The following is a 60948-nucleotide window of genomic DNA, read 5'->3' as shown; positions in this document are numbered from 1 at the left end:
ACATTACATACCCTACACCTATTCAATTTCATTATTCATCCTTCTTTAAAACCACTTCATTAACTGTAATTAATAGCACATAAACTCTTTGTTAATACTGACGTTTTTATTTGACCTTTATTTTAGCAGGGAGTCCCATTTATATCAAGGTCTATTTTATAAGGGAGCACTGCATACACAATTTCCAAATACAACATAATACAAATATACAAGATTTCAAACACACTCAAGAGAAACAATCACATTCCTCAGTAAAGAGGTCCCCAATCAATAATTTGAACTATAGGAAATTGTACCATACTTGAACCCTGCGTTCATTATGACCATGCGGAGTTACCGACTGAGCGCTCTGGATTCTGCGAGAGGGAAGAGAAGTGATTACTGTATCAGCGCTAGCGCTAATCCGCTACATTGAGGCATGCGCTCCTTGTCACTGGTAGAAAGTCAGGTATTATTTGGCGCAATCGTGGACGGGCTGCAACGTTTTCAGCAACGTGGATGCTCGGGCTTCTAAACCGTGATGTAAAGTGGACAATTTACTGAGGACATCCACAAAATGAAGACACTAGTGGTAGGTTTTTTTTTAAACTCTTGGAAAGATCGAAGTTAAGGGGAAAATAGACATTTAGCCTACTTCTACAGTATCGTGCTGCTAGTCTTGTCTACTGTACTCTCCTGTTTAAACATTTTCCTGTCTCTCTGTAACAATGGGTTGGATGATGGATTTAAAGATTATAATTTAAAGAGTTCCAGAGTGCACAGCTGTCATTGTTTTTAAATCATAGAGCGCATCTGTTGTTTTGAGTAGGCCTAGTGGATGAGATGAGAAATATGAAATGTAATCACAGAAAGAAGATATATGCTGTTATTTGTCATCACACAACCATTTTTCTAAGCTGTTAACAGAGTTTAAAATGTCTCATTTGTCATTATATTGTACAATAGAAATGCTATAAATAAATCACTAAAGCTGCGATATGTAGCTTTTTGGGGACCGGACAAAAATGAACATAGAAATATGTGATGGATCTGTCATTCTCTTTCAAAGCAAGTCTAAGAAGTGGTAGAGCTGTTCTGTGTGCACTATTTATATGCATCACGTTCTTAAATTGAGTTATTTTTCGGTTTTCTTTAGGCCTAACAGCTTCAAACAGCTGAAAATACAATATTTTTGGTTATTGAAAATATATTTCACAGCTGTTTAGATGGTACAATGAATCTCTACACTATACATTGACTTGTTTTGTCACATAAACTGAAATTAGGCGAACTAATAGTATAGTGCTTTTTTTTCTTCTTCTTGCAAACCGGTGGAGTACCTCATGATTTTACCAATTCCCTCCATATTATAGTGCCATGGGGTTATCGGCATTATCGTTATTACCATGGGTACCATTCTTATGGTTGTGTACAACAACAGCTTCGCCGACACGTCAGAGTTTCACTCAGAGAAGCCCGGGAAAGCGCAAGCTAAACCACTAAGAGTCCTATCATCAACTCTAGAGGGCTACACTGGACTCATCAATCAACAGGTAAGCAGTAGGCTGACTATTAGGGCTGGGTGATATGGCCAAAATATCATATCACTATATATATATATATATATATATATATATATATATATATATATATATATATATATATATATATATCTTTTTTAATTACAGTATTGTGGTATTTGGCAGTATTTTATGTTTTTGAATAATAAAAGTTCTAAATATTCTTTATGAGTAGTTCATGACCCTAGGGTGGAAATTCTAAGTGATTTCAATAGGGCTTTCTCCATCCTGAATGTTTTATATTGTTCAATCCAACTTCAAACCAAAAAAACGTTCAGCATTTCAATACATTTCTGCAGTTCCTGCACTTTTGTTATCATTTCCACACTGTACCCCACAGAGATGCATAATATGGGCAAAACGATCTAGGTTTACTTAATTGGTGAACTATTGGAATCATGGAAATAGAATGTTTAATCTAATTCTATAGTTGGAATATAGTGGGAAGCACCTTAAATACAATGTTTGACATGACAACGAATGAATACACCAGGAAGGAATTATTGACAGTGTCGGAGCTAAAGTGTTGGTCAGTGTTTCCAGGGAAACCTAATTAGATATTATATGACATGTTTTCTTACCTCATGTAGCTAGGTAACATACTCATGCTTCGACTACTCCTCTCTGATTTGGAAGATACCATCGCGCAAAAAAACATGCTTATCTAGGCCTACACCAGCACGGGTACCAGGCTGTATTAGCTAGATACGTTTTCTCTGACTTAGTTCATTTAGCAAGCTAACAATTTATTCTAGACAGAACTTGCTAAGAAAAGACAAACAAGCAGACAGTAGTTTTCAGACAGTAAGATACACAAACGAATAGTGTCATTATAGAACGCTTGTAGAAAGCAGCATCGTTGTCACCAACGTCTTTCTGCATCTGACCATGCAGACGGCAGAATGAATGACAAGAGAGTGCTCTCTCTTTGAGTGACAAGCGGCGGGGCTTGGTGTGGGATGCAAGCGTGCAGCAGGAGAGGGAGAAAGAAGACTCAAGTAACAAACGGAGTAAACCATAAAAACGTCCGTTACATACGCCTGATTTGCATATCACATTTAACAAAACAAACATTGAAATACCGTTATGCAAGGTAAAGTAAAAACCCAAACAGGTTCCTGCATCAATAGTGGTATATAGTAAAATAAGGTACACTGCCCAGCCCAACTGACTAATAATGTGGTTTTCTGTAGAAAGAATGTATGGACAACCAATGCTGTCAGCAGACAGAGGTTGTTGCATGTATCATTTATTCCAAAGGCTTTGTAGCCTAGATATTTCAACATTTTCGGTATTCAGTAAATCCTATCTTCCAAAGCACTGTTTACCGCATGATCACTAGACTTTTCAATTCCCTGAGGCCCTTCGTTGCCACACACATCTTCATACAGTCTGTTTAAGGTTCAATCAATTGGTATTGGTGTTTTGGTATTATATTAGGAGTCCGATTAGCTGTTGCAATAGCAGCATCTACTCTTCCTGGGGTCCACACAAAACATGAAACATGAATACAGAACATTAATAGACAAGAACAGCTCAAGGACTGAACTACATACATTTAAAACAAACTAAGACGAGGGCTAATCGATTCCGTGTCTTTTGAGTACAGTTGTTATCTGTGGCCTTACCCGATATGTTGGGCATCAGGCACCTGAGAGGCACATTGATTGCTCTAGTGATGTTGTGCATTTATAATTCATGCTGCTCCCCCTGATATGTATTCAGTTGTCGTTCAGGTAATGCTGGCAGGTCAGCTCACATGAATATGAATAGCCCAGGTACTGTAGGCTACACTTGAAATGGCTTCTTGCTAAAGCTTTGGGGAATTCCCTTGAGCCAGACTGACTGGGTATAGGCCTTTGATAATGGTAACCGTTTGCAGTGTGTTTGAGTTCTGTTTCCAAAGCAGTCAACTAGGATGATTGGTAGTCAGATTAATTGTATTTATTTGTCGTGAAAGCAATGCAATTATAACAGGTTGTAGATTATACAGGGTTTGGTTTGGGGCCAGTTTAGGGGCTGTCAGTGTACTTTGCTGTATTAGTGTACTTTAGGTCTATCTGTCCAATATACTATGTGTCATTTCTTCAACTATTTTCCTTTTTGATGTACAGGTGGAGTATCTTAATTTGGTTAATGTGTTGTCGCTGAGAATTTTTCTGCACTGCAGGAAATTCAAATGAGCCTTGTGATTTACATAAAGTCACTGAAAAGCTGCAGATCTCTTTCTCGCTCGCTTAAACACTAAAGCACAAGAGAGAATAACTGTCATATTACTGTAGATCCTACTTTGACATTACAATGTACAAAAATGTATTTGAAATGCAGCCGTACACATCAACAACCATTGTTTTATATAGCTTTATAACACAAGATAGATATTGATCTCCATTACGACATACAAGTGTACACCTAAACTATAGCCTATTGTAGCCTATCACAACTCATTTCATGTTAGAATAATTACTTTTTTATAATCAAAAACGAAACTGGTCAAATTAAGATCCTACATCTGAACTGTGCACTGTTTTGACCATCAGAATATATTTCAGCTATGCACTTTTTCTTCAATTCAGATGTGAATTACTTACTTTTAGTAGTTGTTATTTGAATTGGGAAACAAATGCATGACAGAACTGAATATATAGTTTTCTTTCTTTATGATAAGTACTTGAGTGTAGTCTAGACAATGTTGTCTCCTATATTACTGCAGTATTCTCTTCGAGCTTGGCCGTATAGGTCTCGACAGGGAAGCCCCATCTCCAAATTCTCTCTGTAGTTTAATACGCTTTCTCCAAATTCATAATTTATGCGTGTGCCTGACATAAAATATTTAATGAGAAAACGTATTTTAAGGAGAAGCATCCTGTGCATAAAAAGCTTCCCAAGTAGTCTCATACAAGAGCTAACCTAACCTGTATATCATATACAGTAGCTTTATTCATATACTAGCCTACTTTTCATTTCTCATACTCACAGAGCTATGGCGGAGAACACAGTGTTGACCTTAAAGTGGATCAAAAGGCTCATGATGTGTTTTGGTAACCATCCCCTGTAGGAGAAAGCTATTGCTCCTTTAACTTCAGGCTGTATAACAATCAAGCTGTGTATTGTTCCAAAATATCAAATGAAGCCATTGATAGTGCCTTTCATAATGCTGTCTGATTAAGATGGCATCTGCCCTTTGAACAAACAAACACACACACACCAGCAGACACACACACACACACACACACACACACACACACACACACACACACACACACACACACACACACACACACACACTCTCTCTCTCTCTCTCTCTCTCTCTCTCTCTCTCTCTCTCTCTCTCTCTCTGACATATTCACATGTTTGTGCAGCAAAACAACATCATTCTTCAAACTGACTGTGACAATATCATATATTTGTCTTTACAACACACATCCCTAACAATATATACCAAATAGAATGTCATTTTATGCCGTAGTTTTAAGATTTCCCTGCACTGGAACTAATGGGCGTAGCCCAAACCATGTAAAACAGCCCCGGGCCATTATTTCTCCTCCACCAAACTTTACAGTTGGCACTATGAATTGGGTCAGATAGTGTTCTCCTGGCATCCGCCAAACCCAGGTTCGTCCGTCGGACTGCCAGATGGTGAAGCATGATTCATCACTCCAGAGAACGCGTTTCCACTGCTCCAGAGTCCACTGTCGGCGAGCTTTACAAGCGAGCATCCCAGAAAAGTGATCAAAATAGCCCACGTTAACATATGTAGCTTAAGAGACAAGGTTCATGAAATTAATAACATGCTAGTAACAAATGACATTCATATTCTGACTATCTCTGAAACTCACTTAGACAATACCTTTGATGATACAGTGGTAGCAATACAAGGTTATAACAGAATGCCAGTGGTGGAGGTGTTGCTGTTTATATTCAGACCCACTTTCCTGTAAAGATTAGAGAGGATCTCATGTTCAATACTGTTGAAGTAATATAATACAGGTTCATCTGCCTCACCTAAAGCCCATTATTGTGGGAAGCTGCTATAAACCTCTAAGTGCTAACAGACAGTATCTGGATAACATGTGTGAAATGCTTGATTATGTATGTGATATCAACAGAGAGGTATATTTTCTTGGTGATTTAAATATTGACTGGCTTTCATCAAGCTGCCCACCTAAGAAAATGCTTCAAACTGTAACCAGTGACTGCAACCTGGTTCAGGTTATCAGTCAACCTACCAGGGTAGTTACAAACAGCACAGGAATGAAATCATTAACATGTATTGATCACATCTTTACTAATGCTGCAGAAATGTGCTTGAAAGCAGTATACAGATCCATTGGTTGTAGTGATGGCAATATAGTAGGAAAACCAATGTTCTAAAGGCTGGGCCTAATATAGTGTGTAAGAGGTCATACAATAAGTTTTGTAGTGATTCCTATGTTGTTGATGTAAATAATATTTGTTGGTCTGTGGTGTGTAATGAGGAGCAAACAGACATTGCACTTGACATGTTTATGAAATTGCCACTCCTATTTGCTATAACTTCAATTTAAGCCTACTAGAAAGTATGTGCCTTCAGGCCTGGAGGGAAGAGAAAGTCATTCCGCTACCAAAGAATAGTAATGGCTCAAATAGCCGACCAATCAGCCTGTTACCAACCCTTAGTAACATTTTAGAAAAAATTGTGTTTTACCAGATACAAGGATAATTTACAGTAAACAAATTGACAACAGACTTTCAGCACTCTTATAGGGAAGGACTTTCAACAAGCACAGTACTTACACAAATAACTGATGAGTGGCTGAGATAAAATGATGGTAAAAGATTGTGGGGGCTGTTGTGTTAGACTTCAGTGTGGCTTTTGACATTATCGATCATCGTTTGCTGCTGGAAAAACGTATGTGTTATGGCTTTACATCCCCTGCTATATTGTGGATAAAGAGTTACATGTCTAACATAACACAGATGGTGTTTTTTAATGGGAGCCTCTCCAACATAATCCAGGTAGAATCTGGAATTCCCCAGGCTAGCTGTCTAGGCCCCTTACTTTTTTCAATCTTTAATAACGACACGGCTTTGAGTAAAGCTAGTGTGTCTATGTATGCGGATGACTCAACACTATACACATCAGCTACTACAGCGACTGAAATGACTGCAACACTCAACAAAGAGCTGCAGTTCGTTTCAGAATGGGTGGCAAGGAATACATTTGTCCTAAATATTTCAAAAACTAAAAGCATTGTATTTGGTACAAATCATTCGCTAAACCCTAACCTCAACTAAATATTGTAATAAATAATGTGGAGATTGAGCAAGTTGAGGTGACTAAACTGCTTGGAGTAATCCTGGATTGTAAACATGGTCAAAACATATTGATACAACAGTAGCTAAGATTGGGAGAAGTATGTCTATAATAAAGTGTTGTCTACTGTACCTTCTTAGTAGCACTATCAACAAGGCAGGTCCTACAGGCCTTAGTTTTGTCGCACCTGGACCACTGTTCAGTCGTGTGGTCAGGTGCCACAAAGAGGGACTTAGGAAAATTGCAATTGGCTCAGAACAGAGCAGCACGGCTGGCCCTTGGATGTACACAGAGAGCTAATATTAATAATATGCATGTTAATCTCTCCTGGCTCAAAGTGGAGGAGAGATTGACTTCATCACGACTTGTATTTGACATGTTGAAAGCACCGAGCCGTCTGTTTAAACGACTAGCATACAGCTCAGACACGAATGCATACCCCACAAGACATGCCACCAGAGGTCTCTTCACAGTCCCCAAGTCCAGATCAGACTATGGGAGGCGCACAGTACTACATACAGTAGAGCCATGACTACATGGAACTCTATTCCACATCAGGTAACTGATGCAAGCAGTAGAATCAGATTTAAAAAACAGATAAAAATACACCTAATGGAACAGCGGGGACTGTGAAGCAACACAAACATGCACACACACACACATAATAACATACGCACTATACACACACTTACACATGGATTTTGTGTTGTAGATATGGGGTAGTGGATGAGGGGCCTGAGGGCACACACTTAGTGTGTTGTGAAATCTGTTATGAATATATTGTAATGTTTTTACAATTGTTTAACTACCTTAATTTTTCCAGACCCCAGGAAGAGTAGCTGCTGCCTTGGGGATCCATAATAAATACAAGTACACCACTCCAGCCGTCGCTTGGCATTGCGCATGGTGATCTTAGACTTGTATGCGGCTGCTCGGCCATGGAAACCCATTTCATGAAGCTCCTGATGAACAGTTCTTGTGCTGAAGTTGCTTCTAGAGGCAGTTTGGAACTCGGTAGTGAGTGTTGCAACCGAGTAAAGAATTTATTTTGGTGCTACGCGCTTCAGAACTCGGCGGTCCAGTTCTGTGAGCTTGTGTGTTCTACTACTTCCTACCACTGTGAGCAGTTGTTTCTCCTAGACGTTTCCACTTCACAATAACAGCACTTACAGTTGACCGGGGCAGTTCTAGCAGGGCAGGAATTTGATGAAACTGACTTGTTGGAAAGGTGGCATCCTATGACGGTGCCACATTGAAAGTAACTGAGCTCTTCAGTAAGGCATTCTACTGACAATGTTTGTCTATGGAGATTGCATGGCTGTGTGCTCGATTTTATAAATCTGTCAGCAACGAGTTTGGTTGAAATAACCGAATCCACTAATTTGAAGGGGTGTCCATATACTTTTGTAGATACTGTATAGTGTATCATAATGCAGAAAAGATAGGTCTCCTCTGCCTGTCTTCCTGGCTCCCTCAGGGTGTGAGTGATACAGGAGTAGTGAACCACGGCACCGTGAAAGGACACTGCGTCTCTCAGGTGGCGCCGGACAAGGAGAGGCTACAAAGGACAGGAGTTGAGAACAGGATAAAATCAGGAGCTGTGTCTGGAGCTGTTCTGTTCACGGTTGAATGGTTACAAGCTTCAGAGAGTTTTGGCTGCTATTGTACTGTACATGTGCAGCACAACTAAGTCCTCTGTTCTTCCAGCTTCCCAAACTTTTCCAGAAAATCAGAAGCAATTTAAAGTCCACTCCCAGCCAAGAGCTAGAATGTGATGGATGAAAGAATTGAGTAACTTGGACTAAACAGGATAGAAATACGTTTTTGTGTTATATTTGGTCTAAATCCAAGAAAAGACAGCACAGTGAGCACATCTAGTTGTTGTTCTCATTCTCCCCATCTCATAATATTGTGTCTGACACACATGTAGGATCTTCATTTGAGTCAGTGTGCTACAGCAGGAAAAGAATCCCGCAGCAACAGGAAATGTGAATTATTATGTGGATTATATTTTATGGATATTTTTGTAGGGGTTGATACATTTTTCATAAGGGAAAATCAAGTCGGAAATTACAAACTTCAGAAGCCTTTTTTATACATCAAATACCCTACAGGTTTTATATTTCCTGCATTGAAGGAAAGTTCTCCTGCAACAGGGTGATCAAATTAAGATGCAACATCTGTATTTATTATGTATTGAAAAATCTTCCCTTTTGTTGTCCTCTGCCATCCTATTGACAGCTGGCAGTATAGCTGCATGATGTATGCTGTACTTCATCAATCGCGGACTGCCTTATCTCAGAGTCTGCTCTCCCCCTGTGGGGACTCTCAACTTTAGCTCTGTACTGTAGCTTCCATTAGATCCAGAAAATCACTATCTGGACTCAGAGTCTTTGAGCCTGGTATCAATCACTCTCTGCACTCAGAGTCTTTGAGCCTGGTATCAATCACTCTCTGCACTCAGAGTCTTTGAGCCTGGTATCAATCACTCTCTGCACTCAGAGCCATTGAGCATGGTATCAATCACTGTCTGGACTCAGAGTCTTTGAGCCTGGTATCAATCACTCTCTGCACTCAGAGTCTTTGAGCCTGGTATCAATCACTCTCTGCACTCAGAGTCTTTGAGCCTGGTATCAATCACTCTCTGCACTCAGAGTCTTTGAGCCTGGTATCAATCACTCTCTGGACTCAGAGTCTTTGAGCCTGGTATCAATCACTGTCTGGACTCAGAGTCTTTGAGCCTGGTATCAATCACTCTCTGCACTCAGAGTCTTTGAGCCTGGTATCAATCACTCTCTGCACTCAGAGCCTTTGAGCCTGGTATCAATCACTCTGCACTCAGAGTCTTTGAGCCTGGTATCAATCACTCTCTGCACTCAGAGTCTTTGAGCCTGGTATCAATCACTCTCTGCACTCAGAGTCTTTGAGCCTGGTATCAATCACTCTCTGGACTCAGAGTCTTTGAGCCTGGTATCAATCACTGTCTGGACTCAGAGTCTTTGAGCCTGGTATCAATCACTCTCTGCACTCAGAGTCTTTGAGCCTGGTATCAATCACTCTCTGCACTCAGAGCCTTTGAGCCTGGTATCAATCACTCTGCACTCAGAGTCTTTGAGCCTGGTATCAATCACTCTCTGCACTCAGAGTCTTTGAGCCTGGTATCAATCACTCTCTGGACTCAGAGTCTTTGAGCCTGGTATCAATCACTGTCTGGACTCAGAGTCTTTGAGCCTGGTATCAATCACTCTCTGGACTCAGAGTCTTTGAGCCTGGTATCAATCACTCTCTGGACTCAGAGTCTTTGAGCCTGGTATCAATCACTCTCTGCACTCAGAGCCTTTGAGCCTGGTATAAATCTCCAGACCCACCCAGAGACGGTTGGAATGGGCCTCTGCTGCAGGGATTCTTGATCACACACATACACACGCGTGTGGTGTACACAACCCCACAACTAACCCCAATACAGCCCCAGCTGCATGAGACATCTCTTTCAACCTGAGGACAGAGTTATACAGTATTTACTGAAGGAGTCTATTTATGACTCCTTAACTTATGTGCATACCTTCTTTCATTCCACTGAGCTGGGTGGTGGTGGTGGTGGTGTTGGTAATAGTGGTGATGGTGGTGGTTGTGGTGGTGATAGTAGTGGTGGTGGTGGTAGTGGCGATAGTAGTGGTGGTGGTGGTGGTGATAGTGGTGGTGGTGGTGGTGGTGTTGGTAGTAGTGGTGGTGGTAGTGGTGGTGGTGATAGTGGTGGTGATAGTAGTGGTGGTGGTGGTGGTGGTGGTGATAGTAGTGGTGGTGGTATTGGTGGTGGTGAGGGTGATTGTAGTGGTGGTGGTAGTTGGTAGTAGTGGTGGTAGTGGTGGTGGTGGTGGTGACAGTATTGGTGGTGGTAGTGGGGGTGGTGGTGGTGGTGATAGTGGTGGTGGTGGTGGTGGTAGTGGTGATGGATCTGTGAGCTAGGTGGTGGTGGTGGTTGTGGTGGTTGTGGTGGTAGTGGTGGTGGATCTGTGAGCTAGGTGGTGTTGGTGGTTGTGGTGGTGGTGGTTGTAGTGGTGGTGGTAGTGGTGGTGGTGATGGTGGTGGTGATGGTGGTGGATCTGTGAGCTAGGTGTTAGTGGTGGTAGTGGTGATAGTAGTGGTGGTGGTGGTGGTGGTTGTAGTGGTGGTGGTGGTGGTGGTAGTGGTGATAGTAGTGGTGGTGGTGGTGGTGGTGGTGGTGGTGGTAGTGGTGGTGGTGGTGGTTGTAGTGGTGGTGGTGGTGGTAGTGGTGATAGTAGTGGTGGTGGTGGTGGTGGTGGTTGTAGTGGTGGTGGTGGTGGTGGTAGTGGTGATAGTAGTGGTGGTGGTGGTGGTGGTGGTAGTGGTGATAGTAGTGGTGGTGGTGGTGGTGGTGGTTGTAGTGGTGGTGGTGGTGGTTGTAGTGGTGGTGGTGGTGGTAGTGGTGATAGTAGTGGTGGTGGTGGTGGTGGTTGTAGTGGTGGTGGTGGTGGTAGTGGTGATAGTAGTGGTGGTGGTGGTGGTGGTTGTAGTGGTGGTGGTAGTGGTGATAGTAGTGGTGGTGGTGGTTGTTGTGGTGGTGGTGGTGGTGGTGTTGGATATGTGAGCTCTAGCTTATTTATGTCTGATCCTGGAGGCTGATAAAGGCCACACATATTTTGGTATTTGTTTCATTAGTCCATTGTTAACATAGTTTCAAAATGTTTTCATTTTGCATCTTATGATGCTGCATTTTGCGTCATATGATGCAAAATGCATCAACGGGTATCATTTCTGTAGTTTGAAAGTTATATATCTTGAAAACTCGATTGATGATAAGCAAAACATTTTGGGACTATGTCAACAATGGACTAGTGAAACAAATACCACAAGATTGTTTTTGGGTTGAGTTTTCCTTTAATCATGATGAATAACAGGAGAGGTTATTCCTTTTTACCTCCTACGTACCACGTACCACACAGTTCCTGCCCCACTGTCTGTGCTTTAGAGCTTTAGACAATGAATATGACGTGTTTCCTCTCTAAGTCCCAGGAAGCTCCGATTCAGACTTCCAATAGACAGCTCTGCAAGCGTTATAACGTCAAAATACGTTCATTACTCACCAAATACAGTATGGAGTTTCGATGAGCAACTATCTTCATTTACTCCCGTTTTGACCGGTATGTACATCCAAAAAAGTTCTAATACACATTTACAAGCTACCGAACAAAAATGCCTATTCAGCACCTCCAGTGTATTGAGCTGTTGTAGACTTCCGACCTGTGTGTGGCAGTAATGAATGATTTACATTGGAGGTGCAGGAATAGGCATCTTTTCAGATGCTTGTACATTTTTATTTCAACCTTTTTTTGGAAGTTCCACCTGGCCGTAACGGGAGTAAGTGAAGATAGTTGCTCATCAAATCTCCATACAAAGGTTGGACCTTAACTTGATCACTCTTTTGTTGCAGAGAATTTTCCTGCTGCTTCAGGAAATTCAAATGAGCCTTGTGAATCCCTGAAAATGAGCAGTTCTCTTTCTCTCCATTTCGGAGCAGTCGAGTCATTGGGATCAGTGCTAGCTATCAAAATAATTTTGTCTATCGCTCGCTCAAATGCTAGGCCTAGGTCCTATTACTGCAACATCCAAATATACAAAAATTCCGACTCATGTCCGTTACGTACAGTACCAGTCAAAAGTTCGGACACACCTACTCATTCAAGTTATTTAAAAAAAAAAAAAAAATTCTACATTGTAGAATAATAGTGAAGACATCAAAACTATGAAATAAAACATATGGAATCATGTAGTAACCAAAAAAAGTGTTAAATCAAAATATATTTTACATTTGAGATTCTTCAAAGTAGCCAACCTTTGCCTTGCTGACAGCTTTGCACACACTTGTCATTCTGAGAGTCCAGCCCAACTTGAGTTGATTTACAGTGGCGTCCATAATTCAAACCATCAGAAATGAGAACAGGTATGCAACTATCTAATGACTATTTTAGCATTACAGTAATGTACTGTAAAATACGTATGACTGCATAGTATTGCATAAACATTTGTAACTCTAAGCCATCCATTTACTGCACTGCAATGGATGAATGAGGTTGGTTATCAGGCTGTACTACATTTTTTTGTACATTGTTTACAGTTCCTATGCTGAACACATACTGTGTTTGAATTCTGTACAGAGTGGAAAGGCAAAGACATCATGGAGGACGAGGACGCTTGTTTACAGATGTACAAGAGACTGCAATTATAAATATGGTTTTGGCCAACAATGCAATTAGGATTAGAGCGATAAGAGAGCATATCTTGAATAATGACACCATATTTAACAACATCAATGCTGTAAGCCTGTCGACCATACAACGCATCCTCCAACGGCACCGAGTGACGATGAAACAACTTTACAAGGTGCCATTTGAGAGAAACTCTGACAGAGTCAAGAATATGCGACATGACTTTGTAGAGGTATGTATGCAACACTACTTCCAGTACTTCAGACATACCATATTTACTCATCTGTATATCCTTTTGTCTGTTACAGAGAGTATTGGATCTGGATGCCCATGTAATTCGCCATGAATTTATTTATGTGGATGAGGTTGGCTTCAACCTCACCAAAACCAGGCGCCACGGAAGAAATGTAATAGGACAGAGGGCAATTACCAATGTCCCTGGACAGCGTGGGGGTAATATAACTATGTGTGCTGCCATCACTCAAAACGGGGTCCTCCATCACAATGCCACACTGGGTCCGTACAACACCGGCTATACAGTATGCTCACTTTTCTGGATGCAATTTACACAATGCTTGTCCCTGATCCAGATCAGGAGCCTGCTAGATTTGTGGTTTTATGGGACAATGTTAGTTTTCACCGGGCTGTTCTGGTCCAAAACTGGTTTGCCACCCATCCATAATTTGTAGTTTTGTACCTACCCCCATATTCACCTTTTCTAAATCCCATAGAGGAATTCTTCTCAGCCTGGCGCTGGAAAGTGTATGATCGACAACCCTATGCCCGCATGCCCTTTCTCCAGGCAATGGAGGACGCATGTGTGGACATAGAGGTTGCCTCTGTCCAAGGTTGGATACGCCATGCTAGGAGATACTTCCCTCGATGTTTGGCAAGAGAAAACGTATCTTGTGATGTGGACGAAGTATTGTGGCCAGACCCAGCCCGGAGAAGAGATGAAGCGTAGCTTAGCACTGGTGACTGCCCCCCCCCCCCACCAATTCCTGGACAGCCCCCCCCCCCGGGACCCCACACACACAATTGAGTTCTTTACTGTATTCTAAAGAATATACTTTTGGTTTACATATGTTTATGGTTTTGTTGTATGCTACTGTATACAACACTAATGTTTGGCCTAATAAATATTTTCTGTTTCTACATTGCATTGGTGTTTACAGTGTACTTGTTACCCCTCTCAGCAGATTACTTTCACTGTAGAACATTGTATTGAAATGTAGATATAAGCCTATGAAAGACCAAAGAGCTTTAGATTTAGAACAACAGTGTTTACATGGTATATCCAAAAATGTACTATTATGAAAGCAGTGTTTGCCATTTGATGCAAATGCTTCATTCTGACATGTGTTTATGGCATTTTGAATGCAGTGTTACATTTTGAAGGAGATGTGAGGCATTTTGCATTTTGTGTGTGCAGTTTTGGGAATTGTGTATAGAGTTTTGAAAAAAGGAGACCAGTTTTGGAAACGTGTGTAAGCAGTTGGAAAAAACTGTAATCAGATGTTATAATTAATCGATGCTCCTCCCATTGTTATTTTTCTCCTCGTTCTCTCTGTTTGTATCTATCATTCTCCTCCACTGCCACAGTGCCTTCTTTTCTGAGAATATCCCTCCCTCTTGCTTTCTCAGCATTGACAATCTGATTATAGCTGCAGAGTATCACACACAAACAAGCATGAACACACACACACACACACACACACACACACACACACACACACACACACACACACACACACACACACACACACACACACACACGGTAGACTAGATACATTTAGTGACAACATCACAGTTCCATCCTCTGACTCACCTCTTCTCTCTCCTATCCTCCCTCTCCCCCTCTCCTCCCCTCCCCTCTCACCCCCCCTCTCCCCCCTCTCCCTCCACCACTCCTCTGTTGCTTTGCCTGTTCCTGTTAAAGAGATGTTGACCTTTAAACAGTAGTGAGCAGCATCCATCTGCACTGGCCTTTACACATGGTAATCACAAAACCTGTCTTTTCTGTAAATCTCCCTGCTAACACGTGTGTGTGTGTGTGTGTGTGTGTGTGTGTGTGTGTGTGTGTGTGTGTGTGTGTGTGTGTGTGTGTGTGTGTGTGTGTGTGTGTGTGTGTATGCGAGTCTTTGTGTGTGTGTCTTTGTGAGTCTGTGTGTGTCTTTGTGAGTCTATGTGTGTGCATGTGTGTTTTCGCACGTGTGTGTGCATGTGTGTTTTCACACATGTGTGTGGGTTCATGACTCATTATTCCAGCCTTTTTGAGGCTGTAATTATAAGAGCTAGCCAGAAACATGTAGATAACCAAAGAAAACCAGAAGTGACTTATTGTTGAGACTCCCTGTCAGTGATGCCCTTTACCCGTTTTATAGAACGCCTGACAAAACTAGTACATGTAGAATTCCTAACAAAGAGAATCAGTGTATTCCTGCCTAAGATATCAATCTGATATCGTAGCCCTTTCCTGCAGTCAATGACCAAAAGCGCCCTCTTTGGCCTCATGGGTGGAATGTTAATATTTTTCCTTATTTCTTAATTAAAGATTTTAAAGATTATTAGTAAATTAGTAAAGATTATTAGTAAAGATTATTTTTTTAAACCAGACAAAAACCTGGTGTTTCTTTGTCAAACAGTTTTGTTATATTTCAGTCTTCTATGATGTATATAAAGTGTAATATTGGGGTGCAAACTCAAAATGTAAGACATTACAACTCTATGGTACAGGGGTCTTATTTTTTTAAGCCCTTAACCATGTGTGTGAGGTGTATACTTTTGTTTCAAAAGTAAATTTGTTTAAGACTACCAAGAATCACTCTTTGTGACTGTGATTTGGCCCACTGCAGGAAAAGGTTAACCACATAACCTAAAGGTCTAGACAGAGACTAGCTAGATCAATGCTCAACCGAACCACGGCTAACCTTATTGGACATCATCCTCTGGATGTCATTAACACACGTAACCCATTGGTTGTGCTGCTGCTGTACTTCCTCCTCACTGATAGACATTTTTCAAAGGATCCAGTCCTCATTAATCCAAGAGCACCACTTCTTCATGAACTGATAGATAGACGGGGCTGACAGGAAGCTGACAGGAAGCTGACAGGAAGCAATGAATATCATCAATTTATGAGAGGCAACTGTGTTCTCTATCTTGGATCTAAGTGGAAACCTGCAGTTTTTGTTTCAAGTTTTAATATCATGTGCACAAGCAGTGGTGTAAAGTATTTAAGTCATTTTTTGTGTAGCTGTTCTTTACTTGAGTATTTATATTGTTGACAACTTTTACTTTTACTCCACTACATTCCTAAAGAAAATGATGCACTTTTTACTCCATACATTTTCCCTGACAACCAAAAGTACTTTTTGCATGATGAATGCTTAGCAGGACAGGAAAATGGTCCAATTCATGCACTTATCAAAAGAACATCCCTGGTCATCTGATCTGGTGGACTCACTAAACACAAATGCTTTGTTTATGTCTTGGAGAGTGCCCCCGGCTATCCGTAAATTAATAAAAAACAAGAAAATTGTGCCGTCTGGTTTTCTTAATATAAGTAATTTGCAATGATTTATACTTTTACTTTTGATACTTAAGTATATTTTTTCAATTATATTTACTTTCGATACTTAAGTATATTTTTAAAACCAAAGACTTTTAGGCCTTTACTCAAGTAGTTTTTTACTGGGTGACTTTCACTTTTACTTGAGTCGGGAAAGTAAGAAGCTATATACAGGGTCTGTTCCAATACCATATTTACAATGTGTAGGGATGCTGGAGTGATAGAGGCAGATATGTATAGCGCTAAGGTGACTAGGCATCAGGATATATGATAAACAGAGTAGCTGCAGTGTATATGATGATTGAATGTGAGTGAGTGTGTAGACTCAGTATAAATGTGTGTGCATGTAATTAGTGTGTTGGAGTGTCAGTGTGCTTCTGTAGAGTCCTGTGAGTGTGCATTAAAATAAATAATACAATATAGTCTGTGTAGCCATTCTGTTAGCTATTTATCAGTGTTATCACTTGGGGATAGAAGCTGTTCATGAGCCTTTTGGTGTCAGACTTGATGCACCGGTACCGCTTGCCATGCGGAAGCAGAGAGAACAGTCTATGGCGTGGGTGGCTGGAGCCCTTAACAGTTTTCTGGGCCTTCTTTTCTACCGCCTGATATAGAGGTGGCCCCAGTGATGTACTGGGATTTCCCAATCACCCTCTGTAGCGCCATGCAAACGAGGGCAGTGCTGTTGCCATACCAAGCAGTGATGCAGCCAGTGATGCAGCCAGGAAGTACAGGAGGGTACTAGGGAAGACACAGCCGTGATCTGCCCAACGATGTCTTTGTTCCAGGTGAACTTAACGCATTTTATGCACGCTTCGACAATAACAGCACCGTACCATACGTGAGGGCCCCCACCGACCCAGAGGACTGGGTGATCTCACTCTCCAAGGTCGACGTGATCAAGTCAACACTTGCAAGGCCGCGTTTTCAGATCATGCGTAGATCAGCTGGCAGGCAAATTGACAGTAATTTTCCCCATCTCCTTGTCACAGTCTGTGATGGCAATTTGAATGCACAGAGATACCGTGACGAGATCCTGAGGCCCATTGTCGTGCCATTCATCCGCAGCCATCACCTCATGATTCAACATGATAATGCACAGCCCCGTGGCGCAAAAATCTGTACACAATTCCTGAAAGCTGAAAATGTCCCAGTTCTTTCATGGCCTGCGTACTGACCAGACATGTCACCCATTGAGTGACATGTTACATTCTAACAACATACATGTGGTGAAGAGACTTATTTATAAAAAGTCGAGGACAAAAGGAGTTTTGATTTAAAAATTTGAATTTTAAATGTATATGCAGTCAAAATGACTGCTTCTGTGTTTCTTGTGTTAATGGAGCTTTGAGAATGCATGTGCTTTGATCAAACGTTATGTATTACATTAGATTAGAAGAAACAACTGTATTAACAATTGCCAATCCATCTTAAAGGGACATTACAGTAAAACAATTTTGTTTGTCAGATCTTTTCAAACCTCAAAAGTGGTTTTATGTTGAGAGAAGTCCACGTCCCAGACCATCTGTTTTGTAGATCAAGCAATATTTCACAATAGCAAATTAATGGAAAAGATAAGTACCGTATGATTTCCAATTAAATTTCCCCCCTCAGTGCATTGTCTTCAAAGTCAAACGGCCTTCGCTGTTACACAAGTTCTGAATATTGCTATTTTTCTGAATTTTTCTTAATCTGATCTAAAACACTTTGCTTTTTCATTTTTTTATTGAACCTTTATTTATCCAGGTTAGTGTCATTGAGATAACATCTATTTTTCAAGAGAGGCCTGGTCTAACCAACAATGTTAATAAACAATGTTTATTAAGACAAATATCAGACATACTGTAACAATTTACTGACAAAGACACCCCCCCCCCCCCACACACACATAAAAAATTATTTGATGTAGACACACATACATTTCAATTACATAAACATATAAGCGTCATAGATCAAACAAATCATAAAGGAAGGGCTCTGTGCTCTTAGTCTCACAAGTCAGACCATTGTTTCTGAAATATTACATGTACCAGAACTGCAAGACTGGAAATTGAGACATCTGTCTACCTCGGGTGCTGTGTATGAGTATTCTTGGAGGTAGCTAACGGTAGCTAGCTAGACAGAAAGAATGAGAGAAGCTTCAGTAAATGGATGGCGTCGTTCTCAAAGCAATTATGACCCTGGTTTCCTGGGTAGAGTAAGCAGGATGATAGTGACCAGTTGCTTTGTGCGTGGTAACTGACTGAGTGCTGTGAGCTCTGTGGTCTATGTATTGTAGCTCAGCTAATCTAATATACTCCACATTAGAGTTATATGAAGTCTGAACCTGCCAACGTCCCACTACCATGCTAACTCTGGGACTGTATCCTAAATGGCTCCCTATTTCCTATGGGACCTGGTCAAAAGTAGTGCACTATATAGGGAATAGGGTGCCATTTGGGACGTACAGTTTGAGTGAAATACGAATCGTTTCCTTTTATGAATGATGGGTGAGACAGACGGTCGTATTAGTCAAGTTCCTACTGCATACTGTAGGTTGGTGTGCTCATATTGAACATCATAGGAGGTTGGTGGCTCCTTCATTTGGGGAGAATGGGCTTGTTCTAGACTGGAGCGAAATAGATGGAATGGTATCAAATACATCAAACACATGGTTTCCAGGTGTTTGATACCATTCCATTTGCTCCATACCGGCCATTATTATGAGCCGTTCTCCCCTCAGCCAATCCTGTGATTGAAATTGGTTCATAATGTAACACATCTAAAACTAACATGTTGAAAATGCATCGATCTGCACAATTCTTATTACTTCCTGTTTAATTTCAAGGCTTCAATCAGGAAACTTCCATAATGATGAATCTATGTAATAACATTTGATTCAATAATGTGATGTTAGGTTCTAATCTTTCATGGTCCTGTGTGGCTCAGTTGGTAGAGCATGGTGCTTCCAATGGCAGGGTTGTAGGTTCATTTCCCACTGGGGACCTGTATGAAGAAAATGTATGTACTCGCTACTGTAAGTCTCTCTTGATAAGAGTGTCTGCTAAATGATGAAAATGTAATCAGATATAGGTGGAGACTGACAAAACTAAAAACTGGAGTTATTCACCCAGCTGAATAGCAAAGTCACACAGTTCTTCCTATATAAAGGGAAATGGCCCAGGAAGGGCTCTATGGCTCTTCCTCTGCATCCTGATATTTTCACTTTGACGTTGACTGCATTCTCCCCGTTTCGTACAGAAACTGGAACTTGCTGTACAGTAACTCAACCGTGACTTTGACCTGAACCATCCACTTGTGCAAAACATGTTTATACAACCCTTGCAGACATACTGGCACGACAGAGACCATCTCCTTCTGTACTGTCCCATTCGTCTATTTGTAACACATAAGTTCAACCTAGCCCATAACAAGATGACTACTACTGATAAGCTAGTTGTACTGGGAAAAGGGCTTAGCTCACACAGATTCTCAACAGTGTTGTTTGAGAATACTTTTTGATGAGGTTTCCCCTCTTAAAGATTCTCAGTTTCAACCTTTTCCTCAGAGTAAAGGTTGATAAGTCATTGCTATTTCCGCGTAGAATCATTGAGCTGACAGAAGCTCTGGGCATAGACTGTCAAAGACAATTTAGTCTTCCTTGCAAAAACACTTAATACTGGGAGAATTTCCCTGATGCTCCAGGCCACAAGGACGATACATTAATAGAGTTGAATGTTCTTGCTTTTACGTTTAAAAAAATATATAAAAACAATTACATCATGTCAAATCCAAATATCAATCTTATATCTTGACTCGTCAGAGGAGAAATGAATGTGCTGGGAAATGTTGACAGATAAACATACTCAGTTCAGACAAAGACAGCAGCACAGCCTCAGAGATGCGAATAAGCTACCAGGAGAAAACTGTTGCGCTTCATCAGAAGTGACACGCATGTAGACCTACCGACAGTGAGAATAATGGAACTAAACCAACATGAATTGCACGTCTGCCATCATTTTCTTGTATTGCATTGTGCTGCATTAAGTATGGATTAGTAAAAATAGTGGTTTGTCTTGCCATGGGCAGTGTGTGTTCCATATCTGCAGACATTAAGAAGAAAGAAGATATGTCTTCCCTAGTTATTTTCGTAGCATGGCAAGAGATTGGGTAGGCTATAATTGTGTGGCGGGGCGTGTAATTCTTTCTTGTCTACTTGTAGGATGTTTGGCTAGCACAAAGGAACGATACATCCACACTATTGCTAGGAAAAAGGCTATAGTTTGAAGTTTGAAATTAAAATTCACATCCTGTGATGCATGTTACCATGATAGGAGTACCCTGATCACTCATCCGGACACATCGGGACAGAAAAGACAACCTTAGGCTGCAGGGATTTCATTATTATTATGTTTTTTAATATAGTACATTTTTATTATTATTATTATTTTATTTTTTATCGATATACAAACTTATACATACAAACAACAATTTACAGACAAACACAAACAATCACTACATCTCATCTACCCAGACCCACATGCTCATACCCCCATCCCTAATGCCTGCATTATTGTTTGCCACTTGGCCTTAAATTGTATCCATTTGTTTTTATTTGTCGTCCATGCTTTTTAAATATTTTAATAATAAATACTTCGGTGTTTCCATTGTGTTAATGATGGCGGATTGATTGATTTCCACTTTTTTAGTATACGTTTTTTCAAGATGGGTGATGAAGAGAATCATCCAGCCCATTTGGTATCTCACTAAACCTCCATATGCCATGTCTTGAAATATGCAGACAGATGGATTAAAAGTAAGTTTACATTGTAATATTTCTGAAAGCCAACTTTCTGGCTCCGCCCAAAACTTTTTTTCTTCTTCGTTATCTTCTGTCTTCGTTATCTTCTGTCTTCGTTATCTTCTGTCTTCGTTATCTTCTGTCTTCGTTATCTTCTGTCTTCGTTATCTTCTGTCTTCGTTATCTTCTGTCTTCATTATCTTCTGTCTTCGTTATCTTCTGTCTTCATTATCTTCTGTCTTCGTTATCTTCTGTCTTCGTTATCTTCTGTCTTCGTTATCTTCTGTCTTCGTTATCTTCTGTCTTCGTTATCTTCTGTCTTCATTATCTTCTGTCTTCATTATCTTCTGTCTTCATTATCTTCTGTCTTCATTGTCTTCTGTGTCTTCACACACACTTCCCACATCGTGCTCAGGGCCATCTCCATTTCCTCTAAGTTTCCTTGGTAATTAATATGTGTGGAATCACAGCGATTAAAGGAAGAGATGTGTAAACAGTAGAATGGGATCAGGAGGCAGTGAGGCAGTGAAGTCGGTAATCTCACCTGTATGTATACAGTAGTATATGAATGTATGCACAAACCCCACAGCCCCACTCAAGCATGAAGTCCAGAGTACAGCTCTGAATGCCAATGGACCTCTGCATTAAGCCTTAGAATATTTCATGAGAGGGTCTCAGGGTTTTTACTATTAGAGATGGATGCCCTTTTGTCTAGCCTTCTACTCTGTACTGTTGAGGGTATTGATTGTGCTATTGGATTTTGGGAAGTACAGTTTTCCTCTTGGCAGGGAGATTTGAATCTAATGCCATGGATCTCACTCCTCCATGTGTCCATTGACCTCGATGACAGAGAGGGAGGATTGCATTCACTTTTAAACACTTGTAGTTATTTTGTTAAAGGCATAGGAAGATACTCAGGCAAAATGTCCTCAGTGAATATGGTCTCACATTCTATTGAATGATAATGGATTGTGTGATTCCTGTATAAGACCCTTTGTGTTTTGCTCAGCCCCAGAGAGTGCAGATTCTGTTTGAAAGCTTGAGCAATGTGGTGGGTACCGTGCTGTCACTTGTCCAATGGTGTTAGCCACAAAATTTCAGGGCAAGGAAAGAAGGAAGCATGCATTTTTATGTTGTTTAAGGGCCAGTGTAAACCCTGACCTCACTGTACTATACCATCTTTGACCTATTGACCTCCCCCCCAGCCTCTGAGGATGCACTGTAACTGCTGTGCCCTGGTGTCCAGCTCGGGCCATCTTACCGGCAGTAACCGAGGGGACGAAATTGACCGCACCGAATGCGTCATCCGCATGAACAATGCCCCGAACGGAAACAATTTCAAACAGGATGTGGGCTGGCGCACTAGCCTGCGCGTCATCGCCCACTCCAGCGTGCAGAGGGTGCTGCAGAGACGGCAGGAGCTACTCAACGCCAACCAGGACTGTGTCTTCCTCTTCTGGGGACCCACCAGCTCCATGCGGCGCGACGGCAAGGGCAGGGTCTTCAACAACCTGCGTCTGATCAACCAGCTGCTTCCCAAGCTCAAGGTCTACGTCATCTCCCCCCTCAAGATGCTGGAGTTTGACGTGCTCTTCAAAAATGAAACGGGAAAAGACAGGTAGGATTTTGACATTTTGACCATTGGGTCAATAATGTCATTGGGTTTCAACTTTGTGAGTCTGGCTGTCCAATTCTGGTCGAGGATGACATCTGAAGAATGCAGTCATTGTGTTTGAGAACTTGAATCAGGATTTGCCAGGGAAGCCGAATGCATTGTTTTCAGAGCTCTTGAGTATACATATTATAATATACATTTTAATACACATGCATATGCTAATACACATTTCAATACACATACACATTTAATACACATATATATATATATTATAATACACATTTTAATACACATACACATTTTAATACACATATATATATATTATAATGCACATTTTAATACACATGCATATTCTAATACACCATTTAATACACATACATACTCTAATACACATAATAATACACATATATAGTATAATTCATATTTTAATACACATACATATAATAAACATTTTAATACACATACATATAATACACATTTTAATACACATACATATTCTAATGCACATTTTAATGCACATATATATTCTAATACACATACAGTTGAAGTCGGAAGTTTACATACACTTAGGTTGGAGTCATTAAATCTCGTTTTTTCAACCATTCCACAAATTTCTTGTTAACCTGTCTGGGCCAGTGGGACATTTGCGTCCCACCCTAGTCAACAGCCAGTGGAATCGCGTCGCGCGAAATACAAATACCTCATAAATGCTATAACTTCAATTTCTCAAACTCATTACTATTTTACACCATTTTATAGATACACCTCTCCTGAATCGAACCACGTTGTCCGATTTCAAAAAGGCTTTACAGCAAAAGCAAAACATTAGATTATATTAGGAGAGTACCCAGCCAAAAATAATCACACTGCCATTTTCAAAGCAAATAGCATGCATCACAAATACCCAAAACACAGCTAAATGCAGCACTAACCTTTGACAATCTTCATCAGATGACACTCCTAGGACATCATGTTACACAATACATGCATTTTTTGTTCGATAAAGTTCATATTTATATATAAAAACAGCAATTTATATCGGCGCGTGACGTTCAGAAAATATTTTCCCTCAAATGCTTCCGGTGAATCAGCGCTACAATTTACAAAATTACTATTCGAAAACATTTTTAAAATGTAATATTGTCATTCAAAGAATTATAGATTAACATCTCGGGAATGCAACCGCATTGCCAGATTTAACTAACTTTACTGAGAAATCACACTATGCAATAAACAAGATGCTATGCTCAGAAAAATAGGCTAGGCGATACAGGTTAGCGCCATCTTGGAACCATCTAAAATCAAATATACTATTGTAAATATTCCCTTACCTTTGATTATCTTCATCAGAAGGCACTTCCAGGAATCCCAGGTCCACAACAAATGTACTTTTGTTCGAAAAAGTTAATAATTTATGCCCCAATAGCTCCTTCTTGTTAGCGCGTTCCGAAGGCTACTCATAATGTACGAGGCGCGCCGGACTTGCCGTCACGAATGTGCAAAAAAATATATATTTACGTTCGTTCAAACATGTCAAACGTTGTATAACATAAATCTTTAGGGCCTTTTTCAATCAGAGCTTCAATAATATTCAAGGCGGACGATTGCATTGTCTTACTAAACGTTTCGGAACAAAAGGGTACCCATGGGCGCCCGCGTTATAGTAGTAATGGCCCTCCCTCTATGACCAACTTTCCAAGCCTCCCAGGTTCCCAGACAGGCTAAGGACAACAAGGTCAAGGTATTGGAGTGGCCATCACAAAACCCTGACCTCAATCCTATAGGAAATTTGTGGGCAGAACTGAAAAAGCGTGTGCGAGCAAGGAGGCCTACAAACCTGACTCAGTTACACCAGCTCTGTCTGGAGGAATGGGCCAAAATTCACCCAACTTATTGTGGGAAGCTTGTAGAAGGCTAACCGAAATGTTTGACCCATGTTAAACAATTTAAAGGCAATGCTACCAAATACTAATTGAGTGTATGTAAACTTCTGACCCACTGGGAATGTGATGAAAGAAATAAAAGCTGAAATAAATCATTCTCGCTACTATTATTCTGGCATTTTACATTCTTAAAATAAAGTTGTGATCCTAACTGACCTAAGACAGGGAATTTTTACTTGGATTAAATGTCAGAAATTGTGAAAAACTGAGTTTAAATGTATTTGGTTAAGGTGTATGTAAACTTCCGACTTCAACTGTACACATTCTAATTTTAAAGCTGCTGTTGAGCATTTTTGAAGCTCTTAACAAAAGACTAATTAAGAAATCCCAACAACCACCAAACATATCACAGTATCATTAAATGGGATTTAGTTCAAAGCACTCTGAATATATGTTAATACTCAGGAGGATTTACTGTAGAGCCAATGGAATATGAGAGTCCAAATGAAGTGTACGATGCAGCTAGAGAGGGATTCTAAGACTATCTGAATGTACAATAACACTGTCCTGAATATAAAACAGTGGCTGGATCACGTTGGGAATGGAAGAGGTAGAAGAAGAAACAAGAACAACATTGAGACAACCTGTAGAGCCAATGTGCTGTTTTTACCTCAGCACAATGTTGCACACAATGTTGCGAAAAGTTAACAGCTACAGTGCATTGCAAAAGTATTCATACCCTTGGATTTCTTCACATTTTATTGTATTACAAATGGGATTACAAATGATTTAATCGTAATTTTTTGGGTCAACATTCTCCTCTAAATACGCTGTAATGCCACAGTGGAAGTTTATTTTCTATTTTTATTCAAACAAATTTGTTATCTAAAATATAGTGGTTGTTTAGTCAAGCCTAAATTAGTTCAGGAGTAAAATGTGGCTTAACAAATCACATAATAAGTTACATGGTGTCACGCCCTGACCATAGAGAGCCTTTCTATTTCTCTATTTGGTTAGGTCAGGGTGTGATTTGGGTGGGCAATCTAGTTTTCTTATTTCTTTGTTTGGCCGGGTATGGTCCCCAATCAGAGGAGGCTGTCTATCGTTGTCTCTGATTGGGGATCATACTTAGGCAGCCCTTTCCCCACCTGTGATTGTGGGATCTTATCTATGTGTGGTTGCCTGCGAGAACTACGTAGCTTCACGTTTCAGTTTTTTGGTGCTTTTTTGTTTTCTGTGTGTTTCACTTCTCAAATAAAAGATGATGGAACCATACCACGCTGCGCTTTGGTCCGACAATTCTTATATCGGACGTGACACATGGACTCACTCTGTGTAAAATAACAAGGGTTGAAAAAATCATAAAAGCCTGATAAAGAAGAGCAGTGATTGGTAGATGGGTAACAATAACAAATCAGACATTGAATATCTCTTTAAGCCTGGTCAAGTTAATAACTATGCTGTGGATTATGTATTAAACCACCCAGACAGATCAAAGATACAGTCGTCCTCCTGAGCTGAGCTGCAGGACAGGAATGAACTGCTCCATGAGGCCATAGGTCACAGTTACAGAGTTCAATGGCTTTGATGGGAGAAAACTGAGGATGGATCAACAACATTGTAGCGACTCCACAATAATGACTTAAAGGACAGCGTGAAAAGAAGAGTACAAATATACTGAATAGAAATATTACAAAACAAGCATCCTGTGTGCAACAAGGCACCAAAGTAATACTGAAAAAAAAGAAGAAAATAAATTCACTTTTTGGCCTAAGTGCAAAGCCTTATGTTTGTGGTAAATCCTATACAACACATCACTGAGTAATTGTCTCCTTATTTTCAAGTGGCTGCATCATGGTATGGGTTTGCTTGACATCGGCAAATACTGGGGAGATTTTCAGGATAAAATTAAATGGGATGGAGCTAAGCACAGTGAAAATCCTAGAGAAAAACCTGCTTCATCTGCTTTCCAACACACTGGGAGATGAATTCACCTTTCAGCAGAACAATAAACCTTCACACAAAGCCAAATAATCCCTGGAGGTGCTTACCAAGAAGACAGTGAATGTTTCTGAGTGGCGAAGTTACAGTTTTGACTTAAATCTGCTTGAAAATCTATGGCAAGATTTGAAAATTGCTGTCTATCCATGATCCCCAACATCTTGAAGGAGCTTCAAGAATTATGAGAAGAGTAATGGGCTGATACTGCACAGTCCAGGTGTGTAAAGCACTTAGAGACTTATCAAAGAACACTCACTGCTGTAATCGCTGCCAAAGGTGTTTCTAACATGTATTCACTCAGGGAGCTGAATACTTGTGCAACGACTATATTTTAGTTATTTAATTTCTATTCATCTTTAAAAACAAAATAATAATACATTTGAATCCCACATTGCAGCACAATACAATTTGAATACAGTTGAAGTCAGAAGTTTACATACACCTTAGCCAAATACATTTAAACTCAGTTTTTCACAATTCCTGACATTTAATCCTCGTATAAATTCCCTGTCAGTTAGGATCACCACTTTATTTTAAGAATGTGAAATGTCAGAATAATAGTAGAGATAATTATTTATTTCAGCTTTTATTTATTTATTCACTTTCACAGTGGGTCAGAAGTTTACATACACTCAATTAGTATTTGGTAGCATTGCCTTTAAATTGTTTAACATGGGTCAAATGTTTCAGGTAGCCTTCCACAATTTTGGCCCATTCCTCCTGACAGAGCTTGTGTAACTGAGTCAGGTTTGTAGGCCTCCTTGCTCGCACAGATGAACGTGGTACCTTCAGGCATTTGGAAATTGCTCCCAAGGATGAACCAGACTTGTGGAGGTCTACAATTTATTTTCTGAGTTCTTGGCTGATTTCTTTTGATTTTCCCATGATGTCAAGCAAAGAGGCACTGAGTTTGAAGGTAGGCCTTGAAATACATCCACAGGTACACCTCCAATTAACTCAAATGATGTCAATTAGCCTATCAGAAGATTCTAAAGCCATGACATCATTTTCTGGAATTTTCCAAGCTGTTTAAAGGCACAGTCAACTTAGTGTATGTAAACCTCTGACCCACTGGAATTGTGATACAGTGAATTATAAATGAAATAATGTGTCTGTAAACAATTGTTGGAAAACTTACTTGTGTCATGCACAAAGTAGATGTCCTAACCGACTTGCGAAAACTATAGTTTGTTAACAAGAAATTTGTGGAGTGGTTGAAAAACGAGTTTTAATGACACCAACCTAAGTGTATGTAATCTTCCGACTTCAACTGTACATCCAATTGGTACGAATACACAATGTTGCTCTATATGTTGGGCATGTGCTATTTCAATGTCTGCTCAACTCTCCTCTGGCAAACTGTAGTTAGCTCAGTCAGTCAGATACTGCATCATAAGCTTGTAGCTAGCCTACCGTAAGTGACGCGCTTAAACATTTATGTCATGGGGAGCCAACCCAACGTACTAATCATTAATAGATGCTGACAGATTAGCTCTAGCAATCCAAATTAGCTCCAGCAGCTACATGACAGATACATATGCTGCGATGCTACAAGATAATTGGTGTCTTCATTAACTGTTGACAGGAAGTTACAGAAGCACTACGCTGCCTCACAAGATGATGTCACTGAGTCAGAGTTGGAAGCAGATACCGATTACAGGTCCTACCAGACTCTCACTGGCTGGCACTCACCCTGGCACTCTATCTGGCAGACGTTGCCAACAGCACACAGGATGAGCCCAGACAGGATTGGCTCCGCTGTCATCTGGGATATCCCCCAGTGAGGGGCTGGTATGGCCGGCAGGTGTGGCAGGTCCAGCCCCGATAATCTAGCCTTGACGGCTCAGTAGATGAGAGGGCTCCATATTACAGGGGGCACCGGTTTGATGGCTGTTTATCGGCCTTGAAACCGTCATTTCATGTCAAATCATGTAAATTAGGAATATGGCAGTGTGAAAACTTATGGTATTAAAAATGAACCAATAATTTGAGGGCCTTGGCCAGAACGGATGTCACTGCGAGCACTACATAGGGAGGTTTTGGCATGATTAACATTTAATTCTATTGAATCATGCAATACATTTTGTTGAACATGTCTTTTCTCCATTCACCTTCTCATCCAGGAAGACCTCTAACTCGTGGCTGACCACTGGCTGGTTCACCATGGCCATTGCCCTGGAACTCTGTGACAGGGTCAATGTCTATGGCATGGTGGCTCCGGACTTCTGCAGGTGGGTTGGGTTCTGCGAAGTGCTATCCGACAGCGATTATTACCCCAATTGTACTAAGAGATTATTAATAGGCATATAAGTTTGCAAAGGTAGGGTATATTACTGGAAACTTTCTAAGTTTACCAGCAAACTACCAGAATTTGGCAAACTTAACATTTTCTATTGGTCTTTTTGGGTACTTAAGACTATGACAAGTGGCTGTTATTATCTTTGGCCCTCTGTGTGGCCTTATCCTTAAAATAAACCATCAACTTAGTGAATACCATTGGTGTTTAATATAAGCGTTTCAGCATTAAATATCCTTAATATTTGGGTTACTTATTTTGCTATGTAAATATGTCTTTGTTATTAATGTTTTGGTTCCAAACTGCTGGCAGTTGTGAAAAAAAAGTAATTAATTGGAAGAGTTGCAGAGTTTATTGAAAATAGTGACATTGTTGATTAGATAGAGCACTTTTTTCATTAATTAGGCTATTTTCTCTTGAACAATATGGTCTATCCACTTGAAACTCATGGACAATATGGACACAGATATAAAAAATGAATACTATATACAGTATCAGTCAAAGGTTTGGACACCTACTCAATCAAGGGTTTTTCTATATTTTTACAATTTTCTAGAATAATAGTGAAGACATCAAAACTATGAAATAACACATGGAATCATGTAGTAACTAAAACAGTGTTAAACAAAACAAAATATATTTTATATTTGAGATTCTTCAAAGTAGCCACCATTTTCCTTGATGACAGCTTTGCAAACTCTTGGCATTCTCTCAACCAGCTTCATGAGGTAGTCACCTGTAATGCATTTCAATTAACAGGTGTGCCTTGTTAAAAGTACATTTGTGGAATTTCTTTCCTTCTTAATGCGTTTGAGACATCAGTTGTGTTGTGACAAGGTGGGGGTGGTATACAGAAGATAGCTCTATTTGGTAAAATACAAAGTTCATATTATAGCAAGAACACCTCAAATAAGCAAAGAGAAACGACAGTCCATCATTACTTTAAGACATAAAGGTCAGTCAATACGGAACATTTCAAGAACTACGGAAAGTTTCTTCAAGCGCAGTCGCAAAACCCATCAAGCACTATGATGAAACTGGCTCTCATGAGGACCGACACAGGAAAGGAAGACCCAGAGTTACCTCTGCTGCAGAGGATAAGTTCATTAGAATTAACCTCTCATGGGTAGGGGCAGTATTTTGACATCCGGGTGAAAAGCGTGCCCAAAGTAAACTGCCTGTTACTCAGGCCCAGAAGATAGGATATATAATTGGTAGATTTGGATAGAAAACACTCTAGTGTTTCTGAAACTGTTAAAATTATGTCTGTGAGTATAACAGAACTGATATGGCAGGCGAAACCCCGAGAACAAACCATCCTCCCCCCCAAAAAAATCAGCCTACCTCTATTTTCAATGGCTATCACTTTAATTATAAGGCCAAGTCCTCCCAGATTGCAGTTCTTAGGGCTTCCACTAGATGTCAACAGTCTTTAGAAAGAGTTTCAGGCTGGTTTTTGGAAAAATGAGCCAGAAATTGTAGTTTCTCTAGGTGGCTCCCATTTTGGCTGTACTTTTTCCAAGCACGTGGAAGAGAGCGCGTTCTTTGGTATTTTTCTCCGGTAAAGACAATAACGATTCTCCGTCTTAAATTTGATCGTTTATTTACATATTAGGGTACCTAAGGTTTGATTATCAACGTTGTTTGACTTGTTTGGAAAAGTTTATTCGTAACATTTGGGATTCATTTTGTATGCATTTTGATAGATGGAAACTGGGTGGATTATTGACTGAAGCGTGCCAGCTAAACTGAGTTTTTATGGATATAAAGAAGGACATTATCGAACAAAAGGACCATTTGTGATGTAACTGGGACCTTTTGGAGTGCAAACAGAAGAAGATCATCAAAGGTAAGGCATTTTTTATATTGCTATTTCTGACTTTTGTGTCGCACCTGCCGGGTTGAAATATGTTTTTCATGTGTTTGTATGCGGGGCGCTGTCCTCAAATAATTGCATGGTTTGCTTTTGCTGTAAAGCCTTTTTCAAATCTGACACCGCAGCTGGATTAACAAGAAGTTAAGCTTTATTTTGATGTATTACACTTGTGATTTTATGAAAGTTAAATATTTATAATACTGTCGTTTGTATTTCGCGCTCTGCAATTTCACCGGATGTTGGCCAGGTGGGACACTACCGTCCCACCTGCCCATAAGAAGTTTTAACTGCACCTCAGATTGCAGGCCAAATGAATGCTTCATGGAGTTCAAGTAACAGATACATCTCAACATCAACTGTTCAAAGGAGACTGCGTGAATCAAGCCTTCATGGTTGAATTGCTGCAAGGAAACCACTACCAAAGGACACCAATAATAAGAAAAGACTTGCTTGGGCCAAGAAACATGAGCAATGGACATTAGACCAGTGGAAATCTGTCCTTTGGTCTGATGAGTCCAAATTTCAGATTTTTGTTTCCAGCTGCCGTGTCTTTGTGAGACGCAGAGTACATGAACGGATGATCTCCACATGTGTTGTTCCCACCGTGAAGCACGGAGGAGGAAATGTGATGGTTCTTTGCTGGTGACACTGTCAGTGATTTATTTAGATTTCAAGGCATACTTAACAGCATTATGCAGCGATACGCCATCCCATCTGGTTTGCGCTAAGTGGGACTATCATTTGTTTTTCAACAGGACAATGACCCAAAACACACCTCCAGGCTGTGTAGGGGCTGTTTGACCAAGAAGGAGAGTGATGGAGTGCTGCATCAGATGACCTGGCCACAATCACCCGACCTCAACCCAATTGAGATGGTTTGGGATGAGTTGGACCACAGAGTGAAGGAAACGCAGCCAACAAGTGCTCAGCATATGTGGGTACTCCTTCAAAACTGTTGGAACCGCATTCCAGGTGACTACCTCATGGAGCTTCTTGAGAGAATTCCAAGAGTGTGCAAAGCTGTCATCAAGGCAACGTGTGGCTACTTTGAAGAATCTTAAATATAAAATATATTTTCATTAGTTTAACACTTTTTTGGTTACTACGTGATTCCATATGTGTTATTTCATAGTTTTGATGTCTTCACTATTATTCTACAATAAAGGAAAACCCTTGAATGAGTAGGTGTCTCCAAATTTTGACTGGTATTGTATATTCATTAATATTATTTTTTGTTATTTGAGCATTAATTACTAAAATTATGGAACATTCCATAGCTAACTTTTACTACTATTACTATTTTTATAAATGTTTATGTTCTGGCAAATACAATGTACCTGCTTGTGTCCTGAATATCCTGACTAGAAATGTGTTGTTTTACAGGGTCAGCCGTAGTAATACAGCACCCCTGGAGCAAATTAGGTTTAAGTGCCTTGCTCAAGGGTACAGACAGATTTATCACCTTATCGGCTTGGGTATTCGAACCAGTGACCTTTGGTTACTGGCCCAATGTTGCTAGGCTGTCTGCCGCCTGTAGATTGATGGAGGATTACAGTAGCTTCAGATATTAAGCTGATATCCACAGGCAGGTCCATGGGACCATATCAAATGCCTTTGCTGTTTGAATGATTCATGCTGGCTCAAACGCCCCTCTGTCTGCTGGCTCAAACGCCCCTCTGTCTGCTGGCTCAAACGCCCCTCTTGAGGCCCAAGTCTACTGAGTGTAGTACTTTCAGGATCATCACAGGGATCATGGGACTAGCTTTGATGAGCACAGGGCTCTCATGGCTAAGAAATATTTTTATGATATCTCTCTCATCTCTCTGTCTCTCTTTATCCCTCTCTCTCCCTCCCTTGAACACTCCTCTCCCCATTCTTTCATTCTCTCGCTGTCTCTCACTCATGCATGCTCACTTTCCCTTTTTCTCTCTGTTAATTTATCTCTCCATCACTCCCCTGTCCATTCTCACTCTGTCTCCAACCTCTTCCATTTTCTCCCTTCGTATTCCCCTTTCTCCCTCTCTCTTCTCATCCTCTTTTCACAGTACTCCCTCTCATCTCTCGGTGCCGTATCATTACTATGAGCCCTCTGGCCCAGACGAGTGCTCCCTGTATCTCTCCCACGAGCACAACCAGAGCGGCGGCCACCACCGCTTCATCACGGAGAAAACAGTGTTCGCCAACTGGGCCCAGAAGTATGACATCCACTTCTACCAGCCAGACTGGAGCCCGTCCTCCACTCTCAAAGGAAGCAGCTCACACACACCTGCTCCAGCTGTCTCCTGATACCAGACAGACAGTCAGACAGACAGACAGAAAGGTCCACAGGACCAGTGGCGACCCGTCATTCACGGCAGGTGGGGAAGAGCCCCACCTGTTTTGAGCCCCACCTGTTTAGCAAAAAACGATTATAAAAAAAATGTTTTCCCTGTTTTGCATGGCATTAATACGTGTCACATATCAGTTTGTAAACAATCTAAAAAAAAAATCTGTTAATAAAGCCGCATACAAACTCTCTTTTTTGCTTTCTTGAGTCAGGTAGATCCAAAATTCAGGTGTTTCAGACTAGCTTAGTGTTTTCTCTGGTGGTGGGGCAGCCAGCGGAAAATACAGAGCATAGGGGTTGGTAATGTTCTCTAGTTGCACCGTGATTGGCTCAGTGTTCTGTAACTCATGGGGACACTACGTCACCACAAAATCATCTACACGTAGAATTCAAGCCCCTTGGGTGCTGCCATAGAGTTACATTAGAAGTGCCCATCTAAGAAGGCTCAAGGTCATTGGTCACAGATAAAATGACGTCAAATCACGTTATATGTACAGTAGCTTTGATTGGACTGATCATGTCTACATCATACTTTCAAAATCTTAGCTAGCAGTCATCATCATGAATCAAGTCAACAATCTACTGGCAAAACCTTTTTAATCCTTGTCTTATAAAGAGAAATAAGGAAGAGAAATGATAGATAAAATGTATCTGTGCTCATCGGCCATTGGACATAAACATTATACAACACGTTGGAAATCGCAAATTCAACAATGAGTGGTTTGGAAGGAATCGGGGGCTAACTGCAAGCATTGCAAAGTAATCACTAGCCTGCTATTCCGTGGAGTGTGTGTGTGGTCCAAGTCTGGGTTTAAGGATCTCTTTTCCAAGATTAAAATTCTAAACATTCAACATTGGCTATGCTATCAATCCAGCATGACTTCTGCCATGATTAAAACAGCTGGAAACTCGGAACTGGGAAATCTCAGACTTCAAGACAACTGGGAACTCGGGAAAAAACAAGCTCCAGTTTTGAACGGTCATCCGACTTGGAACTTTCTAGAGCTCCGACCTGAAGATCACTGACGTCATCATGATTCAACCTTCTTTTTTTTCTTCAAGTTTCCCAGTTGTCTTTAAAGTACCATACATCCAGAGAATGCCAGACTTTGATGACAAAGTATGATGGCAAAATATGCCCAAGTGAGCACAGCACAACAAGGTGAGTCCAAAAATGTATTGTATGCTGTTGTGTAAATTATGTAATATTATGTAATATGCCAGGGTATACTGTAGCTAAGAAAGTAATACTAAGTGTATATTGTGTAGTAAGCTGTTAGTAATCCATGTGCCTCACCCTAATAATTTGGTCACTTTCCCCCCCATATTTAGCCTACTGTTCTGACTTGGTGGTGCACATGTAGCCTATAGCCTGTTTTAGAGAAATGTAATCATTGAAAATTGTAAAAGCTTTCATTGTCTGCTTATATGCCCCCTTTATTTATCCTACGGTTCTGACTTGGAGTACAGGGAGAATATTGTAAGAACGGCCCATGTTCTTAATTTTGTCACTGTACATTTCAAAGTGCTGAACAAATAATTATATTGACTACGTCCATCCTAGCTCCCTCATTAATGTCTTAACCTAAATTACGGATTGCCTCTTATCCACTCGTTGTCCCCTTATGCCATAGTTTGTACATCTCAATTGTCAGTAGAAACCACATTTGTTTAAGCAAATCAGCCATATCTGCTATGTGTTTTTAAAAGGCAGTAAATGAGGCTGAATGAACTGTTTTGCTGCCAGACAAGGCTCCGTTGATAGCCAGGTGTAGCAGTGATAAGGTGTTGGAACTGCTGTTGGGACAGCTTTATGTAGGCCCAAACAGTTTGTGGGCACCGTTTGACACCATTATAGTGCAAATAATGCATTATTTAGTGTTGTATTGTGTAGTGGCTTTGCTGGCATACATCAAAAAAAGTTTGCCCCACCAAGATGTACATGCTAAAACCGACACTGCCCAGGCACTGGGGAAGACATGGCTGTGTGTTTGGACTCCAACACTCTGATTTTCCCCATCCTCTCCCTGTGTCCCATATGGGAGTGTCTGGAAGAAGTGGAATGGTACAAGCTTCTGCTGGATAAGTAGACTTCAAGGAAGTGGGTAGCTGCTTTCTTAAGAAGTGGGTAGCTGCAAGTAAGATGAAGCCAACAGACATGGTAGTTCTGCTTATGGCTCCTAAGCAACTTTGCAGTATTTTGTTTTTTGTGTGTTATTTCTTACACTATTAGCCCAGAATGTTTTTTGTGTTATTACATACAGCTGGAAATAACTTTTGGATATTAGAGCGGGGGTAACTCCAGCATTACGACCAGGAATATGACTTTCCCGAATGTAATCCTTTGTTCGCACCCTCCCACGGCAATTTAACTTATCCCAGAGGCTGCTCCAAGACGCTGCTGGTGGAGAAGAGGTATTCAGAGTGGATTTGTAGTCTGACTCAAGAGGCGGGCACACCATCCACCACTTCTGACTATATTACTCGCTTATGTTCAGTCGCTGGACAATAAAGTAGACCAGATCAGGGCGAGGATCTCCTTAAGCAAACTTGAAACCACATATCCTGAGTCTGCATTTATTGTATCTGGGGATTTTAACAAAGCAAATTTTAGGAAAACGCTACTGTAGTTCAACACATCAACACATTGACTATAGTACTCGCTCTGGGAAAACACTCAACCACTGCTATTCTCTCTTCCGGGATGCCTACAAGGCCCTCCCCCGCTCTTCCTTTGGCAAATCAGATCATGACTCCATTTTGCTGCTCCCTTCCTATAGGCAGAAACTCAAACAGGAAGTACCCGTGCTCAGGTCTATTCAACGCTGGACTGACCAATCAGAATCCATGCTTCAAGATTGTTTTGATCACGCAGACTGGGATATGTTCTGGGTAGCCTCTGGTAATATCATTGATGTATACACGGACAATGTGACTGAGTTCATCAGGTAGTGCATAGGGGATGTTTTTCCCACTGTGACTATTAAAACCTAGTCACACCAAAAATCGTGGATAGATGGTAGCATTCGTGCTAAACTGAAAGCATGAACCACCGCATTTAACCATGGCAGGGTGACTGGGAATATGGTCGAATACAAACAGTGTAGTTATTCCCTCAGTAAGGCAATCAAACAGGCAAAACATAGGTACAGAGACAAAGTGGAGTCGCAATTCAACGGAACAGACAGGGGCGGAAATCCCGGGGGGGACGGGGGGGACACGACCCCCCCATCCTGGGAAAAATATGATTTGTCCCCCCCAATATATCACTGAAACATAACTATGTAATTTAAATAATATTAATAATACGCAATGAAAGCAATTGTGCTGATTATAGACACTTAATAGCGCGTTTTTAAGTTTCAAAAGATTGCGACACCCCACCCTTTGCCTCACAATGGTTTGATCCACTGCCAGTTCCTTAGCTTGCTCCATAACAGAGAGGTCATATCCACTGTCTGAAAGGCACTCAACGAACGTAACTGACGTGAGGTTAATCCAGTCAATCGCGCACACACACTAGCTGAATATGCAGAGCTAACGGGCAAATATTAACTATTAAGCTAGCTAGTACCTATTCCATTTATGTGGCCTCGTCAAATATGGAATCTTTGCTATCGTCTATTTATTCCAAGATCAGCATGCAGATGATTTAATTTAGTGCTTCAAAGTCCCTGTGATAAGGTTAGCGATAAACTGAAGTCCAAACTGAACAGAACTACTACTTCTACCATTGTCTTAAATATATTTAATGGTCTCGTTGCAAAAGCTAGATTGTCGCTAGGGAACTTTTATTTATTTATTTTATTTCAACTTTATTTAACCCGGGTAGCAAAGATTATAGCAAACACCACTGAAACGGAATTGGTGCTCGCTAGCTTTGCAAATTCAGCTATTGTTGGAAGCCAGCCAATATGAAACAAACGATTAAAATTACAAAAGGATGCAGCATATGTTGTGTAAATGATGAACTCAGACAGTTGTCAACTCTTATCATTTTAATCTTTTTCACATTTGCTAGCTACCTTTTAGATCGAAGTCCATATAGAATGATAGAAGATAAGATGATAGAAGCCCATCTCCTACTGTAAATAACCTACACACTGTGTGTGTGTGTAGCCAGCCAGGTAGAAAAATGGCAGAAAAAAGAAAAAAGACGGACATCAGAGTATTTTTCAGTACACCAAAACGCAAAGTAAGAACCCTAGTAGCCTAATATCTCAAAGACTAGTTGATAAAATGTTCATAAGAAAGAAGTGAAACGCTAATAGAAATGTTTCACATTGATGTCATTAGGCAGAGCAGGCAACAGATGGCACACAGACAGCAGAGTTGGGGACAGATATGCAGGGACAGACTGGCAGAGACAGGGAGTCTCAGGTAAGTTTGAGTCTTTGTTTGGCAACATTATGAAAGGTTCTAATTTTTTTAACTTGTAAAATAGGGACATAATTGGAAAATGCCATAGATACCCACACTCTCAACTTAAACTGGTGACTGAACTAAGATTTGTTTAAGGCAATGGTATTGCTGTTGTGATTAATTGTGTAGTTTTGGGTACCGTAGTTAGGAGTATGGCAAACACCTTATTTCTTTTCTAGGAGACAGACTGTGAGTCAGTGAGGGTGGTGAAAGGGAAAGAGCCAGGGAGAGAGACTTCAGAGGACAGTGTCACAGCCACGGCAGGACCAGGTGTCACCCTTGTTGCCAGCAGCACCAGTATAGGGGACAGTGGCACAGCATTGTCCAGTTACCTCAGTGATGGCACAAAACCATATCAGCCACACCCACAATTTATAGAAGCTCAAACTCTTGCCAACAGAGTGTTGACGTTTCAAGAGAGATGGTTTCGTGATTTCCCCTGGCTTCATTATAACCCATCAGTAAAAGGAGTGTTGTGTTTTCACTGTAGCCAAGGGTTTTCAAGCCAGCCATCTTTTGGCCAAAGAGCAGATGCTGCCTTCATTAGTGCAGGATTTAGGAACTGGAGAAAAGCCATTGAAAAATTCACAGCACATCAAAACTGCCAAACCCACCGCCACTTTGTAACTGTAACAGCACACCAGCTAAATCCAATCAGTGCCCAGTTATCCAGCGCGTGGGGTAAACAGCAGGAGGACGCAAGGCATTGCTTGATGAAAATTGTTAGTTCGGTGCGGCATGTAGTAAGACAGGGACAAGCCTTTAGAGGCCACACGGATGACAGTGGGAATTTATACCAGCTTTTGAAACTTAGGGCAGAAGAGGATGATCCCATTTTACTGAAGTGGTTAACAGAGCGTACCACAATGTACACAGGCCCCAAAGCACAGAATGAAATTCTGAACATCATGGCCAATACAGTCATTCAAGGCATTGCAGCTGAGATTAGGTCTCTTCCGATTGTACAATTTTCAGTAATTGTTGATGGTACTCAAGATGTCTCTGGTGCTGAACAGGAGAGTGTCTGCCTGACTTATGTTGACCATGACCTTGTCCCTCACAAGGAGTTTATTGGGCTATACAGGGTGTCGGAGACAACAGGCGAGGGCATTGCGAAAGTGGCAACTGATGTGTTGTTGAGGCACAATTTGCCCATGTCTGGCTTACGTGGGCATAGTTACAATGGTGCCTCAAACATGGCAGGAAAATACACAGGTGCACAGGCAATTGTGAGGAGGCAGCAGCCATTAGCCCTCTATGTGCATTGTGGAGCACACTGTGTAAATCTGATTACACAGGCTGGCTGCACAGCCTCCCCACTGATCCGGGATTCCCTTTCTTGGGTCCATCAGTTAGGTGTTCTCTATGGCCAGTCAGAAAAGTTTAAGAGCATGTTTGAATCAATTGCCACGTCCAAAGATACAAATCTGACCACCCTGAAACCCCTATGTCCAACGAGGTGGACTGTGCGGAATACTGCTATTAGAGCTGTGCTAGGGCAGTATGAGCGGGTACTAAGCAGCCTAGAGGAGATGGCAAAAACTGCATCCAAGAGCTTCAACTGCCAGTGGCTTATTCGAGCACTTCAGCAAAGGCAAGACTGTGTTGGGCCTCACACTTGCCTCTGCTGTTCTTGGAGAGCTTGAATGTCTAAACATTTCACTGCAGAAGAAAACTCAGACTGTCTCTGGTATGCAGGCTGCAGTCGAGTGTGTGCGGTCATCTCTTAGGGGCAAGAGAAATGACGAAAGCTATCTTGCACTGTATGAGAAAGCAACAACATTGATTGACTCTATTGAATCCATTGAATCCATTGAGACGCACTCAAGACGATTTGCTGGCAAAGCAGTGGATCACTTTAGGGCAGAATTTTTTTGTGTTGGATGGTGTGGAGGTTCAGTTTGGTGACCGTTTTGACCAGGACAGTCTAAACGTCCTGCAAAAGTTGGAAAGAGCGCTTCTCACGGGGGAGTTGGATGAGTCTCTAGATCAGTACCCAGAGCTGAACATAGATTCTCTTTCAGTGCAGATCCCTCTCTTTCACAACAAATACCCCTGTAGCAGCAGTGGAGAGGCAGCAGAGGTCCTCAGGAGGCTTCCAGTGGAGGTGCGGGGGTTGTTTGACCAAGTTGAGGTGCTGATCAGAATTTTGTTTGTGGTGCCAGTGTCTTCATGTGAGGCTGAGAGGAGTTTCAGTGCACTCCGCAGGTTAAAGACTTGACTACGGGCTAGCATGGGCCAAGAGAGACTGAACGGCGTAGTTGTCTGTAATGTACATAAAGACAGGCTGGACAGTCTCAAGAGGGAAAATATCTGCCAGCAATTTGTTGGATCCATTGAAACCCGCAAACATATGTTCGGTTCTTTTGTTCAGTAGTGTGTATAGCAGTGAGGGGTACTAGAACCCCTGCATATTTTGAGGCAAGGCAGGCAAGGTTTTGAGCGGTCCTCAGGGACCTCCACCCACTCTATATTATATGTAAAGTTACTGGAAACCTTGTGGTACTGAATACGTTCATTACACTTTTTTATTTCACAGACCCCTTGCAATTACACCAGGGACCCCTAGGGCTCCATGGACCCCTGTTTGAGAACCCCTGGTGTATAGTATGATATTTATTATTTTGTTTAGTAGTTTTCAGTTTTTAGTACATGACAGTACACTTACTAATCATGTTATTTTATTTAAAATTGCATACTTTGTGTGACATACTTGTCCATAGCTGCTGTTTGAAGAGTTGAGACACTGACTGAAGGATATTTTGGTTGATTTATTTGGGTTATTCATTGAAGTTGTCACGTCCTGGCCAGTCTAAGGGTTAATTGGTATTGTAGTTTGGTCAGGACGTGGCAGAGGGTATTTGTTTTATGTGGTTAGGGGTGGTGTGTTTGTTGTAGGGCAGTTGATTTAGGTATTCCGGGGTTTTTGGGCACTGTTTGATTTTCATGTATTCTATGTTGATTCTAGTGTGTCTGTTTCTATGTTTGGGTTCATTGGGGTTGGGACTCTCAATTGAAGGCAGGTGTTGTCTATTTGCCTTTGATTGAGAGTCCCATATATGAGGGTGTGTTTGTGTTTGTCTTTTGTGGGAGATTGATTTTGCACTGCGTTTTATATAGCCTGCAAAACTGTCATTCGTCGTTCTTGTTGTTTTCTTGTTTTCTCGTGTTCAACGTCATTTAATAAATTAAGATGATGAGCACCAACTCTACTGCGTATTGGTCCACGTTCTCAGACGACGATTTCTCTATATCATCGGAAGATGAAGAAAGCTGTGACAGAATCTCCCACCAACAAAGGACCAAGCAGCAGAGAAAAAGGGATGTCGAGTTGGACTGGCGGGAGAGATGGACCTGGGAGGAAGTTCTGGACGGGGCTGGACCTTGGCATCAGGCTGGGGAATACCGTCGCCCACGGGAAGAGATCGAGGAGGCGAAGGCTGAGAGGCGGCGGTTTGAAGCCATGGCGAGGAAGCCGGAGAGGCACCCCCAAGATTTGTTTTGGGGGGGGGCACACGGGTAGTTTGGCTAGGTCTAGGAGGAACCATAAGCCAGCTACCCGTGAGTACATGGTGGAGCGTAGGAGGTGGAGAGCGCCGTGTTTCACGGAGGTGCGCAATATCTCGCCTATACGCACGCACAGCCCAGTCCGCCCTGCACCAGCACCCCACTCGTGCAGGGCTACTAGTCTCATCCAGCCAGGACGGGCTGTGCAGGCGGTGCGATCACGGCCATCTGCGCGCCTCCATGGCCCAGTCTTTCCGGTTCCTGCCTCTCGTGCGGACCCAGAGGTGCGTCAGTCCAGTAAGACTCGTCCTGTTCCCGCTCCCCGCACTAGCCTGGAGGTGCGTGTTCTCAGGCTGATGACCCCAGTACCAGCACCACGCACCAGGCTGACAGTGCGTCGGCCCGTCAGTCAAGAGGCGCCAGAGCTGCCCGCCAGTCAACAGTCACCAGAGCTGCCCGCCAGTCAACAGTCACCAGAGCTGCCCGCCAGTCAACAGTCACCAGAGCTGCCCGCCAGTCGTACGTCACCAGAGCCGCCCGCTAGTCAGGAGCCGCCAGAGCCGCCCGCTAGTCAGAAGCCACCAGAGTGGCCAGACTGCCCGGAACTGCCAGAGTGGCCAGACTGCCCGGAACTGCCAGAGTGGCCAGACTGCCCGGAACTGCCAGAGCGGCCAGACTGCCCGGAACTGCCAGAGTGGCCAGACTGCCCGGAACTGCCAGAGTGGCCAGACTGCCCGGAACTGCCAGTGGCCAGACTGCCCCGAACTGCCAGAGTGGCCAGACTGCCCCGAGCTGCCAGAGTGGCCCGACTGCCCCGAGCTGCCAGAGTGGCCCGACTGCCCCGAGCTGCCAGAGTGGCCCGACTGCCCCGAGCTGCCAGAGTGGCCCGACTGCCCCCCGGGTCTGCCAGAGTGGCCCGACTGCCCCCCGGGTCTGCCAGAGTGGCCCGACTGCCCCCCGGGTCTGCCAGAGTGGCCCGACTTCCCCCCGGGTCTGCCAGAGTGGCCCGACTGCCCCCCGGGTCTGCCAGAGTGGCCCGACTGCCCCCCGGGTCTGCCAGAGTGGCCCGACTGCCCCCCGGGTCTGCCAGAGTGGACCGACTGCCTGGAACGGCCAGAACCGGAGCCACCTCCAGATATAGGTGGGTTGGGGAGGGGGGGTGTAGCACAGTGGCGTCGTTGACGGCAGCCACCCTCCCTTCCCTCCCTTTAGTAGGGGGATTTTTTTTTTGGGGGGGGGGGTTGTTGTTTTTCTTAAGGTGCTTCCGGGGTTAGCACCTTTAGGGGGGGTACTGTCACGCCCTGGCCAGTCTAAGGGTTAATTGGTATTGTAGTTTGGTCAGGACGTGGCAGAGGGTATTTGTTTTATGTGGTTAGGGGTGGTGTGTTTGTTGTAGGGCAGTTGATTTAGGTATTCCGGGGTTTTTGGGCACTGTTTGATTTTCATGTATTCTATGTTGAGTCTAGTGTGTCTGTTTCTATGTTTGGGTTCATTGGGGTTGGGACTCTCAATTGAAGGCAGGTGTTGTCTATTTGCCTTTGATTGAGAGTCCCATATATGAGGGTGTGTTTGTGTTTGTCTTTTGTGGGAGATTGATTTTGCACTGCGTTTCATATAGCCTGCAAAACTGTCATTCGTCGTTCTTGTTGTTTTCTTGTTTTCTCGTGTTCAACGTCATTTAATAAATTAAGATGATGAGCCCCAACTCTACTGCATATTGGTCCACGTTCTCAGACGACGATTTCTCTATATCATCGGAAGATGAAGAAAGCTGTGACAGAAGTAGTTATTTTGCTTTTAGAACTGTACTAATTTTTAGATTTTTGTTCTTGTAAAGCTATTGTAGTAGACTCAGGCCAGTGGCACATATTTAATGACTTTATAAATGTATCAGAAAAAGTAGAATTAAAAGGTCAGTTCAATACGGAGAACAACTTTGTGATGTTACTCAATGGAGATTATTTTAGACGAGATCACACCATGTTCATTGTATTTACGAAAACTGCACCCATACAGTGTACAGTACCATTGCCACCTACTGGCCTTTCTTGGTATTGCTGGTTGTAAATACAAATACCTGCAGACATACTGGACTGATAAGGAACACTGCTATAACTATTATTAGTAGTAGTATTATGATGATTTAAACATTTGAACAAGTTGGGACAACCCTTCTGTTAACTACTGTACCTATCAATTATCCAGTAGTAGTAATTATGGTTCCTCAATATACATTTAACATATTACAACGTAGGCTATGTGTTACAGCACTACTTTTGGTGTCCCCCTCAGGAATTGCTCTTGAGAAAATGTAATGTTATTGTCCCCTCCAAAGTTGATGTCAGATTTTCGCCCCTGGGAACAGACATGAGACGTATGTGGCAGGGTCTCAAGGCAATCACGGATAACAAAGGGAAAACCAGCCACATCGCGGACACCGACGTCTTTCTTCAAGACAAGCTAAACACCTTCTTTGCCCGCTATGCGGATACCACAGTGCCATCGACGTGTCCCACTCCCAAGGACTGTGGGCTCTCATTCTCCGTGGCCGGCGTGAATAAGACATTTAAGAGTGTTAACCCTAGCCGCGTCCTCAGAGCATGTGCAGACCAGCTGGATGGAGTGTTTATGGACATATTCAATCTCCCCCTATCCCAGTCTGCTGTCCCCACTTGCTTCAAGATGTCCACCATTGTTCCTGTACCCAAGAAAGCAAAGGTAACTGAACTAAATGACTATCGCCTCGTAGCACTCACTTCTGTCATCATGAAGTGCTTTGAGAGGCTAGTTAATATCACCTCTACCTTACCTGACACCCTAGATCCACTTCAATTGGCTTACTGCCCCAATAGATCCACAAACGATGCAATCGCCATTGCATTGCACTGCACACTGCCCTATCCCACCTGAACAAGAGGAATACCTATGTAAGAATGCTGTTCATTGTCAATTGCTCAGCCTTCAACCACATAGTACCCTCCAAGCTCATCATCAAGCTCGGGACCTGGGTCTGAACCCTGCCCTGTGCAACTGGGTCCTGGACTTCCTGACAGGCCTCCCCCAGGTGGTGAAGGTAGGAAACAACACCTCCACTTCACTGATCCTCAACACAGGGGCCCCACAAGGGTGCGTACTCAGCCCCCTCCTGTACTCCCTGTTCAACCATGACTGCGTAGTCGCACACATCTCTAACTCAATCATCAAGTTTTCAGATGACACAACCTTAGTAGGCCTGATTACCAACAGCGCCTCTTCAACCTCAGGAGGCTGAAGAAATGTGGCTTGGCCCCTAACACCCTCACAAACTTTTACGGATGCACAATTGAGAGCATCCTGTCGGGCTGTATCACTGCCTGGTACGGCAACTACACCGCCCTCACCCGCAGGGTTCTCCAGAGGGTGGTGCGGTCTGCCCAACGCATCACCGGGGGCACACTGCCTGCCCTCCAGGAAACCTACAGCACTCAATGTCACAGGATGGCCAAAAAGATCATCAAGGACAACAACCACCCGAGCCACAGCCTGTTCACCCCGCTATCATCCAGAAGACCAGGTCAGTACAGGTGCATCAAAGCTGGGACCGAGAGACTGAAAAACAGCTTCTATCTCAAGGCCATCAGACTATTAAATAGCCATCACTAGCCGGCTACCACCCGGTTACTCAACCCTGCACCTTACAGGCTGCTGGTCTATATACATAAACATGGAATCACTGGTCACTTTAATAATGTTTACATACTGCTTTACTCATTTCATATGTATATACTGTATTCTATTCTACTGTATTTTTTTTACAAACATTTATCTATACCCGCAATAACATCTGCTAAATATGTGTGTGTGACCAATACAATTTTATTTGAATTTGACTTAATTTGACTTAAGTGTCTCGAAAATGTGTTTAGTATTAGGATGATAATTTGTGTGGTGTTTCATACCAGAACCATTCATTGGATGTTTAAAAAATAGCATGTTGTTACTGTATATTACCCAAAGACTAAAATGTACTGTATGTAAGGATAACATTTATTCATATGAAAATGTTATCTGTTCTATGGCTGCACAGTTTGAACATACTTCTTCTCTGGTTTTCAACGTCTTTTGGACGTCACAATTATAACCTAAAGGCACTTTTTGTATTGTACAAATATGAAAGGTTATTGTATTGTATGCATACATCTCTAGTATATCTCTTCAATATCCTTGTCTAAGGCATTGCAAGAGGCTACACAATTGCTGGGGCTTTTGAAGCAGATGGAGGCTTGAGAGAAGGGCCAAGTAGACCAGCATGGCAGTACTCTAAGCAATGAGTTGTCCTGTTTCTAAAGCCAAACTTCAAAACAAAAAGCCAAAGGCATATTAAAACAGTACAGAGCATTACTAGTTAATGGATGGTACAAATGAGCCGATCAAAGTGTTGAGAGCATACTATTCGATCCCAACCCTGCAGGTTGATTCACAGTAAAGGAGCCGCAGCATGCTATCTGTCCACTCCTCGGGGGTGAAAGAGCACAGTGCTTGTTTTAGAATTCCACCCAGGCCCTCCCGTGGCTCTCCTGTACCAGCTGCTGCTGAGAGGATATTGGCCTCCTGCCTGCTCTGCTGTTCATGTTGTCTCTACACCATGAGAGCCAGTGCTGAGGTGGAATCCCAAAAAGGTTGGGGCCACAAAAACGACCCTTCAGATTTCATGCTATGTGCACCGCGTCCTCCTGAGTCCTGGAACATGTGCTCGGCACACCAATGACCATCCCTGGAGTGGAACGGTTGGATTGAAGGGCTTTAAAGGACAAGCTGGGTTTAAACAAGCCTGGTTCTCAATTTGTCCAGTCCCTGTAATCACACTCTCAGGCAACATGGTGATTATGTTTGACCTTACCTGGTCAAATACAGACGATAAACAAAGGTTGGGAAATATGGTGGAAATAAGGTTTTGGGTGATACAAAATACAGTTTGTGATTACAAACTGTATTTACAATCAATTCAGCTCTCTTTGTTCTTGTTGGAAAATGTTAGTATGAGTTTTATAGGACCAAAAGTGCCAAGGTGGTGTACTTGGTTCACAAATAATGAACAGTCTTGTCCTGCATATTTGACTTGGGAATCCTTTCAACAGTGCTGAACTTTCCCCCCTTAGAAAGCCTACAGTTTGTGGATGCGTTACAGTATGTGTCAGGATTTGAAACCTCTTTAAGTTGAGTCGGAGGAGAAACAGCCAATGTTCCATATCATAGTCTGACACTTTAATCTCCTGAGCAGCAATTTCTAGCATGACACAAATCCCCATTACTGACATAGATAAGCTCTGGCGCTAAATTACAGAAATTACAAATGTGGATAGACCCTGGTTGTAGGGGATATGGTTTTAAGATGTTTTGGTGGTGATTCTTAAAAATAACATCATCCTCCAGTGGAACCAAACTGTTTTCTACGATTCAGTATAGGAAAAGATTACATAGCCTACCCACATCCAATACTGAGCCTACCCACATCCAATACTAAGCCTACCCACATCCAATACTGAGCCTACCCACATCCAATACTAAGCCTACCCACATCCAATACTAAGCCTACCCACATCCAATACTGAGCCTACCCACATCCAATACTAAGCCTACCCACATCCAATACTGAGCCTACCCACATCCAATACTAAGCCTACCCACATCCAATACTAAGCCTACCCACATCCAATACTAAGCCTACCCACATCCAATACTAAGCCTACCCACATCCAATACTAAGCCTACCCACATCCAATACTAAGCCTACCCACATCCAATACTAAGCCTACCCACATCCAATACTAAGCCTACCCACATCCAATACTAAGCCTACCCACATCCAATACTGAGCCTACCCACATCCAATACTAAGCCTACCCACATCCAATACTAAGCCTACCCACATCCAATACTAAGCCTACCCACATCCAATACTAAGCCTACCCACATCCAATACTAAGCCTACCCACATCCAATACTGAGCCTACCCACATCCAATACTAAGCCTACCCACATCCAATACTGAGCCTATTGTTGTGGAAAACTCGATCCAAAGACTAAGGCAGACACTATTTAATGATATAATAGAAACATCTTTAATCAAGCAGCTGCAGGGGAGATCTATCTCTGATTTCACAGGGAATAACTCAAAGAGTAAATGGTTCCATGTCCCTTATATAGTGAGAGGTGACAATACAATCATATTGTTACACAACAGTTATTTATACAAGTAACAGTTCCAGAACACAATGGCCTTGTGATAGTGTAACTGGCTCTGTACCGGTACCTCTCTGTGTTGTGTTCTGGTAAGGTGTAGGTGGAAGATAAGGCTCTGGACACAATTCTGCCGGTTGTCTCTCTTTTAATGACTGAATGGAATGGATACAAATACAAGGCAAAAGTTACTGCTGCCGTCTGGACTCCACACAAGTATATTTGCCTCTCCTCATCACACTCTGAGCAAACTGAGTAGTAAAAGCATCAACAACAAAAATACATTGTACAAAATGTACATGTTCATCATTTCAAAAGACACATTTCGTTTTATAAATGTTGTACACCAATACACTAATAATTTGCTAATAAGTGCTTAATATTTCTTAGAGAGTGTACTATTGTACCATTATAACGGACAGGTAACAACATGAACGACAGCTAACTATGCACATTAAACATAAAATACAAATTCGTCACATTTCACAACATACCTGAGTGGAATGGATACTGTAATGAAACAGGCAGGGAGCAGGACTCGAACCCTCGACTGTCACGCCCTGACCTTAGAGAGACGTTCTATTTCCTCTAGTTTGGTTAGGTCAGGGTGTGATGTGGGGTGGGCAATCTAGTTGTTGTATTTCTTTGTGTTTGGCCGAGTATGGTTCCTAATCAGAGGCAGCTGTCTATCGTTGTCTCTGATTAGGAATCATACTTAGGCAGCCCTTTTTCCCACCTTTAGTTGTGGGATCTTGTTTTTGTATAGCTGTTAGAAGCCTGCAAGACTTTTCGTTCGTTCGTGTTGTTTATTGTTTTTTTTCTGGTTCACCTTAAATAAAATTATGATGAACCCAACTCACGCTGTGCCTTGGTCTCCTTAAGACGAACGTTACATCGACCTTCGATGAAAGCGCTATCGACTGTGCCGCAAAAGCATGCTCAAGCGGCAGAGTCGATATCCGCGCTTATAAACTCAGGGTCGTTACACTACTCCCTCTTTTCAAAGAGCGCGTCCTCGCGCTAGCTTGCGACTCTACGTCTTATAGGAACGCGCTCACTGGCCAAGCACACGCACTGTCGTGGATGCAAGGTCTGATCACTTCTGACACCAATGTAATGAAACAGCAGGGAGCAGGTCTCGAACCCTCGACCTTCTAGCCCGAAGTCCAGTGCGCTACTGACTGTGCCCCAAAAGTATGCTCCAGCGGCAGAGTCGATATTCGTGCTTATAAACCCAGGGTCGTTACAATACAAATACAAGGCAAAAGTTACTGCTGCCGTCTGGACTCCCATACAAGTATATTTGCCTGATAAAAGACAGTGCAGAATGCCCGTGAGAAAATCATCAGAAAACTCACGATGTCTGCACCTGAAAGAGACCCTCTCCCCTAACAATGCTAACAGTAGCTGAGCTAGCCTTGTAAAGTTGCACTCGAACATTGTCCCCATTCACATTAATATATATTCCTATAAACAGCAATGCAACACTAAATCAATGACGATATAACTTTTACTTGTCTTTTCCTGTGCATTTGTGAACATGTGCATTCAAAAGACTGGAGCATACATAACACATACCTCTCCTCATCACGCTCTGAGCAAACTGAGGAGTAAGAGCATGGCTCCCGTTGATGACATCACAGCATTAACACAATTTTGAAAATAAATACAATAAAATAGTTCACTCTTGAAAGTAATGTAATATATCTGAAAATAACCTTAAAATAATACATGTAAATAAATATGAAAGATTTTCGGTGAAATACACCAAGTATATTTTACACCTGTTACATTAGGATGTAGATATAACAGGACTATGAAAGGCATAACATCACAGTTCAACACAGAACATATGCCTTAAGAAGTTACAACAGCTCACCCTAAATTCTGCCACCACAATTCCCCATTTGTTGCCATGGAAACCGTAAGCATCACCATACATGATATATCTGAGCTGTTGTCAGACAGAACTTAAAGCTTTCTGGTTTCTGGGAAATTGGCATTGACATTTTACACAGAAAGGAGTGGTCTGAATGGAACTACTGAAGGTAACTTAATTAATAATAATAATCTGTGGAAAAGGGAGGTGCCCAAGAACACGAAGGTAACCTGCCTAAATGACTACCGACCCATAGCACTCACATCTGTAGCCATGAAGTGCTTTGAAAGGCTGGTCATGACTCACATCAACACCATTATCCCTGAAACTCTAGACCCACTCCAATTTGCATACTGCCCCAACAGATCCACAGATGATGCAATCTCTATTGCACTCCACACTGCCCTTTCCCACCTTGACAAAAGAAACACATGCGTGAGAATGCTATTCATTGACTACAGCTCAGCGTTCAACACCATAGTGCCCTCCAAGCTCATCACTAAGCTAAGGACCCTGAGACTAAACACCTCCCTCCCCCTCAGGAGACTGAAAAGATTTGGCATGCGTCCTCAGATCCTCAAAAAGTTATACAGCTGCACTATCGAAAGCATCCTGACTGGTTGCATCACCATCTCGTATGGCAACTGCTCGGCCTCCGACCACAAGGCACTACAGAGGGTAGTGAGTACGACCCAGTACATCACTGGAGCCAAGCTTCCTACCATCCAGGACCTCCATCCCAGGCGGTGTCAGAGGAAGGCCCTAAAAATTGCCAAAGACTCCAGCCACCCTAGTCATAGACTGTTCACTCTGCTACCGCACGGCAAGCGGTACCGGAGCTCCAAGTCTAGGTCCAAAAGGCTTCTCAACAGCTTCTACCCCCAAGCCATAAGACTCTTGAACAGTTAATCAAATGGCTAACTGGACTATTTACATTGTCCCCACCCCACCCCCATTTTTGCGCTGCTGCCACTCTCTGTTTATTATCCATGCATAGTCACTTTACCTCTAGCTGCATGTACATATTACCTCAATTATCTCAACTAACCAGTGCCCCCTCACATTGACTATACCGGTACCCCCTTCATATAGCCTCGCTACTGTTATTTTATTGTTGCTCCTAATTATTATTATTATTTATTTTTACAAGTTTTTTATAAACTTCTGTTTATTTTAGTAAATGCTTTCTTTACACTTTTTTTCTTAAAACTGCATTGTTGGTTAAGCATTTCACTCTACACCTGTTGTATTCGGCGCATATGACAAATAAAGTTTTATTTTATTTTATTCATAGGGATCGAGGTCATGTCGATGGCAGTTTGCACTGTCATATCCAATAGGGCAATTTGGATCCCCAATAAAGGGTGAAACAGTGGCGAAATCCGTCGGGTCATTCAAGTTTCCTTCTGTGGCCATGACCATCTGAGGAGGAGGAGATACTGCTGTTTCGCATAATCTCCTCACCAATGTCATCAGGCATGAGAACAGACCGAGTGACCAGGGTTAGTAGACCTTGCAACATGAGAGTTCCAATGTTCCCCATGAAAACAGATCTCAACCCCAATCGTTATCTAGATTGTTTACAGTGGCTACCACCTACAGTATCTGATAGTTGCAACAGACTCAGAAACCCCATTGGAGGAATCCAGAATGTAAGTACAACATTCTGTCCCCATCACCACACATACCCCTCCATTATCCGCTAGGAGAATATCCAAAGCCTATCTATTTTGTAAAACCGATGTATGTGTAGCCACAAGTTCAGCAGTTAATTCTTCCAAAGCAGTGGCAGTAGCATTAACCATTCTTTCTACTTGATTGGCTAGTTCTTGAATGGAATCAGTCACAGTTGTCATGCCATAATTTGGAATTAATGCAGAGAAAAAAACATTTTGCAGGGCCAACTACAATGGTCCTTCTATACAATTGAAAGAGAGGGGGATTTGGGGGTACTGGGGTAGCACGCACAGCAGGAACAACATAGGAAGCATAGCAGGACCCTGACTAATTTGTAGGCTGATAATAGTACACTTTCCCCCTACACACATACTGTACATAGTTCCATTTACTGAGGAAGTAGGTTTAGCATACACACTGACATTCTTAAGTTTATAACGTATTCCCAATGACATGTTAGGAGGGAATGTTCCAGTTCTCAACAGTAAGGGCAGGGTTATGTTATTGTAGACAGAAAGGTTATACTTACACTGACTTTCCCCCAACTGGAGACCGGTTCCTTTTGCTATATAACACATAACCTGGGGGAGAGTAGGCCAGGGTGATGGGTTGCTTGGGCAGACAGGTGCGATTATTAAAATCGAATCTTCTCATATTAAAAACCTTATTCTCCACCCAATCAAGTTCTCTGTCTGTAAGATTACCTGCTTTGGTCCACATAAATGTTTCATAAGCACAGAGGGGTATCGATAGTAATGTCATAGTCTCAGCACTGTCTGGTAACAATCCACAAACCCAACAATCTGATGTTATAGTCTCAGCACTGTCTGGTAACAATCCACAACCCCAACAATCTGATGGCATAATCTCAGCACTGTCTGGTAACAATCCACAACCCCAACAATCTGATGTTATAGTCTCAGCACTGTCTGGTAACAATCCACAACGCCAACAATCTGATGTTATAGTCTCAGCACTGTCTGGTAACAATCCACAACCCCAACAATCTGATGTTATAGTCTCAGCACTGTCTGGTAACAATCCACAACCCCAACAATCTGATGTTATAGTCTCAGCACTGTCTGGTAACAATCCACAAACCCAATAATCTGATGTCATAGTCTCAGCACTGTCTGGTAACAATCCACAACGCCAACAATCTGATGTTAAAGTCTCAGCACTGTCTGGTAACAATCCACAACCCCAACAATCTGATGGCTTAATCTCAGCACTGTCTGGTAACAATCCACAAACCCAACAATCTGATGTTATAGTCTCAGCACTGTCTGGTAACAATCCACAAACCCAACAATCTGATGTTATAGTCTCAGCACTGTCTGGTAACAATCCACAACCCCAACAATCTGATGGCATAATCTCAGCACTGTCTGGTAACAATCCACAAACCCCACAATCTGATGTTATAGTCTCAGCACTGTCTGGTAACAATCCACATATCCAACAATCTGATGGCATAATCTTAGCACTGTCTGGTAACAATCCACAACCCCAACAATCTGATGTTATAGTCTCAGCACTGTCTGGTAACAATCCACAACGCCAACAATCTGATGTTATAGTCTCAGCACTGTCTGGTAACAATCCACAAATCCAACAATCTGATGTTAAAGTCTCAGCACTGTCTGGTAACAATCCACAACCCCAACAATCTGATGTTATAGTCTCAGCACTGTCTGGTAACAATCCACAACCCCAACAATCTGATGGCATAATCTCAGCACTGTCTGGTAACAATCCACAACCCCAACAATCTGATGTTATAGTCTCAGCACTGTCTGGTAACAATCCACAACCCCAACAATCTGATGTTATAGTCTCAGCACTGTCTGGTAACAATCCACAACCCCAACAATCTGATGTTATAGTCTCAGCACTGTCTGGTAACAATCCACAACCCCAACAATCTGATGTCATAGTCTCAGCACTGTCTGGTAACAATCCACAACCCCAACAATCTGATGTTAAAGTCTCAGCACTGTCTGGTAACAATCCACAACCCCAACAATCTGATGTTATAGTCTCAGCACTGTCTGGTAACAATCCACAACCCCAACAATCTGATGTCATAATCTCACCACTGTCTGGTAACAATCCACAAACCCAACAATCTGATGTTATAGTCTCAGCACTGTCTGGTAACAATCCACAAACCCAACAATCTGATGTTATAGTCTCAGCACTGTCTGGTAACAATCCACAACCCCAACAATCTGATACATTCTGTAGTACAGAGACATTACTAGCTAATTGTAATAAAGTGTTTGACACTGGGGGAAACCCCGTAATGTTCATTTCCTCTTTTTCTTCTCTTCAGGTAGGCGGGGTCACCAGGGTGCAGGTTCAGGTCAGTGTGGTCATCCCCCTGAGGAAACCAGTTCTCGTTGGAGCAGAGAGGTCGGGGAGAGTTTACAAGTATGTTCAGCTTACTAGTACGTTCTTGCTCAAAGTCTGCTACCACCCAGAGGATGCCCACAGCCCCAATGGTTGAGAGTCCTACGGTAAGCAGAGTACCCCTACTGGGTTGTAGGAGGTCCCAGGGTAAGCAGAGTACCCCTACTGGGTTGTAGGAGGTCCCAGGGTAAGCAGAGTACCCCTACTGGGTTGTAGGAGGTCCCAGGGTAAGCAGAGTACCCCTACTGGGTTCTATGAGGTCTCAGGGTACGCAGAGTGCCCCTACTGGGTTGCAGGAGGTCCCAGGGTATGCAAAGTGCCCCTACTGGGTTGTAGGAGGTCTCAGGGTAAACAGAGCGCCACTACTGGGCTGTGGGAGGTCCCAGGGTAAGCAGAGAGCCCGTACTGGGCTGTAGGAGGTCCCAGGGAAAGCAAAGAGCCCGTACTGGGCTGTTGGAGGACCCAGGGTAAGCAGAGAGCCCCTACTGGGCTGTAGGGGGTCCCAGGGTAAGCAAAAATCCCGTACTGGGGCTCTTTCTTCTGGCTCTGCTACTTGCTTATAGTGGGAGGCGTGGATCCAGGTGTCTTTCCCTAAGCACTTTACCACCGTTAGGGTGGTGAGGGCGATCTGATGTGGTCCTTTCCACCTTGGTTTTAAAGGTTTACCTCTGTCGTGCCTTGCTGGAGATGGTGATGTGGACGGTCGTCTGGGGGAGTTTGGGCAGCAGAGACCTGTGAGTGAACAGCTGGAATACAGTTAGTCAGAGCTATACTGTACTTCATCACAGTGTTATCTAACAGATGCAGATCTGGCACTGCAGCTGGTGGTGACGTGGGGGTCCTAATGGGATGGGCCATCAGTACCTCATGTGGACTACTGAGGCCAGTTTTCCTGACTGGGTAGAAACGCGTTGAAAACAAGGCGATGGGTAGCACATCCATCCAGGTAAATCCTGTTTGAGCACATATTTTTGCCATTTTATTTTTCAGATCTCCATTATAGTGTTCCACAAGTCCAGAACTTTCCGGGTGAAACGGTACATGCAAATTTCTCTTAACTTGCATCATGTCACAATACACTGTAGTTATTTCATTATCTTCAAACTTTGTGGTACACCGAATCGTGTAACAATGTCTTGTAACAAGCACTTAGCCACATTCTTTGCTTCCTCATTTGATGTGGGGAAGGCTTCAATACATTTCTAGTAGCTGTCAACCACTACCAACATATCTTTTTTTCTTTTACAGGCAGGCATGTGAACAAAATCAATTTACATATTTATTAAAGGTTCCCAGGGGACTGGTAGGCTAGACAAAGAGGTCAGTACTTGCTTTCATGCATTGTGGTCTTGACAAATTAGACATTGGGCACAGATTTGTGTGGCAATCATAGTACATTTGATTGCATACTATTCTTTTACTACAACCACTTACCATTCCCCCTTTGGACAATTTTTTTTTTTTACCTTTACTTAACTAGGCAAGTCATTTAAGAACAAATTATTATTTTCAATGACAGCCTAGGAACAGTGGGTTAACTGCCTTGTTCAGGGGCAGAACAACAGATTTTTACCTTGTCAGCTCGGGGATTTGATCTTGCAACCATTTCAGTTACTAGTCCAATGCTCTAACCACTAGGCTACCTTTCACCCCAATGTATTCCTCCAAAAAAAACACTGCCAGTGAAATAAAAATAAGCTAAATCTGAATAACAAATACAATTAGAATTACAACCCTTGATAACTCCATAAGGAAATCATTTTATACCATAAGGGAATTCAAGGAACCTTTGTACTTTCTTCAGGGGTAGCACCCTGTCTCTCTCCTTCTCGCAAATGATTTTGTTTGTGTGCCCTTTAAGGTGTGTCCTTTCTAACCGTGAAGAACCTACTAAACCCAAAGACAAAAACCCCACACGATAAATCAGGCATGGTATTAACACCACTAACAAATATTCATATATATAGATGAGGGGGTTGTGTGTGTGTATGTTGTTGTGTGTGTGGTAAAAATGAAAGGGCAAAAACAAAGAAATGGCCAGGCCTTACTTATTTTGGGTGCTCCTGTAACAGCCAAGTACTGCAGAGTTTTACTAACTGCTCTCCCAAGGCACCTGCCTCAGGAAGAATTTCAAAGGGAGAGACAGAATCATTGTTAAACTCATCAGAAAACATGGTAGTGGACCATGAAGAAAACTTACTTATTCAGTCCTAAAAATGCAATATTCGGTCCTACTACGCCTATATTATAATCTTTCAAATTACTAAGATACTGCATTATTAGAGTGCTATCTGAAAGCCACTAATAACATATTACCATTCGCATACTGTCAGCACACATTCAATTTGATGACTGATAGTACCATGAATCGTTCAACTTGACTGTCTTTATCACTGTCTTTCAATGTTGCCTACTCACAAATTGGTTTAGAACTTAATCGTTGGGGATATCAATGAAAACTCTATCGGGAGTACAATAAGTTGTAGCCTTAAGTTTAGTTAACAAGTCTTTCCCTAGCAAGTTAAATGGCTGAGTGGGTGAATATAGAAAATCATGTTCAACATTCATTGGTCCTATTGAACAGGGCTTGTGTTTGTTTCAAAATGTATTGCTGAGGTTTGAGGAAACCCCATAAGCGTTTATAGTTTTGTTGGTTAGGGGTAGGTCAAGTCCTGTAACTTTACCAAACGTGGATGTAGTGGCTCCCGTATCTACCAACATCGGAATTTCTTTCCCTTGTATTTTTACCATAATGTTTGGGCCATATTGGTCTTCTTTTATCTGTGGGTATTGCTGTATTAAAGATGTTGTTTCCCCTGAGGGGCGTCCCTGTTCTGATCTGTGTCCTCGTCTTTGCGGTTCCAATCTCCTTGGACACTCATTTTTCCAGTGGGTGGGGTTGTGACAAAAGAAACAGCCCTCATTATCTCTACTCCTATTATCCCTACTCCTATCCCCTCTGGCTGCTCCGTTGTCACCACCCCAGTCACTCCGCCCGTGCCCACGACCCCTGGAGCGGCCACCAGGTTGAAAAGCCCCTGCCGTGTAAACCTGCAGCTGACCTGCCTGTAAACCACAGTAAATATTGGTGGATTTATCCTTAATAGTTTCTATCCAATGCTGAGCTAGGATAGCAATTCCAGTAGGATTTTAGCCTGTCAACCTGAAGTAATTTGTTTGAGTAGCTCAAAGGCCTTCTTTGGTAACCCACACACATATACTGATACCAGGGGGCAGTTAACTCCCTCTGCATCAGACGCCATTCCAGTGTGCTTGAACAATAAGTCATTCTGCTCGAGAAACCATGGGCATCTAAACCATCAGTCATAACACGGGATGTAATTTTGGTCTAATCTACTCAAGCAGGGTAGCGGTGTAACACTGCTGTTAGGGCTTGTATTTTCAGTGGAGGATACAAAACCACTGGTGGTGGGGGTTGAGGCTGTGTAGGAGGAGCTGGGGGAGGGGACGGTTTATCTGTACTCTCCGAGGGTTTACCACCCATCATTTCAAATTGTTTTCTTAGTCCCGTATTATTACACCGAATTACTTCAACTTTTTTGGCTTTCTCAGTTTTTTGATTGTTACTTTATCAAAACTCTAGTAAACCATTATATACACCTTTATCACTTAATCTCTCTTTATCCAACTACGTTTCTCAACCGACACAATTCTACCTGACCACTGGTCAATCACTTTCTCTCTATAATCAACACGTCTTAATACAAACCAAGCAATTACAGTAACATGCCTGTAATTACCTTCAACCTTCTCACTTACTTCTACCAACTTCATTAAACATGCTCAATCCTTCAATTCACTTCCTCTCATGTGTGCAAATTGGTTATACAGTAATATACATTTTACATTTTAGTCATTTAGCAGACGCTCTTATCCAGAGCGACTTACAGTAGTGAATGCATACATTTCATACATGTTTTTTATTTTATTTTCTGTGCTGGCCCCCCGTGGGAATCGAACCCACAACCCTGGCATTGCAAACACCATGCTCTACCAACTGAGCTACAGGGAAGGCTATATATTGTGCTTGTATTTAATTATATACATATTATGACTAGCATTTCATGTAAATCCGTTTCCTTAGATTTACTCCCTGGATCAATTTCCTTAGATTCCCCCGAACCAGTTTCCTTAGGTTTTACTCCCATTGATCAATGTCAACCCTGGATCAATTTCCTTAGATCCCCTGAACCAATTTCCCTAGGTTCTACACTTGATTTTAGGTCAATTCTGGATCAATTTCTTTAGATCCTACTGTTCACCGGTCAGATTCATTATTATAGGGAAATAGTTTTGCCAAATTGAACCCCAACATTTTGTGGATGAGGAGGACAAGAGATCTTTCACCATTAAGGCTTGGCTGGAAAACATACAGTCCCTCACAGAGATTTTTGAATAAGGTCTCTTAACTCTTACCTCACGACACCAAATGTTGTGGAAAACTCGATCCAAAGATTAAGGCAGACACTATTTAATGATATAATAGAAACATCTTTAATCAAGCAGCTGCAGGGGAGATCTATCTCTGATTTCATAGGGAAGAACTCAAAGAGTAACAGTTCTGGAACATAATGGCCTTGTGTTAGGGTGCAGACATAACAGGAGTCCATGAAATTCATTATATCACAGTCCAACACAGAATATATTCCTTGAGAAATTACAACAGCTCACCTCAAATTCTTCCACCACACTACCTACATCCAATACTGAGCCTAACCACATCCAATACTGAGCCTACCCACATCCAATACTGAGCCTACCCACATCCAATACTGAGCCTACCCACATCCAATACTGAGCCTACTGTCATATCTTTGACATCATTAAAAGTGAAGACTGTTATTTTATCAAATCAATTCTCTGTAATTATTATGTGATTAAACTAATCATGTAAATGTAATTAATTAGGATGTCGGGGCACCAAGGAAAATCTTCAGATTACAAAGTTATAATTTTCAGAATATAACTCGATCAATTAGTTTTCTATTAATGAATTGTTCTTTAGCTCACGTTGATCTCATTCCAAACGTTGTAAATCATTGGTTATCTGCACGAATCCAGCCTTTACTATAAATCATCCATACACCAATTGGCTTAATCATTTATTTACTAACTAACTAAATAATCACAGAAATGCATAAACAAACAAACAGTAGATTTTGGTTACTAACAATGATAGGGAAGATTCTCTAGTGGGCTAAACTGATATGACGGCTTGGTGGACAAAAGGAAGTTGGTGTGGACTGAGAAAGCGCGGGGAAGACAAAATGGATTCATTGCACAGTTTATAATTATATACATTGAAATGTTAATCCTTCGCACATAAACGGCCACTCATTCGAGAATATATTTACGGTGTATGTCATTGTGGTTTTCTCTGTTGGAATCCGGTCCGTCTGCTGGAGAGTTCATCCGAGTCTCTCTCTCTCTCTCTCTGATTCCCTGAAGATCAAAGTATTTCGTGGTTAGAATGGATACTTCAGAGTACCATTCAGAAATGTACAGTACTTCGTACCTAAGATTTGGTCTTATTCTGTAGGGATCGATAGTCTCAGAGTTTAACCATTTCCAGCCGTGTAGCCAAGGCTCCACGTGGTATGGTTAGGAATTCAATAACTTTTCACAATCACAGCTCACGCTGTGGGTTTGCTTAGTCTTGGTACTCAAACCTGTGCCACCTCAGTTTCCACCGAGGTACACATGGTCTGAAGAGGATTTCCTCAGGAGGGGTTTTTATTCGTAACAGTAGAAAGGGTGGTTCTATGACGCCTGATCATGTCTGTGCTCACGGGGGCGGGCAATGACTTAGTTAAACTTTAAAGGGAATACAATTCTCTCAAAATTAAAGGTTAACATCACGTTGCATCATTTCACAAATAGTTTCATCTTTACTTATTCATTTTATACAAGAATTAGATGCAAACACCATAATTGAGAAATGTACACACCCAGAGATGTAGTTATGTGTGTTTCCTGTCCTTCATGAGGTCACCAAATGAAACACACTCAACATAACTGTCCCTTAAGTGTCCACGGACCCTTCCCACAAGTGGACATATAGTTTCACTTTCCAATTTTGGGGATTTAAGAGTTCGGCCACGTGAAATCTGTGGTCTCTCTCTGCATGAAAACGGGGAGAGTCTACGCCAGGAATTTACGACCTGAGATAACAGAACCTGGGTATAGGAGAAAGTGAGGGAGGGGCAAGCCAAAATCTACACCCAGAAGGGCCACGTCATGACACTACCCACATCCAATACTGAGCCTACCTACATCCAATACTGAGCAGGTGCTGGAGATCAAATCATATCAAATCAAATTATTGTCTCCTTTTAAATGGAAGTTTATGAGGAGTGTTAGGAGATATTACTGTTGGTTTGCCCTGACACATAGTGGCCATTTGTGTCCTTCATCTGATGGGACTGGGGTCTGTGAGTTTGGGAGAAAGTTGAACAGTGACTATTTACATTTGATAAGATTGTGAGCAGGGACGGTCTGGGACGACAATCTTTTTCCTTGAGGCACCCACACCGGCTAATTTTTTCCCTTGAGGCCCCCATGATTATCCAGATAGTATTTGTGCAAAATACCCAAATGAGACAGTGTCATAACGTGGCCCTTTCTGGGCATAGATTGTGGCTTACCCCTCTCTCTCACTCTCTCCTACACCCAGGTTATGTTATCTCAGGCAATAAATTCCTGGCAGAGACTCTCTCCCCCTGGTCATGCAGCGAGAAAGACACAGAGAGTACAAAGGATTTCATGTGGTGAACTCCTAAATCCCCAAAATGGGAATATGAAAGAAAATGTCCACTTGTGAGAAGGTGGGAATGGTCCGTGGACACTTAAGGGACGGGTATGACAAGTGTGCTTCATTTGGTGACCTCAGAGAGGACAGGAAACACACATAACTATATTTCTGAATGTGTACATTTCTCAGTTATGGTGTTTGCATCTAAATCTTGTATAAAATTAATGAGTAAAAATGAAACTATTTGTGAAATGATGTAATGTGATGTTAAACCTTAAATGTGAGAGAATTGTACTTCCTTTAAAGTTTAACTAAGTCATTGGCCCGGCCCTGTGAGCACAGACATGATCAGGCGTCATAGAACCACCCTTTCTACTGTTACGAATAAATACCCCTCCTGAGGAAATACCCCTCTTCAGACCATGTATACCTCGGGGGAAACTGAGGTGGCACAGGTTTGAGTACCAAGACTAAGCAAACCCACAGTGTGAGCTGTGATTGTGAAAAGTTATTGAATTCCTAACCATACCACATGGAGCCTTGGCTACGCGGCTGGAAATGGTTAAACTCTGAGACCATCAATCCCTACAGAATAAGAGCAAATCTTAGATACTAATTACTAGTCTGCAG

General features: G+C 42.1%; 1 protein-coding gene across 1 annotated transcript; it reads left to right on the top strand.

The window, feature by feature from the left end:
- The first annotated feature begins 401 nt into the window (after positions 1-401).
- Positions 402-33496, top strand: LOC106574022 (alpha-N-acetylgalactosaminide alpha-2,6-sialyltransferase 5). Its single transcript, XM_014149532.2, has 5 exons — positions 402-571; positions 1353-1532; positions 22639-23051; positions 29056-29163; positions 33150-33496. Exons 1-5 carry the CDS (start codon positions 557-559, stop codon positions 33388-33390), a joined length of 957 nt encoding a protein of 318 aa, XP_014005007.1. The 5' UTR covers positions 402-556; the 3' UTR covers positions 33391-33496.
- Positions 33497-60948: the final 27452 nt, after the last annotated feature.

Source organism: Salmo salar, chromosome ssa16, assembly GCF_905237065.1.
Source record: "Salmo salar chromosome ssa16, Ssal_v3.1, whole genome shotgun sequence".
In the NCBI taxonomy this organism is placed as follows: Eukaryota; Metazoa; Chordata; class Actinopteri; order Salmoniformes; family Salmonidae; genus Salmo; species Salmo salar.
The sequence above is the reverse complement of the archived record's forward strand: the minus strand, read 5'-3'. Positions and strand labels throughout refer to the sequence as shown.

Coding starts and splice junctions, on each gene's coding strand:
- LOC106574022 (XM_014149532.2), top strand. Junction 1,533..22,638: donor CTGGACTCATCAATCAACAG/GTAAGCAGTAGG, acceptor CCTCCCCCCCAG/CCTCTGAGGATGCACTGTAA. Junction 23,052..29,055: donor AATGAAACGGGAAAAGACAG/GTAGGATTTTGA, acceptor CTTCTCATCCAG/GAAGACCTCTAACTCGTGGC.